Source organism: Notamacropus eugenii, chromosome 6, assembly GCF_028372415.1.
Source record: "Notamacropus eugenii isolate mMacEug1 chromosome 6, mMacEug1.pri_v2, whole genome shotgun sequence".
Taxonomy (NCBI): Eukaryota; Metazoa; Chordata; class Mammalia; order Diprotodontia; family Macropodidae; genus Notamacropus; species Notamacropus eugenii.
In genome coordinates, this window is record NC_092877.1 from 340,733,926 (window position 1) to 340,785,081 (window position 51,156).

The 51,156-nt window shown below is 39.3% G+C and overlaps 1 protein-coding gene and 1 pseudogene across 1 annotated transcript; both read left to right on the forward strand.

Annotated features, from left to right (window-relative positions):
- The first annotated feature begins 613 nt into the window (after positions 1–613).
- On the forward strand, positions 614–21,181 carry LOC140510051 (arylacetamide deacetylase-like). Its single transcript, XM_072618341.1, has 5 exons — positions 614–752; positions 12,279–12,501; positions 14,956–15,025; positions 19,254–19,425; positions 19,742–21,181. Exons 1-5 carry the CDS (start codon positions 615–617, stop codon positions 20,348–20,350), a joined length of 1,212 nt encoding a protein of 403 aa, XP_072474442.1. The 5' UTR covers position 614; the 3' UTR covers positions 20,351–21,181.
- A 1-nt stretch (position 21,182) lies between these two features.
- On the forward strand, positions 21,183–21,904 carry LOC140510050 (large ribosomal subunit protein eL43-like; annotated as a pseudogene).
- Positions 21,905–51,156: the final 29,252 nt, after the last annotated feature.

Sequence of the window (51,156 nt, forward strand, 5' to 3'; positions counted from 1 at the left end):
ATATATTGGGAGGAGAAAGGGAGAAATGGAATGGGGCAAATTATCTCTCATAAAAGAGGCAAGAAAAAGCCTTTTCAGTGGAGGAGAAAGGGGAGGAGGTGAGAGGGAAAAAGTGAAGCTTACTCTCATCACATTTGACTCAAGGAAGGAATCACATGCCCAGTCAATTTGGTATGACAACCTATGTTACACTGTAGGAAAGTAGGGGAGAAGAGAATAAGTAGGTGTAGCTCTGAAAGCTACAACATATTCTTTTTTTGTTTATATTTATAGGTAGCATGTCAATATGGGTTTAGTTCGGTTTCTTGAGTAATATGTCTATTTATTAGCAATTACATGGGAGACACAAAGTGTGTGCCATCAGTTAAATAAAACGTGGCTAATAAACTTATAACTGTGTGATTTAAAGCACACTCTTTCGTGTCTCATTAATATGATTGCCTCACCTTTCTACTAAGAATACACTTATGCATATGGTAATAACAACTGGATTGTGACAAGTTTAAATTACAAGGACAGAGTGTTCTGAAAACAAAACCTTCAACCTCTTATGAATCTTTTAGGATATATAAAAGTCAACGTATTCATCTGAAAACAAAGACCAAGACAACACCATGGGGCCCAAAGCTGTGTGCCTTATAATTTCTTGCACCCTTCTGGCTTGGTATATGCATACAACTTTCTCAGCAAACTTTGAACAACCTTGGAAGTTAATGCTGATGGATTCTTCTCTTAAAATTCTTCAACATATGGTAAGTTAAAAATTTCCTTCCATGTATATTTCTACTCATATACACCATGAGTTTCCACTTTTAAAATATTGTTCATTTTCTTTTAGCTTAAATCTATCAGATAATACTTGCTAGGTATCATCTTTGCATAGCACTGAGAGACACAACTGCCTGTTAACAGTTGACAGTTCAGTGTAGGAATATGGATGGTGTAGAAGATGTGATTAAAGGAGACATTTAGATTTTTTTTAACATAAAAAGTATTTTATGTGCTCTCTCTTTCTCTCTCTCATCTATTTTCCTCTTCTCTTACTGTCATTTTGATATCTTGATTATATTCAAAATCCCACTGACTTCTCATCTTCCACCGTGCATGTCCCCTCATCATGGGATCACTGTGACCCTGCAGTGTGCCATAGTTTTAGAATTCTAGGCCTGCAGTCAATGGAGCTAGGTTGGAATCTTGTCTCTACCCCTTAATTTTTGTCTGACCTCAGGAATGTCACTTAACATTTCTCAGACTCCATTTTTCAATCCATGAAGTGTGGGATTTGGGTGAAATAAAAATCTATCACCATAGATCCCACAACCATCACCCATACTCACTGTCCCACAAATTCTCCTGTACTTTATTTCAATTTATTATGAGGTTTCAAACTGAGATGTTAACACTTTTTCATAATGCATTACATTCTTTCATTTGAATACTCCCTTGTTCATTTTCAGTACAAGAGATTTCAGGAATTTAACTCTAATATACTCTCTCAAAGCATGCAACTACACCAATCCAACTTTCTTTTTTTTTTTTTAAATTTATTTATTTAACTTTTAACATTCATTTTCACAAAATTTTGGGTTCCAAATTTTCTCCCCATTTGTCCCCTCCCCCACCCCAAAACACCAAGCATTCTGATTGCCCCTATCACCAATCTGCCCTCTCTTCTATCATCCCTCCCTTCCCTTGTCCTCATCTTCTCTTTTGTCCTGTAGGGCCAGGTAACTTTCTGTACCCCATTACCTGTATTTCTTATTTCCTAGTAGCAAGAACAGTACTCGACAGTTGTTCCTATAACTTTGAGTTCCAACTTCTCTTCCTCCCTCCCTCCCCACCCATTCTCTTTGGGAAGGCAAGCAATTCAATATAGGCCATATCTGTGTAGTTTTGCAAGTGACTTCCATAATAGTTGTGTTGTGTAAGACTAACTATATTTCCCTCCATCCTATCCTGCCCCCCATTGCTTCTATTCTCTCTTTGGATCCTGTCCCTCCCCAAGAGTGTTGACTTCAGATTGCCCCCTCCTCCCATTGCCCTCCTTCCATCATCCCCCCCACCCTGCTTATCCCCTTCTCCCCCACTTTCCTGTATTGTAAGATAGGTTTTCATACCAAAATGAGTGTGTATTTTGTTCCTTCCTTGAGTCAAGTGTGATGAGAGTAAACTTCATGTTTTTCTCTCACCTCCCCTCTTTTTCCCTCCACTAAAAAGTCTTTTGCCTGCCTCTTTTATGAGAGATAATTTGCCCCATTCCATTTCTCCCTTTCTCCTCCCAATATATTTCTCTCTCACCACTTAATTTCATTTTTTTAAGATATGATCCCATCCTCTTCAATTCACTCTGTGCTGTGTGTGTGTGTGTGTGTGTGTGTGTGTGTGTGTGTGTGTGTAATCCTACTCACTACCCAGATACCGAAAAGTTTCAGGAGTTACAAATGTTGTCTTTCCATGTAGGAATGTAAACAGTTCAACTTTAACAAGTCCCTTATGACTTCTCTTTGCTGTTTACCTTTTCATGCTTCTCTTCATTCTTGTGTTTGAAGGTCAAATTTTCTTTTCAGCTCTGGTTTTTTCATCAAGAATGCTTGAAAGTCCTCTATGTCATTGAAAGACCATTTTTTCCCCTGAAGTATTATACTCAGTTTTGCTGGGTAGGTGATTCTTGGTTTTAGTCCTAGTTCCTTTGACTTCTGGAATATCATATTCCACACCCTCTGATCCCTTAATGTAGAAGCTGCTAGATCTTGTGTTATCCTGATTGTATTTCCACAGTACTTGAATTGTTTCTTTCTAGCTGCTTGCAATATTTTCTCCTTGACCTGGGAACTCTGGAATTTGGCCACAATGTTCCTAGGAGTTTCTCTTTTGGGATCTCTTTCAGGTGGTGATCAGTGGATTCCTTGAATACTTATTTTGCCCTCTGGTTCTAGAATATCAGGGCGGTTTTCCTTGATCATTTCATGAAAGATGATGTCTAGGCTCTTTTTTTGATCATGGCTTTCATGCAGTACCATAATTTTTAAATTGTCTCTCCTGGATCTATTTTCCAGGTCAGTTGTTTTTCCAATGAGATATTTCACATTATCTTCCATTTTTTCATTCTTTTGGTTTTGTTTTGTGATTTCTTGCTTTCTCATAAAGTCATTAGCCTCCATCTGTTCCATTCTAATTTTGAAAGAACTATTTTCTTCAGTGAGCTTTTGAACCTCCTTTTCCATTTGGTTAATTCTGCTTTTGAAAGCATTCTTCTCCTCATTGGCTTCTTGAACCTCTTTTGCCAATTGAGTTAGCCTATTTTTCAAGGTGTTATTTTCTTCAGCATTTTTTGGGGTCTCTTTTAGCAAGGTGTTGACCTGCTTTTCATGCTTTATTTGCATCTCTCTCATTTCTCTTCCCAGTTTTTCCTCCACCTCTCTAACTTGATTTTCAAAACACTTTTTGAGCTCTTCCATGGCCTGAGCCCATTGGGTGGGCTGGGATACAGAAGCCTTGATTTCTATGTCTTTCCCTGATGGTAAGCATTGTTCTTCCTCATCTGAAAGGAAGGGAGGAAATACCTGTTCACCAAGAAAGCAACCTTCTATAGTCTTATTTTTTTTTCCCTTTTCTGGGCATTTTCCCAGCTAGGGACTTGACTTCTGAGTGTCCTCTTCACACCCACTTGGCCTCCAGATCTGCCCAGCCAGCGCTTGGGATCTGAGATTCAAATGCTGCTTCCCAGCCTCAGGGCTTTGGGCGGGGGCACGGCTGCTATTCAGTGTGAGATTAAGTTCAGGTTCTCAGGTGGGGGCAGGGCTCCCTCACAGGGCTCAGTTTCCTCAGGGGATTTATGCAGAGACCTTCAACAATGGATCCGAGCTCCTGCCTGCTTTGGGAGCCGTGGTCTGCTGCTGCCTCCCGAGGGGGCCTGAGTTATGGAGACACCCTGCTCCCCTCCCAGTGAGCCAAAAAGACTCTCTCACTCACCCCCAGTGCCCATGGGTGGAGGGACCTGCGTGGCCACTGGAGATTCTGTCCCTGAAGCCTATTCAGATCTGCTCCTCTCAGTGCCACATGGCCAAGGCAGGGCTGGGCTCCTCTCTGGGTCCGGGGTGCTACGGACCTTTCATGTCAGGTTTTCAGGGCTCTCTGGAACAGAAATCTCCTCCACTCCGTTGTTCTGTGGCTTCTGCTGCTCCCGAATTTGTTGGGAGTTCTTCTTTACAGGTATTTTATGGGCTGTGGGTTTCAGAGCTAGCATATGTGTGTCTTTCTACTCCGCCATCTTGACTCCTCCCCCCACCAATCCAACTTTCTCTACCAAACATACTGGACACATTGCTTGACCACAGAGCTATGAGGAGATATTTCAGCTCCCAGGGCAACTAATCACAGGACAACTAGTAACAGCACATGCACCCTCAAATTGACTTTTATAAATTTATGACATAATGTGTAAGTACAAATGAAAGTATTTGATGTAGTTCTAGAAATGCTCACAATACCATCAAGATTAGAGAAAGAAATTAAAGGTGTAAATACAGGCAAAAAGGACATAAAACTATCCCTATTTCCTGATGTCATAATGGATTACTTCTAAAATGCTAAAAGATCAGCAAAGATACTAATTGAACCAATTAATACCTTTAGCAAATTTGCATACCATGAGATAAACCCACAAAAATCAACACAATTCTGTATAGTAATAGCAAAATCTAAGATACAATAAGAGAAATAACCAAAATGAGCTTCAAAATGCATAAAATATTCTGGAATCAATCTATCAAAGTGCATAAGGTATTTCTATAGATATGATTACAAAGAAATACTTAAGGGAAAAAAACAGCTTAAATAGCTAAAGGACCATTCAGTGTTCATGTTTGGGCCATGCCAATATGATAAAAATGAGAATACTACTAACATTCATTTACAATTTTAATGCTCTAGCAATTAAACTATCAAAGGAATACCTTACAGAATTCAATAAAACAATAAAATCAATTTGGAAGAATAAAAACCTTGGAAGAAAAAAAATTTGGAAGAAAAAAATCATGGAAAATAATAGGGGAGAAGGAAAGGTAAGAATTAATGGAGCATAGCACTACCAGACTTCACATTTATTATAAAGCAGAAGTCTTCAAAACCTTTTGGTATTGCTAAATAAATAGAAAAGTAGATCAATGAAACAGACTAGACAAAAAGGAATCAGAAATAATAAAATGCCAAAATATTTTTAGTAGCAAATTTTATGGTAACAAAGAACTGAAAGACAAGTAGATTCCATTAATTGGGAAATAGTTAAACAAATCATGATATCGACCTGAAAGTTTGGTTAAGAAGAAGGCAAACAGGCTAAATGCATATTCTTTATTCCCTTAAAGCTAGCAGTTACATGATCATCATGGAGTCAGAAAAACTTCTGACTAACACAAGAATGACCAGGCTTAAATCTGTTTAGGACAACCCAAGGTGGTCTGTGTCCTTCAGATTCATGGTTTCCATGAGTGATTAACCATGAGAAAGGAATTTTCTTTAATTGCATAGGTTGTAAATACAATAAGATAACAGAGTTGACAAAGTTTCAATTGAAATTATGATCCATGATATCTGTGGGTTTTCTTACCATTAACATGCCATAACATAGTATAAGTCTACAAAATATTAGGACACAGAAAAAGTCCCATTATTCAAGATAGTGTCTTGGGTTAAGGGTCTCGTAAGGAATGCTAAGTCAGCCTCATCTGGCTTTGTTGACATAGGAAGAGGTGTTCTCTGAGTTTACTTCAGAGAACAAAAGGTCCAAGCTCTTCTTCTGATTGATTAATTCAAGCTCTGGCTCTTATTAAAGTGAAAAATTTATATTAAATGATTATCAACGAATGTGATGAAATCTTACTGTACTGTAAGAAACAACAGATATGACAAATACAGACAAGCATGACAATACTGATATGGATGGCAGAGCCATGATTACACAGTGAGAGCTAAAAATATTGCCTTAGTTCACCCAAAACCTCCTCCACAATGACCTAGAAAATGTGCCAAGCTGAATTCTGATTGGGAAATCCAAGAAAAAGTCTAAGTTAGTAATTTTCCCTGCTCCAGGAAGTTTAGGAAGATAGACAGAGAGATCTACAGACACTCAGGTGGGGATAGGATGAGGAAGGCATCACGGCCACTGTAGTAGGTAGAAACAGTACAGGCGACGGACTGGGGTGGTAGCAGTGATGAGAAGCAGCACCTAAGGTTGGTAAGGAAAATGAAGACCTAAGCAGAAGGAGATTCCAGAGGGAAAGAGAGGTGGCACAGTGAGTAGAGCACCGGCCCTGGAGTCAGGGGGACCTGAGTTGAAATCGTGCCTCAGACATGTGACACACTTACTAGGTGTATGATCTTGGGAAAGTCACTTAGCCCCAATTGCCTTGCCTTCTCTCCCCCTCCAAAAAAAAAAAAAAGAGATCCCAGGGGACCCCTGTACCAGCACAGGTGTCTTCTGGTAGTTCTGGAGCCCATTACCCATATCCCGATCACAGTTTCTGCATAGAAAGTAGTGATCTGTCAAAGTCACAAGGGGGAAGGGACCCTATCTCTGTAAGGAGCAAGGAACAAGTTCTAGAGCTTTCACTCTATGTGAAGCGCTATGTGTCTCTGAGCTCAAGGGCTGAGGGGGACATCAGTTCTAACCTTTAGATCCTACATAAGCTTGCAGTGGAATTAACCAGAGCAGGAGATTAAAACCAAGGGGAATCCAGAAGTTCAGCTACTCTGAATCTGCAGAATCCTCCAGAAGGCTGATTGTGACTGAGACCAAAAACAGTCTATGAAAACTATCCACAAAAAAGCCCATAAATCCAAACTGGGTCAGGAATATGTAGAGAACAAATCAGGTGAGCAATGACTAGATCTCTCCTTGTATCACTATTATTTGTCCTTTGTTTTCAAAGCAGACCAATGATAAGAGAAGTGTCATGTCTTGACTTGGCTGTGAATTCTATTTAAGGAAGGCAGAGCTAAACAAAGAACTCTGCTTCATTCTCTCCATTAGAGTCATTGAAGTCTAGTGGCAAGACAAAAACTCAAAATGACTGAAGACAGCCCAGGATGCAGTGGGTTACCTTGGTCTTCCTAAATTAAAGTCTTTCCCAGGTCTCAGTTTTCCTGAGTCAATACCAATTCAATGTCTAAGTGCTAGGTGTGAGTTCCTGAAGAAAACCATTCAATCAGAGAAATAAGGACATGACTTGCACTTGACTTTGTTTTGAGTGAGGGAGAGCTGTACAGGTCACCAGCCTCACTTCTCCTCCAGAGCCATCTGAATCCAGTGACCAGATATTCATCAGGATGACTGGAGATGACCCAGGATGAGGCAATTGGGTTTAAGTGACTTGCCCAAGGTCACACAGCTAGTGAGTTTTTGAGGTGAGATTTGAACTCAGGTCCTCCTGACTCCTGCACTGGTGCTCTATCCACCGCACCATCTAGCTGCCCCAAGTGCTAGGTAAGAACTGAGACAAAAAGATGGCCTAATTTACCATCACTAAATAACAATCCAGGAAAAATCTCCAGGGCCAGATGGATTCAAAAGTGAATTCTACCAAACATTTAAAGAACAGTTAATTCCAATTCTATGTAGACTCTTTGGGAAAATTGGGGAAGGAGTCCTCCCAAATTCTTTTTATGATACAGATATACCTAAACCAGGAAGAGCCAAAACAAAGAAAGAAAATTATAGACCAATTGCTCTAATGAATATAGATGCAAAAATTTTAAATAAGATTAGCAAAAAGAATACAGCAACTTATCACAAGAATAATACATTATGATCAGGTAGGATTTACACCAGGAATGCAGGACTGGTTCAATAACAGAAAAACTATTAACATTATTGATCATATCAACAACAAAACTAACAGAAACCAAATGATTATCTCAATAGATACAGAAAAAGCTTTTGACAAAACACAGAACCCATTCCTATTGAAAACACTGGAGAGCATAGGAATAAATGGAACTTTCCATAAAAAAATAAGCATTATCTACCTAAAAACCTTCAGCAAGCATTATATACCAAGGGGATAAGCTAGATGCATTTTCAATAAGATCAGGGGTGAAACAAGGATGTCCATTATCACCACTGTTATTCAATATAGTACTAGAAATGTTAGCTGTAGCAAGAGAAGAAAAAGAAATTGAAGGAATTAGAATAGACAAAGAAGAAACTAAGTTATCACTCTTTGCAGATGATATGATGATATACTTAGAGAATCCCAGGGAATCAAGTAAAAAACTACTTGAAATAATAAACAACTTTTTCAAAGTTGCAGGTTAAAAAATAAACCCATAGAAATTTTCTACATTTCTATATATCAGTAACAAAGCCCAACAGCAAGAAATAGAAAGAGAAATCCCATTGAAAGCTATGGTAGACACTATAAAATATTTGGGAGTCTACCTGCCAAAACAAACCCAGGGACTATATGAACACAATTACAAAACAATTTTCACACAAGTAAAGTCAGATCTAAGTAAGTGGAAAAACATCAGTTGCTCATGGGTAGGCTGAGCCTATATAATAAAAATGACAATAGCACCTAAATTAACTTACTTATGCAGTGCTATGCCAATCAAACTATCAGCTAATTATTTTGTAGAGCTAGAAAAAATGATATCAAAATTCATCTGGAAGAACAAAAGGTCCAGAATATCAAGGGAACTAATGAAAAGAAATGCTAGGTAAGGCAGGCTAGTTCTACCAGATCTTAAATTGTATTATAAAGCAACAATTATCAAAACCACTTGGTAGTGGCTAAGAAACAGAAGGGTAGACCAGTGGAATAGTTTAGGTACCCAAGACACAGTAGTCAATGAATATAGCAATCTATTGTTTGATAAACCCAAGGACCCCAGCTTCTGGGATAAGAACTCACTGTTTGACAAAAATTACTGTGAAATCAGATTTGGCCTATATTGAATTGCTTGCCTTCCAAAGGGAGTGGGTGGGGAGGGAGGGAGGAAAAGAAGTTGGAACTCAAAGTTTTAGGAATAACTGTCGAGTACTGTTCTTGCCACTAGGAAATAAGAAATACATGTAAAGGGGTATAGAAAGTTATTTGGTCCTACAGGACAAAAGAGAAGATGGAGACTAGGGCAGAGAGGGATGATAGAAGAGAGAACAGATTGGTGATAGGGGCAATCAGAATGCTCTGTGTTTTGGGGTGGGGGGAGGGGACAAAAGGGGAGAAAGTGTGGAACCCAAAATTTTGTGAAAATGAATGTTAAAAGTCAAATAAATAAAAAATAAAATTAAATTTAAAAAATTGCTGTGAAAACTGGATAACTGTGGCAGAAACTAGGCACAGACCAATGCCTAACACCTACACAAGAATAAAGTCCAAATGATTAGATGATCTAGGTATAAAGATTGATACTATAAACAAATTATTGGAGCAAGGAATAATGTATTTATGAGATTTATGGAGAAGGGAAGAATTTTAGACTAAACAAGAGATAGAAAACATTATGAAATGCAAAATGGATAATTTTGATGACACTAAATTGAAAAGTTTTTGCACAAACAAACCCAATGCCACCAAGATTGGGAGGGAAGCAAACTGGGAAAGAAATTTTGAAACTAGTGTCTGTGATAAAGACCTCATTTCTAAAATATATAGAGAATTGAGGCAAATGTACAAGAATACAAGTCATCCCCAACTGATAAATGGTCATAGGACATGAACAGGCAATTTTCAGAGGAAAAAATTAAAGATACCTATAGTCATATGAAAAAATGCTCTAAATTACTATGGATTAGAAAAGTGCACATCAAAACAACTCTGAAGTACCACATCACACCTATCAGATTGGCTAACATGACAAAACAGGATGATAAAAAAAAAGTTGGAGACGATGTGGGAGAGTTGGAACACTAATTCATTGTTGGTGGAGCTGTGAGCTGATCCAACCATTCTGGAGAGCAATTGGAAACTATGCCCAAAGAGCTACAGAAATGTATATACCCTTTGATCCAGCAATATCACTTCTAGGACTGTATCCCCAAGAGATCATAAAACTGGGAAAGGGTCCCACATGTACAAAAATATATCAGCTCTCTTTGTGGTGGTCAAACACTGGAAATCAAGGGGATCCCCATTAGTTGGGGAATGGCTGAATAAATTGTAGTATATGAATGTAATGGAATACTATTGTGCTATAAGAAATGATGAATAGGAAGACTTCAGAGAACAACTTTTATGAACTGATGCTGACTGAAAGGAACAGAACCAGGAGAACTTTCTACGCAGCAACAACCACAGCGTGTAAGGATTTTTTCTGTTAGATTTAGTTCTTCATTGCAATGCAAGGACTTGAAAAATTCCCAATGGTCTCAAGGGAAAATTCCTTCCACATCCAGAGACAGAACTATGGAATTTGATTGCAGAATGTAACAGATCATTTTCTTTTGTATTACATTTTGGATTGTTTTATGATTGCTCCCATTCATTTTAATTCTTCTATGCAACATGACTAAGGAGAAAATGTATTTAAAAATAATGTATGTGTAGAACCTATATAAAATTGTATGCTGTCTCAGGGAGAGAGGGGGAAGGGAAGGGGGAAGAAGAGGGAGGGAGGGGGAAAAGATCTAAGTTATATGGAAGTGATTGCAAAACACTGAAAACAAAATAATAATTAAAAAAGAATGTAAAAAAAAGAAAACTGAATGGGAATAGAAGGAATATACCTTTTTCTCAGCTGTATATGATACCTTCACAAAAACTGACCATGTATTAGGGCATAAGAACCTCAAAAACAAAAGCAGAAAAGCAGGATTATTAAATATATTCTTTTGGTGTCATAATGCAATCAAAATTACATTCAAAAGGGGGCCTTAGAAGTACAAATTAAAAGTGAATTAGAAACGAAATAATCTAATCCTAGCCCAACCATACTAGAGAACAATGTGAAATTATGGCCAAAAAGCTTTTAACATGTTTGTAAACTTTGATCCAGCAATAACAATACATGGTCTATACCATAAAAAAACAAGGAAAAAGTGAAAAAACAATATGTACAAAAATATTTATAGAAGCTTTTTTTGTGGTAGCAAAGAATTGGAAACTGAGGAGATACCCATCAATTGAGGAACAGCTGAGCAAATTATGGTATATGAATGTGATAGAATACTATAGCATTATTTTTTTTTAAATGTTAAGCAGAATATTTCAGGAAAAATCTGAGAAGACCTTATATGACCTGATGCAAAGTGAAGTGATCTGAACTAGGAGAATAACTTATACTTATTCTAAAGATAATCAACTGTGAAAGACTTCATAACTCTGATCAATATGAACCAGCATAACTCCAATGGAAAATGCTATCTACCTCCAGAGAGAGAACTGATGAAATCTGAGTATAGTTTGAGGTAAAACCACAAAATCTTTGTAAGTGGAGGCTCCAAAATTTCAAAGAATTTGCATGGTTCCAAAGAAGAACTATGAGAAGATATTACTCCCCACTTCTTTGCCGAGGTGGAAAGTCCATTGTCATGGAACACTGGATGTGCTTTTAGATTTTTTTCAATATATTGATCAATTTTGCTGATTATGCTTTTCTCTTATTCCTTTTTCTTTTTTCTCTAAAAAAAAGCCTTTGTTATATAAATTGACTCTTCCTGGGAAAAAAGGGAGAGACAAAGGGGGAAATTAGGCAATTTAAAAACAAAAGGTATAAAAATTTATTTTAAAAAACAGTTAAGATAAATTAGGTTTTGTGAAATTAGGTTACTGTAGAGGATTGGTAAATATATCCCCTAATTTGGAAGAAGTCCCATAGCTTATACCATGGGATTTGGAAGTTCCTTGCTCTCTTAACTACACCAAAGGTGCCTCAGTGGACCCTCTTCTCACATAACTCAAGAGAGAGAAGGTAGCATCAGGATTACACATTGTCTTCCATGGAAGGAACGAAGTATGAAATAGCTCAACCAATCTGAGAATCAATTTGGAATCTTATCCAAACAGTCACTAAACTGCATATATCTTTTGAGTATCCTCAATGAGGTCCAGGACTAAGATAAATGATCTCCTATAGTCTGAGTTGCCTGGGGATCCTCATAATTTATGTGACTTGGCTGGGGTTATTCAGATAGCATTTTTTCAAATCCAGGCAGGTCTTGAACTCAGATCTTTCCAACTCCAAGGTCAGCTCTTCATTAATATGATCTATTTAATTGTGTGTAAATATAAAATAGTGTTAAAAATATGTATATGTCTTCTTTCTTTTTATTCTGTCAGGCTTCACTTTTGGAAAAATTGGGGTTAATGAGCTTTTGGGATTTTTTACATATTCTAATGCGATGGCAAATAGTAGAACCCATTTCTGATGAAAACGTCACAGTGACAGATGCAATAGTCAAAGACGTCCTAGTGCGTTATTATGTGTCAAAGAAGAAATCACATGAGCTGAAAAGAGCAATTATCTATTTCCACGGAGGAGGAGCTAGTTTTGGTACCATTGGTAAGTACACATATCCGTAGGCCAAAGTCTGCATTTTCTATTAGATCAAGGATCTAATTTTATCCCTCTGGAAATATTTTCTTCTGACAAAAGAGCCCAAACCAACTAAGCTCATAATCTTGGAAAGCTGTATGAGAGCCTCTGATGTTAAATGACTTGACCAGAGTCACCCTGCCAGGAAGTATGAAAAGCAGGATTTGAATCCAGCTCTTTATCACACCAAACCCAGTACTCAGTTCACTATATTACACTGACTCTAAATTTTCCAGTACCACATTTTTTTCTCATTTAAAAGACCCTATCATGAGAATACGCATCTTTACCAAGAAGTATCAAATTATATCACAAGTAAAATGAAGGCATGCATTTCTTTAATTTGTTACTTTATAGAGAAGATCCTGGTCAGTACATTTTGTATTATTTTTCTTTTTCTATTTTTAAGAACTACTTCTTGAGAATAATTTCCAGCTTTGATTTTGATATATTGAAATGGAAATTAGAAAATCATTCCACACTGACTTTATAAATGGAGCCCCAATCCCAAAGCTACAAGAAGTCAGTAATCATAACAGCTAGTGTGGATGTATTTTGCTATGTGTTTCCATAAGGACAATGAAAATGAAAGTCAGTTCTACTGTTAGAAAGAATTAGGGAGATTAGGGTGATGGCCTGAATTTACTGCAGCTGCCAGAACAAGTGGCTGATTATATGTAGAAGCCCAGTATATGCATGCTGCATGCCTTTACTCATTCTAGGAGATGCATTGTAGTTGCATCATTATTATGGACACAGGAATCAGGAATAGCCATCATTTTATGTGTAGAGCATATGTGGTTTCCCCAGGAAAAAGACTAAGATCCTTGATAACAGAAACTGTTTTATTTTTGTCTCTGTATCTCTAACATGACTCCTGGTTCACAGTATTTGCTGTGCAATGCTTTTTAACTTGATACAATCAATGAGTTTTTCTTTAATGTCCATAGAGTCTGTAACAGTTATACTTGATCTTGAAAATACATTTTTAAAAAAGCAGATATCATCCCTGCCCATTAGGACCTTCTAGTGTGTATATAATTCAATTCCTCAAATGCAATCAATAATTCAATCAATAAACATTTGTTAAGCACTTACTATATGATAGGTACTATCTAAGCTCTATGTATACAAAAAGGGCAAAAGACAGTCCCCGCCCTAAAGAATCTTACAATCTAACAAGGGACACAATATGCAAGCAAACATACAAGAACCAAGCTATATACAGGATAAATAGGAAATGTAATTCATATTTATTCAATCGCTATTATAGGTATGCTATAGTGTCAAGTGCTGTGCATATAAAGGAGCTTACGTTCTCCTATTTAATGTTTTTCAGTCATTTTTCTGTCTGACTTTTAATGACTCCATTTGGAGTTTTCTTTGCAAAGATGCTAGAAGCTTTGACATTTTTTTCTGCAGTTCATTTTATAGATAAGGAAACTAAGGCAAACAGAGTTAAGTGACTTGCCCAACGCAATACAGCCAGTAAGTATCTGAGGCCAGATTTGAATTCAAGAAGATGAATCTTCTTGACTTCTCCACCAGCTACTATATCCACTGTGCCACTAACTACCTCCATTCTCCTATGCAATTACAACAAAATGGCAGATGTGGAAAAGGAAAAAGCTAACCCAGGATCATGGTAGAATACTATTTCTGTAGAGTTTTTGGAAGACATTGGACTTGAGGGATGATTTAAAGAAGAGAAGGGATGTCAATGAGTAGAAAGTATTTTAATGTATATGGAATAAGGAAATTTTGAGAAAAGGTGAATAAAAAAGATGTTGCATAGGTAGTAATATGTAAATACTGATAGAAACATATATATGCACATATGTACATATAGAATATAAATATTAAAATAGCTAGCACATACACAGTATGTGTACATATGTATTTTGTATACATGCGTGTACTTGTTTGCATGTGTGTGTATACATATTTTATATCTATACATGTATATGTCTATAGATAGATAGATAGAGATACATATGTACATATGCACTGGCTAGACCAACAATCCCATTCTAACTCCCAGAATAAAGTCTTCCTTAGTAGGCATGTTTGAGAAGAAAAATGAGACATGAATAATCCCACAGCGACCCTTAGATAAAACCTAAACTCTCTCCCTTTAAGGAGACTGGCATTTAACTAGGAAGATAGTGAAAAAAAATTCTTTTTTACTCCGTTAATTCTTCAGGATGCTTAATAAATGCTGGTCAATTAAATTCTAGGTACTAAAAAAATATTTATCATTACTATTGTTGTCACCAATAAGAAGAAACATATTATATTGTGCACATAGCTTGAGCAACTATTTCAAGGTAAATAATGAATCAAATTTGTCCCTAAGGTCACATCTATACTTGTTATCTTTAATTTCCATTGGACAACTATAATTTGGTTTATTTCTTCCAGCCCTTCCCCATTATGACGTCTTTGCAAGACTGGCAGCAAACACGCTGGATGCTGTTGTTGTAGGATCTGAGTAAGAAAAATTTTAATAGTTACTTTGAATATATTTTGAATATATTTGGTGTTTGTTTTGGATTTGGGTCATATTTGGGGTGAATTTGGTCAACTTTCAAATGACCCATATTCCCCATGATTCCTTACTCTGACAATTTTTATGAACCCTTTTGCATACTTGCAATATTACTATGCCACACTATTCAAGGAAGAAATTATATATGTGGGATCATGAATGCAGAGGATGGGACTCACTTCACCTCCCTTATTTTACAGAGGAGAAAACTTAGACCCAGTGAGTGAAAGTCACTTGCCAAGGGTCACACAGGGAATCACTAGAAAAGCTGGGATTTGAACTCACATTCCCTGAGTCCATTTCTATTTTTCTCACACTATATCGCATTAGTTCCGTTTCTCTGAAACCCTTAAATGGGAGATATAAAATTGAATTGTCATCATCTTACTTTGCTCCATATCATGTCATGGGGCTAGTTATTAATGACTTACAACCTAGTACAAACAACTATGTCAGCCTTGTAATGTGGGGGCCTTTCAGTCACGTGATTCCAGCACCTACAACTTCCAAGTTTGTGTAGTTGCTCAGTCATTTCAATTGTGTCTGACTCTTCATGACTGCATTAGGGGCTTCTTGGCAAAATGCTGGAGTGGTTTTCCATTTTTTTCTATAGCTCCTTTTACAGATGAGGATATGGAGGCAAATAGAGTTAAGTGACTTGCCCAGGGTCACACAGCTAGTAAGTGTCTGAGGCATGATTTGAACGCATGAAAATGTAACTTCCAGACTGCAGGCCTGGCACTTTATCCACTCTACCACCTAGCTTCAACTTATAACTTCTAGGATTTCTAAAAGTCAATGATCCATTCTACTAAACAGAGCTGGTAGGGAATTTTTAATTCTGGGCCAACACATGACTTGGTAGACCACAACCCCAGGGAAGAAGAATGAGACTATTTGAGAAATCAAAATCATCCTGGGGAAGGGAGGTTATATTCTGTTTAGTTTCCTCTGATAGGAACTGGACCTGTGATTTCATTGGTCTGAATATTCCCCGTTGAGGAAATTAACTCGATCAATGTAGATAGGTACTTTCTCTGAAACTTGTTTTCTGAAGAAAGGGTCTCAAATTTACAGCATCCCAAGTGCAGCCACAACCCAATTAAAATGTAACTGTGAAATACTTTGGAAAATAAATAACAATATGATAGAACGTAGATAATGTTAACGTGTGATTCTCTAAGTCAATATGCCACCTTCAGAAATCCTTGTGGACAGTTAGTGGCCTTTCTTTCTATTTGAGTTTGACTGATCTAGAGAATACTGAGAAGTTAAAAGAATTGTCTGCACTCATAGAGCCAATATGGTATAGAAATAAGACTTAAACATATGACCCCTTAACCTTGAGGTCAGCTCTCTATTCACCACACTTCACTTCCTCTCCTCAGATGTACTCCTCAGGGTCATTGGAAATGATCCTGAGTATTGGAGGCATACTGCATCAGTCCTACTCCCTGTGAGTTGTGAGACTTTTCTGAAACATTATTGGACTTTCCAACTCTAAATCTATAATCGTATAATTTTAGGACTATCTTCTTTATGTATCACATTAGCCAAATGATGAGGCAGGCCCAGGTCCAGTCCCATAAGCCACAGGTCACAAGGATTACTAGAACTTCTCTGAATGCTGGGAACGTTCTTCAGTAAGCAAGATTCTCTGATATGAGTGTTTGCCAGTAACATTTTGGTCTTATGAATCAACAAGACTCCTATTTACACAAAAGCTGGGAGCTTGGGGACTCACTGCGATGAAATCTCAGAACTGCTGTTATTCAGTTCCTGTAAGATAGGAGACAGGCACTGTGATGCCTTGGATAAAGTGCTGTAATTCGTTCAAAACGAACTTGTGCAAATTATATACCTTCTCTGAACCTCAGGTCGTGCTCTGAGATTTATCTAAGCTATGGAAAAATTGTGACCTATCACAATAAATTTCCTAAACTAACAAAATCTTTGGAGAAAGTTCCTAAACAAACAAAATAACATTCCCTGACTTGTTGCCTACACAGAAAAGGGAAAAAGGAATGCTTTATTGAAGCTATATATAATTATTGCATTTGTGTGTATAAAATAATTGTTCAATTATTCTTAATTTCCTTGAGTGTTTCAAAGAATTTTCTCACTGATGACAAGTAGCCAGAGTGGGATACTAGAAAGAACTCTGACTCTGGGGTCTGAAGACCTGGATTCCAATCACGCCTTCTGGCTTAATGCATGTTACTTTCTACAAATCACTTAGCATTCTTCATCTGCAAAATGAAGGGAGAGGAATACAAGCTTCTGACATCCCATCCGGTTTTCCATCTATGATGCTAAATCTTATTAGCAGAAATATGATGGAAATCAATGACTAAAGCATAAATCAATTTCCAACACCCTCTCATGATGATTAGCACTGGGATTCACTTCAATCTACTGAACACAGTGTGTTACCGACTATAGGGATTTTAGAAAATGTGTAAAAGGGCTCTCTGGTATACAAGATTTCATAGAGGAGTTCCAACTTGTATTAGGCATAAGGAACAAATTGAATTTAAATATAACTCTCCTTTTTGTGAATTTTTTTTCCAATTTAAATGTAACCTCATTGAAGGCATGGTCTGGGACAGCCTTGCTGGCATGTATTTGTATCCTCAATATTTAACAAATTCCCTGGATTACAGAATACACTTAATAAATTCATTTTCATTCATTCATCATCATCCATGCAGAGGAAGCATTACCCCTTAGCCAGAGGGGTCAAACTTGCAGTCCAAAGGCAATATACGCACCAGAAAACTCTGCAATGCTGCCCAAGTGGGACTAAAATGTGATTGGGGAAAGGGCTGTTGTAGATTATTGGCAGAGATGTCACAGAGATTGTATTTTAGGAGCATTTATGCTGAAAATTAGCAAATACTACAAATCAGACTTTGATTTATTGTTTTGTTCTAAAGCCTAGACTAAAGAAAATGATGGGGAAAGATTAATAATGCAGATTCAACTTAAAAATGTATTGTGCATCATTGGGGTGAGGGGGAAGATACCAGAGGTGGTTATTAAACAGTTACCAGCATACCACTGGATGGAGTTTCTCTGGATTTGGTAACTTGAACCATCTAAGAAAATTAATTGCCCTCTTACTATCAAACTACTTTACTTGAATTTTTTAAAATTGCTATTAACCATGTTTGTTCTGAACCTCAAAGCAGGACAACAAATGTCCTTTGTAAAAAATATCTAATTTTTTTAAAGGGGCCAATGACCTTGACTTTTGTTTCTGCAAAAATTCTAGTCTGAAACCTTTTGCCTTTCTCATTTAAGAACATCCCACACTTTGAATACAACCCAGAGTTTCTTAGCTATGACCCAAAGATGAACAATGCACATTCAATAAAAGTCTTTCCAAATTGCTCCTTGCTATCTATACTCACTAGAATGTGATTGTGAATCAGGAAGCAAGATCCTCATTCTTCTATCATTCTTGCTACTAGCTGTAAATCAATTCTTTAGGCCAACATGTACTTAGGGATAGAAAAATAAGGATATTAGTGAGAGGAAAGACTTCTCCTACTCCTTGGGCTTCTCCACCCTCTTCCTCTAGATCTCAAGTCCCACTTCCTGTCTCACCAGAATGCAACCTGCCCAAGAGCAGACACCATTCCGTGTTTGTCTGTGTGTTCACATCACTAAGCACTGTCCCTGGCACATATCAAGGGTTTCATAAAGGCATGTTTAATCAAAATTTCATTTTTCTCTCTAAATAAATGGTCAGTTGTAAAATGAGAGTTGTTGGGAAGCAGGGAGTTGAAGGGTAGAATTTCTTTTAGGAGGCAATTTTCATGGACTCCATCTCTTCTGTAATAGAGAATTTTGTCATGGTCACATATTTGCAGCTAAAGTGAAATGTTAAGTGCCTTCTTATTCTTCTTTTTTGGATACCTAAGTGGCACAGTGGATAGAGTGCCTGGCCTGAACTCAGGGTATCTTCCTGAGTTCAAATCCAGCCTCAGACACTAATTAGCTGTGTGACCCTGTGCAAGTCACTTGACCCTCTTTGCTTTAGTTTCCCCATTTGTAAAATGAGCAGGAGAAGGAAATAGCAAACCACTCTAGTATCTTTGTCAAGAAAACCCCAAATAGACTCACAAAGAGTCAGACATGACTGAACAACAACATTCTTCTTTCAAAGCTACCGAAAAATTCCTAAATATCACCATCCAACTCAGTGGAGTGATGCTTATGATTTTTTGAAGTCCTTCCTACAACCTGAAACTCTTGCCAAATATGGTGTGGATCCGACCAGAGTCTGTATTTTGGGAGACAGTTCTGGGGCTGCTGTAGCAGCAGCTATGACTCAACAGGTAGGTACCTCTTTTATCCTATTGCTTTACAGTGGTTATTGCAATGAATGTCTGTACTATAACTTTAGTGAGGAAGAGCGAACCTTGGACTTCAAATTCAGAGATCTGGGTTTCTGATACTTACCAGCTGTATGACTATAGGTAAGTCACTTATCCTTAGGAAGACCCTCCATGTTGGGAAGATAATCCTGCTGACTCACATGGATATTTAATGTCTAGTGTTTGAGATGATTCAAAAGTTGAAATTGACTTTGTCTCCCCTGCTATCATGTGGTATGGGACTATTCTGACTTAATGAATATTCTGCTCTTTGCAGGTCATGGGTGACCCTGAAATTCCCATTAAACCTAAAGCTCAGGCTCTAATTTATCCTGTCCTGCAAATGCTTGATACAGACATGCCATCCTATAGGGAAAATGAATATGGCATAATGTTGCCCAAGTCCTTACTCATAAAAATGATGAGTGAATATCTTGGCATTGATGAATCCCTTGAGCAAGCCATGAAGAGTAACCAACATATACCTGCTGAATATAGCCATCTCCTCAAGTTTGTCAACTGGAGTACCCTGCTTCCTGAGAGGTTTAAAAAAGGCCATGTTTATACCGAGCGAATTTATGGAAGTTCTGAAATAGTGAAAAAGTTTCCAGGAATTGTAGATCCCAGAGCAAACCCATTGTTGGCCAATGATTCAACATTGAGCCTTCAGCCACTAACTTACATACTCACATGTCAATATGATATCTTAAGAGATGATGGGCTCATATATGTTTCCCGCCTACGCAACAATGGAGTCCAAGTGTTCCATGAACACATTGAGGAAGGATTCCATGGGTCTCTCATGTGCATTCATAAGCCATTTGATTTAGATCTTGGTTGGAGACTAGTAGGAAAGATAATTAGTTGGATAAATGAGAATTTATAGTTACTGCATATACATATATGATCTATATCAAATTACTCGCCTACTCGAGGAAAAGGGATAGGAAGGAGGGAGGGAGAGAATCTGGAGCTCAAAATTTTTTTTAAATGAATATTAAAAATTTTTATATGCAATTAAAAAAATAAAACTTTTTTTTAAAAAAAGCTCATGCCAATTTGGAACTATGCCCAAAGGGCTACAAAAATGTACATACCCTTTGACCCAGCAATACCGCTTCTAGGACTGTATCCCACAATGGGAAAGGGTCCCACATGTACAAAAATATTTATAGCAGCTTTCTTTGTAGTGGCCAAAAACTGGAAATCAAGGGGATGCCCATCAATTGGGAAATAGCTGAACAAATTATGATATATAAATGTAATGGAATCCTATTGTGCTATAAGAAATGATGAACAGGAAGACTTCAGAGAGGCCTGGAAAGACTTATATGAACTGATGCTGAGTGAAAGGAACAGAAGCAGGAGAACTTTGTACACAGCAAAAACCACTGTGTGCAAGGAATTTTTCTGGCAGACTTAGTACTTCATTGCAATGCAAGGACTTAAAAAATTTCCAGTGGACTCTTGAAGCAAAATACCTTCCACATTCAGAGAAAGAACTATGGAATTGGATTGCAGAATGAAGCAGACCATTTTCTTTTGTATTATGTTTTGTTTTGTTTTATGATTTCTTCCATTTATTTTAATTCTTCTTTGCAACATGACTAAGGTGAAAATGTATTTAATAGGAATGTATGTGTAGAACCTATATAAAATTGTATGCCATCTCAGGGATGGAGTGGGGAAGGAGGGGGAGGGAGGGGAAAAATCTTGGACATAACGGAAGTGATTGTAAAACACTGAAAACAAAATAATATAATTTTTTTTAAAAAAAGAGCTTGTGTATCATGTAAAAATAGAATGAGTTACTATATACACATAGTCCCTAACTTATATATAACATGTTCTAAAAGCTGACTTGTGAGTCATTTTTTTGAAATTCGGGACACATTTTCCCTTAGAAATAATCTTGTCCACAGTTATTAGGCACTTCTCTTGACCAAGACTAATCCTTATCTTTGTACCCTTGACTCAATTACCTCCCATCTCCTTCTGCAGAAAGCTCTCTAATGCCACTCACCCTTCATTAGTCTCTCTCTATTGACTCTTTCACTGTTGTCTACAATCTTGCCCCAGTCTTCCACACCTCTTACAAAGTGAAAGTTTGCCTCTCCAAGCTCCAGCCCTGCAAATGGCACCATGGCTAAACATACCAAGAAGGTCAGGATTGTTGGTAAACAAGGAGCACATTATGATGCATCCCTCAGAAAAATGGTGAAGAACATTGAAATTAGTCATCATGCCAAGGATACCTGCTCCTTTTTTGGCAAAATCAAAATGAAGAAACAGGCTGTGGATATCTGACATTGTGGAGCCTGTAGGAAAACAGTAGCTGATGGTAAATGGACCTACAACACCACCTCTTCAGTCACAGTCAAATCTGCCCTCAGAAGATTGAAGGAAATGAAGGACCAGTAAAATTCTCTTATCAAATATCTGCAGCCCATAGTCCAACAATAAATGGGTTCATTTATGAAATAAAAAAGTGAAAGTTTGATTATGTTATTTCCCTACTTGGGAAACTATAGTGGTTCCTAGTTAGTGGTGGAACCTCCTGTGTTGTCACTGTTATTGTTGTTTTTTGTCCTTCATTTTAAAGAGGATCAGTGGCATCATAGATGATGAATTGAAGTGAGGCAGACTGGTGCAAAGCTTCTCCCTCTCTTCCTGAGTCCAGTGGCAGGACTAAAGTCAAAGATTACCAGCAATGGTCCAGGATGTAATGGATGACCTTGGTGTCTTTGATGCCTGATTAAGCTCTAAATGCTTCACAACGTCTACTTCGGCCACCTTTGTGACCACTGGAACAAATTGTTCTCATTCACCAAAGTCTTCACATTCTTGGGGTCGCCATCCCCCTAAATTCCTGACAAGTTTGGGGCCTGTTGTTTATCCTCAAGCTGGTTTGACCTGTCTGCCAAGAAAGTTTACAAAGGTGTGGCTACTGAACATGCTACAGTCTCTTGGAGCCATAGGTGAGAGTTGGTTGAAGATAGACACCAAAGGTAGATGAGCGACCCTGAAAAGGGCTCAGCATCCCTCACACCAGACATGCTAGTCCTCCCCAAATACCCCATATACCCCAGCCAACTATTCTGTACTATTGTAAAGGTGAGGTGATTAATTTCTACAACTCGACCCCACATAAAGTAACTGATTATATGCTCAGTCAATCATGTTCAAACTTATATAAACCTTGTACTAAATGTAAAAAGTTCTTAAAAATGCAATGAAGTTGTACAAGGATCTCATTAAGATGGTCCTAACTTGGCTGTGCCTTGGGGATTGTTGACAAATTATGCAAGGTGAAGAGCAATACTGGAGATATCCCCAAGGTATCTGAGGGTCGTCAGGGATCTTGGGAACCAAAGATTAATCATGCCTATGGGGAACATCTGGAGCCTCCCATGAATGGGAGAAAAGGCCTTCTGGCCACTAGGAAGATGTGAGTTGCCCCTTTGTTGGATATGCTCTCTGAGCTGGAACTCACTTTCCCCTGGATGCTGTATAAACTTCTGGAAGAATGTGTTAAAATGTTTTATATTAGCTCTTCTTACTATATCTCCTTCTTTAGTGAAACTTTCCAAAAGCTGTTTAAAGCTGTCTGAATAAATTGAGTCTCAAAAGGTAACTAATTTCATTTCCTCTAAAGAGTCCCCTTCTATTTCTGAGATTCAGTTTCCTTTTTGATCACATGTAAGATGACCCCACTAAAATCTAAGCCATGTATTTGGCTTGGGACATCAATTTCATCTCTGAAGCTTCCTCTAGTGATATAGCTACAAGACAAGTTTCAGCTGAAGAAGCTGCTCTGGAAACAAAATTCATCCTGGTGAAGATAGGGTTCTGTGCATGAGTTTCTCTCACCTTAGCTGGGTTGGTCTTCCAGAGTAAACTTTTACTGGAGCCTTGTCTGAAACCTCTCTAGTTCTGTAGAACCTGACAACACTTGCCTTCCTTGGCATAGTCTTTTATGACTCTTGGTCATCTTCCTGCTATGATTCAATATCACAGAAGAACTCTTGGGAAGGATCTCTGAATGGAGTGTTTTGCTAAGTAAATAATGACTGTGAAAAATCAAGAGAAACAAGGAAATGTAGAAAGATCATTTTTTCAAGAGATGTCATGCATTCCAACTACTTCATGGTACAGATGAAAATGCAGAAAACTGAGTCCCAAAGATGTTAAGGTGACCTGCCCATGGGCACACAGCTAGTAAATGTCTCATGTGTCTGAGAAATTGAAGACCACATCTTTCTGAGCACTCTCCCCTCTGTACCATGCTGACTCTCAGCACAACTGAGACAAAGACAAGCCAGCAGACCCTGGAAAATAATGTACACATTGACTACAGCAGTGTAACTAGAAAGACCAACACCAAAAAGATAGTAGAAACTGAATACTCTGAAGTTGAGATGGCCAAGACTGACCCCAAAGAGCAGATGTGCAAGGACCTTTCCTCCCTCTCCTATACCCACCCATATCTTTGCAGGTGTGGAAGACCATGGGTGTAGAGTGCTGCATAGAAATCAGATATTTTCAATGCATTGTTGGTTCTGGTCAATGTTATTTTTCCCTCTTTTTTATTTTTTGTCACAGTGGCTAGTTCAGTGGGTGCCAGAGGTGGGGGAATGATTGGGGAGCCAGGGGAATAGATAAGAAACTTGTGAGATGTAAAATAATGATAATAAAGATATCAATAAAATATATTACAATGAAGATTCTTTGTTATATTTTCAGATTAATAAAAACCATATTTTTAATATCAAAACAACAGAAAATTCACGTTTCAGTATGGGATTGATCAGCCAACCACCACAGAAAGGAAGAGAAATCATAGTGGTCTGTATTATTGCCTGAGACACTACTGCCATCTAACGGTAAAGTTCCCAAATGACAACATCTGCATGCTATTAGCGTATTCACCTAGGAAGTCAACATTTAATTGCTATACTCAGGAAATATTTGCTTTTTTTTTAATCCTCTTGTGATAAATGTGATATATTGATGATGCATATCCTCTGGATCTTTCAGTCAACTAAGTGATTGGGAAAATGTAATCTGCATAAAATTTTAATCTCTAAAAGCTCAATTTTTTTCTTGTCATCCATATATATGTATATATATATCTCCATATAAAGAGAGCATAGTTTTGGAGTTGAAAGAGACCTTACAGGTCTTCTAGTTCAACCTTCTTATCTTACATATGGGGAAACTGAGACTTATTTTTTTATTTGTATTTTTTTTTCATTTTTAACACAGTTCATATCACATAAAACGATTCCAACTTTTGGTCAGGTGGTACTTCTTTTAAAGCATTAACAATATAGACCACTAACTTTTTTTTAACAATAACCATCTGAGACACAAATAATAACTACGTATGGTAACTTCATAAGCCCTTGACCTAATTGTCTCCACACTATTACTAAGAATTTAAGGTCCCTAACTTATTGTTCTTGATCTAAAGTCCTAAGCCTAATAGCCTAATTTTAGACTTAACTTGGGATGTTCCCCTAACAACAACCTATAATTTAATGGATCTGGTATTAAGCTTACAAACCTTTTGACTATAGGAAATTGCCACTAAGAGTAGGGACATTGCAAGGAAAGAATATCTCCCCAACTTCATGTCAGTTCCAGGCAGGAGTAGATTGTCAACTTGCATTCAGTGAGGCTTAAAGTCTGCCAGGTATCAGTGGGGAAATTGAGTCAGGAGAATCCTACCTCAGCCCAGGCTGAACAGCTGCTCTCCCACCCTTCCCATGAGATCACTTTTTTCAGTTCATACCAGCATCTCACAGGCTTACTGGCATCATTGAATTGGAGGCTCAGACTGCCTTTCTTGCTATCCATACCTGGAGTTAGACTCAGAAGAACAGTCACTTAATAGTCCCATAGCATCTTAAAATAGCAAGTTCCATTAATCAGGTTTCAGATATGACTATAATTTCACATTGGCTAAGGAACATCTTTTGAGGCAAGTCTTAAGTGGCTTACATGCCTTTCTGTACGTGTTCTAGTTCCTGATTAAATAACAATCATAAAATCAAGTTTACCATTAAAACCTTAACTTTACCATCAATGCCAAATTTTATCCAAAATTACCTGCCTCTAGGAAACTTAGACTAAAATTCTTTTCCCCAAACTAAAGATATCTCTGATTTAGTCTCAGTAATTAATTCAGTCAATTGTTTTAATACTAATTGCTTTTACATCACTTTGCAACATGTCCAATTTTTCTCCCCATCTCTCCCCTCCCTCTACCCCCTAATACCTTGCATTCTGATTACCCCTTCCCTCAATGTACCCTCCCTTCTATCACACCCAACCCTTCCCTTATCCCCATCTTCTCTCTTTTCTTATAGGGCAAGATAAATTTCTATACCTCATTACCTGTGTTTCTTATTTCCCGGTTACATGCAATAAAAGTTCTCAACATTCATTTCTAATAGTTTGAATTCTCCAACTTCTCTCCCTCCCTCCCTCCCTATCCATCCCCACTGAGAAGGCAAGCAATTCAATACAGACTAAATATGTGTCACTTTGCAAAAGACTTCCATAATAATCATGTTGTGTAATACTAACTATATTGCCCTCTATCCTACTCTATCCCCCCTTTATTTTTTTATTCCTTCATTTGACCTTGTCCCTTCCCAAAAGTGTTTATTTCTAGTTACTCTCTTCTCCCATTTGCCCTCCCTTCTATCATCCCCCCACCCCACTTGTCCCCTCCTCCCCTACTTTCCTGTAGTGTAAGATAGATTTTCATACCAAATTGAGTAAGCATGTTATTCCCTCCTTAAGCCATCTGTGTAGAGAGTAGCTTCACTTTCCCCCTCTCCCCTTCTCCCTTTCCTCCTCCATTGAACAAGAGTTTTCTTTATCTCTTTTACGAGTTATAGTCTGCTCCATGCATTTCTCCCTTTCTCCTCCCAGTATTTTCCTCCCTCACCCCTTAATTTTTATTTTACTTTATTTTTTGTGGATATCATCTGTTCTGATTTAACACAGTCTGTTCTCTCTGTCTATATGTGTGTGTATGTGTGTGTATGTACAATTCCTCCATCTATCCAAATACTGAGAAAAGTCTCAAAAGTTATAAATATTTTCTTTCCATGTAGGAATGTAAACAGTTCAGCTTTAGAAAGTCTTATGATTTCTTTTTTCTGTTTACCTTTTCATGTTTCTCTTGATTCTTATGTTTGAAAGTCAAATTTTCTATTCAATTCTGGTCTCTTCATTAGGAATCCTTCAAAGTCCTCTATATCATTGAATGATCATTTATTCCCTTGAAGTATTATACTTAATTTTGCTGGGTAGGTGATTCTTGATTTTAATCCCAGTTCCTCTGACTTCTGGAATATCCTATTGCAAGCCCTTTGTTCTCTTAATGTTGAAGCTGACAGATCCTGTGTTATCGTGATTGTATTTCCACAATACTCAAATGGTTTCTTTCTAACTGCTTGCAGTATTTCTCCTTGACCTGGGAACTCTGAAATTTGGCCGCAACATTCCTAGGAGTTTCTCTCTTTGGGTCTCCTTCAGGAGGTGATCAGTAGATTCTTTCAATATTTATTTTGCCCTCTAGTTCTAGATTATCAGGATAGTTTTCCTTGATAATTTCATGGAAGATAATGTCTAGGCTCTTTTTTTGATCATAGCTTTCAGGTAGTCCCATAATTGTTAAGTTGTCTCTCCTAGATCTACTTTCCAGGTCAGTTGTTTTTCCAGTGAGGTGTTTCACATTATCTTTTTCAAATTTTTGGTTTTGTTTTTTAACTGCTTGGTTTATCTCATTGTCATTTATTTCCCTGAACTCAATTCTCTCTTTCAAAGAACTATTTTAAGTTCAGTGAGCTTTGAACCTTCTCCTCCATTTGACTAATTCTGCTTTTTAATGCCTCATTCTCATTGGTTTTTTTGAACCTCTTTTTCCAATTGAGTTAGTCTCTTTTTAAAGGTGTTATTTTCCTCAGCATTTTTTTGATTCTCCTTTAGCAAGCTGCTACCTTGCTCTTCAAGCTCTTCCATTGCCTGAGCCAAGTTTAAGTTCACTTTGGAGGCCCTGGAGGCAGGAGACTTGACTTCCTGTGACAATAAGCCTTGTTCTTCCTCATCTGAAAGGATGGGAGGAGACACCTACTCACCAAGAAAGTAACCTTCTATGGTCCTATTTTTTTCCCCTTTTTTGGGATTTTTCCCAGCCAGTTACTTGACTTTTGAATCCTTTGTCAAGAGATTCGACTCAGTTGCTCAGTTCCCCTGGGCTTTGGGTGGGGGCGGGGCTGTCACTCAGGGCTAAGGATTAGATCAGCTTCTCCCTACCACCAGAGGTTTTAAGCTGAGCTGCCTGGACAGTGGACCCAGGTTGCTTCCTGGCCACCGTAGCTGCCTGCAGTCTGCTGCCACAGCCTCTGCTGCTACCTGGAACTATTGCTGAAGGAACCCTGTTCCCTCTTGCCCAGCTGAGAACGTCTTCCCACACTGACCTTTGGAGTTTTCTTTGTCACTTGTGGGTTGAGATATCTGGGACCCTCCCTGCTGGGGACTCTGGCCTGGAGGCCTGTTCCGGTCCTGCTCCTCCCCATGCCACGTGGCCAGGACTGGGCTCTGCTCAGCATCCCATGAGATAGACCTTTCCTTTTGGCCTTCCAGGTTACCTGTGGCTGAAAACCTCTTTGCTCTGTTGTTCTATGGCTTCTGCTACTCTAGACTTTGTTGAGAGTCATTTTTTACAGGTATTTTGTGGACTGCGGGGGAAGCACTAGAGTACATGCATCTTTCTACTCCATCATCTTGGCTTCACCCTGAAACTAAGACTTATAAAGAGGTGAAGTTACTTGCCTCAGGGAGCAAGTAAAATGTCAGAGTTTTGAAATAAACCATGGTCTTCTGACTCCATGCCCAGCACTTCTCCCACTGAACCAAGATTGCTCCTAATCCATCCTCATGAAGATTTTATGAACATGGGGAGATGAATATACATATATGAGAATGTAGTTGCTGATGTCTCTCCATTTGCTATTTTCTATCCAGTTTTCATTTTTAATAATGGCACCTCTCTTGATCTTTGGTGGCAGCTAGAAGGTACAAGGGATAGAACTCTGAGCCTAGAATTGGGAAGATTTGAGTTCAAATTTGACCACACCTTACTACCTGGCCCTGAACAAGTCACTTAACTATTGTTTGCTTCAGTTTCCTCAACTAAAATGAGGATAATAATAGAAACCACCACCCAGGACTGTTCTGAGGATCAAATGAAATAATTTTAAAGAGCTTAGCACAGTGCCATAATAACAGCTACATTAATGTTATTTTTTATTATTATTATTTTTCATTTTCTGGGAATCTTCCAACATTTGAGATAACATGAAAATCATTCCCTGAATGCCTTTATCTTTGCATCCCACCTCTCAAAGATGTACATATTGTGCAGCTATCTCATCAGGTCCACTCGCTTCCTGAATGCCTCTTCTCAAGCATCATTTATTCTCTCATTTTACTTAATATCTGTTGAGCATTGCCTGCTGAGGAGTCAGGTCCAAACAGCGGAATAACTCTAAATGAAGCTGACATGGTAATTTGAGGTTTATAAAGTCCTTGGGATAATTTCCTCATTCTGAGCTAACAGGACCCAGAGCAGAAGCCAAAAGAGTTTATGAGATCTTTCTTGGGCAGCACCAGGCAGCAGCAAAAGGGGTGATAACACCCCCTGCACTCTGCCCTGGTCACACCCCATCTGATTGGTATGGAGTTCCTACTACTGACAGTTCTGGGCAGCACAGTGTAGTAAAGAGGTTGATAATCTGAAAAGGGTCCAGAGAAAGCCAACCAGGATGCCTCATGACTGATGAGGATTTGTTGGTGAAGAAACTGGGTGTTTAGGCTGGAGAAGAAAAGACTGGGGAGAAGGATGAAGAGGGTTGATAAGGCAGCTGCCTTCAAGTATTTGAAAGGCTATCATGTGAAATGTAGGACTTGCTCTGTTGGACCTCAGAAGACAAAACTAAGATAAGTGGGTGAAAGATACAGAAGGTTTTATTTATGGTTTTATGTCAGCAAAAGCTCCTTATCCCAAGGTCAAAGGGGGAATGGGCAATTAACCTCACACTAGAGTTCTTCACACAAAGGCTGGATGACCACCTGCAAGAGATATTGTGGTGAGGATTCTTTTTGTAGTCCAGAGTTAGGCTCTCCTCCCAGATGGGCACTTGGTAGATGGAGGACCCCAGCCTATCTTTTCTACTCTGGCTGTGGTTCTGATCTGTCCACATTTACAAGTTAGTGCCAGAATCCAGGCCTAGGACTAGACAAGGTCATGATATAGGCCAAGGTTCTTGCCCTCCCCAGCTTCACTCTCACCTCAGTGTAGTAACTGTTCTTTGACCAGAGTCATCCAGTCCCTGCAGCCCACAAGACATGGCCTTGGAGAATATTTCATTTTCTCCATTATCAAAACCTGCCTGTTTCCTACTTTTCAAAACTCTTTTCTCAGTGACAGCTAGCTATCTGAACCTGATTGATGCTTTACTGTAAAAGTGACTTAATGTTCAAACAGGAAACCACTGAGGCTTCAATGATTTTGACCCAAAGTGCAAATATTGGACAATTTAGCCTTTCTAGTGGGAAAATGAAGGAAGAGGAGTGGAGAAAAAGGAAAGGAAGAGGAAGAAAGGGAAGAGGAAAGAATGGATAGGAAGAGGAGTATGTGTGTGTGTGTATGTGTCTGTCTGTCTGCGTGTGTCTGTGTGTGTGTGTGTGTGGCCCATGCAGGTTATGGTGTTCATATGTGTCTGCCCAGGCATGAATAAAGATCTCTAGAATCTCCTCCACCCACCTTCTCTCAAGGGAGACTTTAATTCCTACGAAGAGGAGAACAAGAAATTGCATTCACTCAGCTCTCCTCAGAAAGAAGCAATAATTTTAGTCTCCAGTTATGTTCCTGATCACTATACTGTAACAAGGAACAAATACCCATAAGGTCTATATCTCAAGTCTGACCCCCTTCCCACTAAAGGGTAGTTACACAAAGACCAAATATAGTGAATAGCAAATAAGCCTACTGTAGTGAAAGATTTTTAGGAAGTCACAAGAGTCATCACTTACCAATCTGGATTCTTGAGGTTGGAGTCACATAATAGCAGTAAGCAGTCAATTAAGAATGAGGCAAGTAGTCATTTTTTCTGGCCAACTGAGGCAAATTGCAAGATGGTCAGCAATCTACCTGAGTCTGATATAAGAGCTTCCTTAAATATCAATTTTTAGAACACTATTCATAAGGTAAAAATTATTCAAAGTAACATTGTGTGAAACAAACAAAAAAAGGCACCTGTTCATAAAACACAAGTAGTTAATACAAAAATAATAGTATTGTTGGAGAGGTATATATAGATATCTACATGTAGATATCTCCAACAAGAGAGACTTTTAACAAGAAATAGAAAGTCAGAAAGGAAACAAGCAAATGACAACAATAAGAGAAAAATTCCTTGACTGTTAAGAGTATCCATAAGTGAAGTAGACTGCATGAGGACAGTGTAGGTCACTCTCATTGGGGTAGTTCAAGCAAAGGCTGGATGAGAGTTATAGACCTATAAAATTAAAGAGTCGATTTATTTCAGGTATGAGTGGGACTAAGGAGCCAGAGAAGTCCCTTCCAAGTGTGAAATTCTGGATTCTGTATTGGAAAAAACACCAGAATTGGAGCTGGAGGATCTGTGTTCAAATCCCGATTCTTCTCATGATAGTCTTGGAGGAACCACTTCTCTCTCTGAGCCTCCTTCTCCTCCTCTGTAAAATAAGAGGCTTTAACTTGACCTATGAGATCCCCTTCCATTCTAGAGCTACGATCTTATGACCTTTAGCAAGAAACTTACTTCTCTGGACTGCAGTTTCTCCATATGTAAAATAAGGTGGTTAGACTAGATGCCTCTCTCAGTCAGAAATCAGTCACCTGATCTTGTATTCTTTTAACCTAAATAATGGGTCTTTCCACTTGGCCCTCCTTTAAAATGAAAATAATCCTGGGAGGGGTAACACATCAATTCACTATAAGATGTGTAAAATCAATTTGGCAATTATCCATTTACAGACTCATAGCATCTCAAGGTCCAAAGGAACTTCAGAGGCATCTGACCAGACCTCATTAGCACTTAAACAAAATATCCTTTCCCAGAGATGTGCATCTATAAATCACCTACTATGACCTAGATATCATGCTGGACACACAAAGATGATAACATCGTGGAAGGAGTCGGGGCTAAATTCACTGAGGTGTAAGTGGAAAAAAGGTTCATCTGGAACTACCAGAAGACCCTCTCCCAGACAAACTTGATCTCCTCTGCCTTTTGCTCTCAGCCTTGCTCTGTGGTCTTTTCAAAGTCAGAGAATTCTAGCTGCCCATCAAGTGCATATTTTAATCTGAAATCTCCTATTCTGATCTAAACTCTCATCTCCCAGGGAGGACTCCATGCCTCCTCTTTCTCTGGCTCATGCTGGCTGCCCCCCAGAAGATGTTTGTCAAAAGCCCAGAGATGAAGGAAACTTTGAGCTATTTTCTTGAGAAACTGAACTGCAAAAAGAATCCCAACTTCTATTTCAAGACTGGCGCTATGCTAAAAGTGGAGTATCAGGTTTGGGAATGAGTCTTGTTTTTATATAAATTTTCTATTTTTATCATGAACTTAACAGCTCCAAACGTTTCAGTATCCAAAGAACAGAAAAGAGAATTGTATACAAAAGTGGGAACTTTGGTTTTAAAGTTTCTTTGACACTTTTTCCTTTCTTTAAAGGAAAATTTAAATTAAAAAATGTTAATAAAATTTTTTAAAGTTTTAAAAATGTTTATTATTATGAATCTGACAAAAATCAACAAAGAAACATTTCTTATACAAAGAACAAAAAAGGATTGTATACGACACTGTGAATGTATTACATATACCTTGGGTTTAAGTATATATAAAGTTTAACAGAGTAGTTACAACACTGCTCTATTTGTCTGCAAGGTCTCTTAGCCTGTTAGCCCATTCCCCTCATGGCTTCCTCATTGACTTGGGTCCTGAATGTTTGAGATTTTATCTTGTTTCCTTGAAGAGGCTTCAGCTGCTTATCATGGCTTTGGTTTCTCCATGGGCACTAAAGGCTCCCTTTACACAAGAGTTGCATTTGTATGGGTCCAGTAAAAGTTATATCTCTCCTCCATCAAAGTGGACATGGAGGCCAAGGTCTCTCAGAAAAAAGTAGAGAACCAAAGGAAGGAATCTTGACTTGGGGGCTCATAATCTATCCCCTGGAACCTAATCATAAGATTATAAATTTAGATTTGAAAGGACCTTAGAGTTCCTCTAGTCTAAGTCATTTTACAGATGGAGAAACTGAGGCTTACAGAAATTATATGACTTGTCCAAGGTTTCGCAGAATAGTAAGATGCAGAACCTGGATGTTTGCTTCTGAATTCCATACTCTTTCCTGCAGATCAAACTGCCTCCATGGTTCCCAATGAGCTCTAGAGCGGTCCCTCAAGATCATTCTTCTCTGGTTCGCGGTCATCCCCAGACCTTCACATGACTGAGCAGAAAGAGAAGCCTGCAGGGAGGTGCCCATAATTTACAAAATCATAGGATCACAGATTTCAATCTGGAAGGGGCCTCACAAACTATCTAGAGTCCAACCCCCTCATTTTAGAGGAGGAAACTGAGGCCTAGGTAGGTGATGGAATGGGATAAGCACATATTAAGTGCCTACCCAAATCCCAGAGTGGCTACTTACTACTTGTGACCACTTCCGACTTGTTCCTTGACCCGTCTGGCCTCACTCCCCTGCTCTGTGAAAGGAAGTAGAACTGGATGCCTGTGGAAGTCCCTTCCTCATCTACATCTTGCTCAAATGGTCTGGTCTCAGTGGTTGAGCTTGAAGGTCAGGGCTCCTGCCTTCAGCTCCTGCCTCCCCTCTAAACTGAACAGAGCAGTCCTTATTGTTTCTAAGACATTTCTCAATGGCACCTCCACATGCCTGCAACCCAAGACTACAGTGGGTATGTCTAAGGGCCTGCTACAAAGTGCCAGGTACTGTGCTGGGGTCATAGGGAATCATAAGACAAACACAGACAGGGAGAAGCTACTGAGGGGGAGGGGAGGGAGGATACAGAAGGGGTAACTGGTACACAAATAAATCAATAGAAAAGAAACCACAGAGAGATTTCAGGAGAGGGAGAACACCATAGATGATGGGGATTGAGAAAGGCCTCATGTGGCACACTGCAGCTGACCAACGCTGTAACTAAGCTCTGGATCCTGCAAAGGAGAGGTGAAGAACTGCTAGGCCCCAGACCTTCTTCCAAGGGATTTGGACCAACATTGATATTACTCTTCTGAAATAAATCTGACATCATCAACCAAATGAAGCAATATTCTCCCCTCCCCTGTTCATCTGAAGATATCTTTTTAACTTGCTGACCCTCAGAATGACCTGTCAATGGGGCCTGCTCATTGCCTCCTCACTTATCTTCTAAATATTTTACAGTGGCAGGGGGGGCATAATACTGGGCTTTCTTCTCCTGCCCAGGCTGGAACTACAGTGTCCACTTACCTGCCTGACCCTTCTATTAGTCATGGGAATTTTGACCTGCTCCATTTCCAACCTAGGTCAATTTGCCCATCAGGCAACTTGGTGGCTTCCCACCCAACGGCTCACCACAATGATGCCAGACTTAGTGGACACCCAATTAGCTTAGACTGCAGCTCAAAACTCCAGAGCTAAAGCAATCCACCAGCTTTAGCCATACCAAAAGCACAAACCATAGACATGTATTACCAGGCCTGGCTGGAGAAGTATTCCTTACTGACAGGCACTCTCCAGACCAGCCATCCGGGTGGTGGGGGGGGGGGGGGGGGAGGGTCTTTTCCTATGATCTCCAAAAAATTGGATCATAATAGATCCACTCTCCTTACCTTAATTTAATACACTGACCACCAAAGGTGTTAGTTAGCAGTTCACCCTAGAAGCACTTATCAGAGAACAACACAAGGTCAGCTGTGAACCACGATCAAAGTTATGTTGGGAGATTTAAAAATCCCCTGAATTAGTATTTTAAAATTTTTTTTGTTATTCTGTATTTGACAAACACCAATTAACACAAACATTCCCATATACAGAATAAAATAGAAGCATTTCTTAAGTGCCCACTATGTGCCAGGCACTGGGCTAAGTGGCAGGGATACAAATACAAGCAAAATAGAAAGCCAGCCCTGTCCTCAGGAGGTTACATTCCAATGAAAGAAGAGGACACATAAAAAAAGCTGCAGGGTAGGAGAGGGGGGCCCTGCTGGGGCGCCAGGGAGAATGTGCAGAGAAGCAGAAACAGAACCCAGGGAGAAGCGAGCAAGTGAACATAGCTGGCATGGGCCCTTTCCTTAAAATGGATGTCTCAGAGTAACTGACCTATAAGAGGAAAGGGCCGCACAGGTAGAGGGACTTTCCAGGGCAAGAAGCCTGGTGTGGCATGATGGGGAAAGTCTGGACAGAAAGCAATGAAGAATGAAGGAAAAGAAGATTGTATATGAAAATAGGAATCTCTATTATAAAACCACTAGCTTTAAAAAAATATATGATAAATTCAGCATTCTAGTTTTCAAGCTTTTCTGCTTACCTGAATCTCATTCTTGGTGTATTTGTTTTTAACAGGCGAGTTGTGACCCTGGAGAAGAGTTGAGAAAATGCATCTCCCTCCAGTTCTTGCAGACGTATGGGACTATTACATCTATTATCAGACATGGTCGATGCCATATGATCAAAGAATCCCAGATCTAAAGAGGAACCTTAGCAATTCATTTAGTTCAATAACCTTATTTTACAGATAATAATAATAATAGCTAACCTTTATTTATTATGTGCCAGAGGGTATATGGGGTGTTCAGGAATGACTAGCACCTCTGGTGTGAGGATTTGCCAAGCCCTTTTCAGGGATGCTCATCCACCTTTGATGTCCACCTATCGCCCAATTCTGACCTGTGGCTCCAAGAAGCTGAATCATGTTCGGTGGTCACACCCTGGTAAAAACCATCTTGACAAGTGGGCTAAACCAGATTGAAGGGCATCAATGGAGCTCAAACCCACAGGTGAGGTAGGGGGATGGCTATCCCAAGCATGTGAAGACGTCCCCAGCAGAAAGGGCTGATGGGAACAATTTGTTCCAATGCCCATGAAGGCAGCTGAAGCAGGTGTTATGGAAAGCTTGGTGCTTGGCCAGACACCAAATATGCCAGTGTCATCCACTGTTTCAGAAGCCATCACCAGTCACCTTGACTTTTATCTTGCCACTGGACTTCAATGACTCTGGATGAGAGTGAGGCTGATGATTTTGTCTCACTTAAATCCAAATCATGAGCAAGACATCACCCGTAATGTCCTTGGACAAACAACAACAGCTCTGTGCCAGGCATTGTGCTGAGCCCTTTACAATTATTATCACATTGGGTCCTCGTTAAAACCCTAGAAGGTGGGTGCTACTTTATCCATATCTACATCTGTATATGCATATATGTATAAACTCATATATACATACATATAAAGACGTGTTTATATCCTGCTTCAGACAAGGTATGTATGTGTGTGCATGCATACACACATAAACTAGACAAATGAGGGAAGGAGAAATGACTACATAGGTGTGGTCACTATATATAGTGATGTATTTATATCACTGTATCTACATCACTATATCTAAATATATCTATATCTATCTATAGATAATTTTATATATACATGTGTCTCAGTGAACAGAGCTCTGAACTTGGATCCTGGAAGATTCAGATCCTGCCCCAAACACTTACTAGTTCTGTGATCTGGGAATGTCATCTAACCCTTCTCAATTTGAGTTTTCTCATCTATAGAATGGGGATAAAATAGGTGTTCCCACCTCACACAGTTGTGGGAATCACATGAGATAATATATTTAAGTGCACTATAGACCTTAAAAAGGTACAGAAATGTGTGCTATGAGGATATAAGGATGTTCCATGATATCTTTTGAAAAATTTTTAAAATAGTATTTTAACATCTTTTTTCATGTCCCAATATAACCTACTCTCCTCCCTCTCCCAAAGAGTTAACCAACACAACAAAAAGAAAAAACACCAGTTCATCAAAAGTAACACATCTAAAAAATATGACTTTACATGCAGCATTCCACATTCCTAGTCCCCCATCTCTTAATGAAGGAAGGGGCAAGAGATGCCTTCTCATATTTCTTCTTTGGCTCTGGCAATGGCTTCTTTTACTTTCACGGGGGACATCTGAGCTGGCTGGTGTCTGATAAGACACAGACCTGATGATCTCACCATTTCACCTTCCTCTCCTTGTCCCTATGATCACAATGTGAGTGGCAGATAAAGCCAAGAGCTGGACATTCATCCATTCTATTGATCCTCTTCTCACACACTCTTTGTTTTCTGGGTAAGCCTCCTTTGGCCAGTAGGTAATTTCCATTTGGGGCCTTACAAATCCATGGGGTAAAATTCATGGGATAAAAACAAAAAGCCCAAAACACATCTACTTGACTTTGCAGATCACTGATAGTGACTGAGGATAGGGCACACCATTATGCCACAGCAGGATAGTTAAGTGTTGGGACTGGAAGCTCAATTCCGTGTGGACGGTCTCGGGCGGGTAAAAGTGGGACTTCTAAATCTTAGAGTCTTACGAGGCCCTCCATGAACAGTGGGGGTTCAAGAAGGTCAGACTGAGCTAGCTTGGCTAGCTCGGGTATTTCCGCCTCTCCCCTGGAGATACGTGATGGGTGGAGTCTCCCTGCCCTCGAGGTCGTCCCGGATTGGAGCACACCTAGTTACCTAACAGCATGGTATTGAGATGCAAACTGTGTGGCTGAAGATTAAGTAGGATTGAGGAAGCCAGAAAGCTCTCTTAGCACGTGTGGAGCCAAAGAGAAAAGTAGGGCTCCTCTTCTTTTCTTTCCTCTCTCCCCTCCCCCTCTCTCCCCGCTTGTACTTCTACTTCCAATCCCTTAAGCTTAGCCTCCTTAGGAAATCTCCCCCTCTTCCTCCTAAGGAAGACTGCCCTGCACTTGTAACCGAAACCCTGTAATAAAGCTCAACCCCTGTTCGACTCTGGAACGTCCTTTCTCTCATACGTTTATCTGGTTTGGCCAACCGAAGACCTGGGACAGGTAAGAAAGACTCGGGTAGCCCAATACAGGCCTCTAGGCTTGGCAGTTAAGTCTAGAACTTAAACCATCGCAAGAAAACTCTATCTGGCAGTGTGGGATCATGGAAATTTAATTTGATCTAATCCAACATGTACTTATTAAGCGACTAGTATGTGCAAAGCATTTTGACTGGTGCTGGGGATTAAATCCATCATTGAATTTGCAATCAGAAACTGAATGCTCTAATGAAAACATTAGTTTTCTGAAGAATGGGCATTTAAGAAACTTGTAGTAAGTCATTATGGGATTGATTTTCTACATGTTTCTGAGGGAGACTAGAGACCATGACCCAAATGTCCACATTTACTTTAAACCAGTTCTTAACTTGAGGTCCACAAATTTATCTTTTTTTAAAATTTGATAATTGCATTTTGATATAATTTATTTCTTTTGCAATCCTATGGGTTTTTTTATACATTTAAAAACATTATTCTGAGGCTGCCTTTTTTAATTAAAAAAAAAAAAAAGATTAAGGAAGGGAAGCGGGAAAGCATTTAAGCCCTTACTATGTGCCAAACACTATGATAAACACTTCACAAATAAGTCCTTTGATTCTCACAATAACCCTGAGAGATAGGTGCTTTTATTCTCCCCATTTTACAGTTGAGGGAACTGAGGCAGACAAGCTAAATGCTTTGCCCAGGATCACACAGTTAGTTAGTAGTCAAAGTTGGATTTTAATTCAGATATTCCTGAGCTCAGGTGGTATCTGGTCTAGAACTTGAACCATCACAAGAAAACTCCATCTGTGAGTGTGAGATCATGGAAATTTAATTTAATGTAATCCAACATCTACTTATTAAGTGACTAGTATGTGCAAAACATTTTGACTGGTGCTGAGGATGCAAAAGTAAAACAAACAAAAAGTCCCTGCCCTCAAGAAGCTTATATTCTACCAGGGAGATACATGTAGGTAGACAAGTAAATACCAGATAAATTGGGGGGAGGAGGGGAATGAAGGACTCTAACAAGCAGGAGGGTCAGAAACACCATCCAGGGGAAGAGGGTACACTAGGCAGGCATGAAAAGAGCTAAGATCTGGGTTCTAGTCTTGGCTCTGTTTCTACTTCTGTGTGACCTCAGGCTTCACCTCACTCATCCTCAGTTTCCTCCCTTATAAAATGGGGGGGGGGGGAGGTCAGACTACCTGACCCCTGAAGCCCCTACTTGTGTGACTTGGGACATTTTAGAGGCATGCTATGCTGAAAAGGGCCCTAAGACCAATGGCAGTTCTGCAGAGGCGCCTTCTCTGTCTGGGAAAGTTACACAGATTGTGGGTGACAGATGTCTTTTCTCATCTGTGCTGTTTTGGGAGATATGCTTTACAATGCACACCTGAGGTTTCTATGGGATCAGGAGCAGCAAAGTTTAACTGAATAGCACCTCGAGGCACAGAGAAGGCAGCATGGATTTCTGCCTTCCTCTTGAACAGAACATACATCCTAAGGGCTGTTTGTGTGCTTGTGTGGAGGTGGGGCTTTTTCCTGAAATGAGACAGTCATCCTTCCCATAAATAGGAGAGTTCAGGAGAGAGATTAGAGTTTGATGTAAAGATTTGGGAGTCTCCATTGAGATGATCATTAAACATATGTGTGGATGAGCTCATCAGAGAAGAGATCCTGGTAGGGGGGCAGGACATGGAGGATGAGAACCAGCGAAGAAAAATGAGAAGTAGTCCAGAAGGGAGCCCCAAGAGAGCATTGTCTCAGAAGCCAAAAGAGGAGGAAATATTTAGTTGTCAAATGAGCTCCAAACTTCTAATACAACAGAATGATAGGAAGGGAAGGATAAGATCATACTGGAGGCTACTGGAGGCCATGGAACAATAACCACTCTGTCTTGGCTCTGGGTGAAAATAGGAACACAATCATAGCCAGGATCTTCAAAGAGGATATGACCTTGGCCACAGACACAAAAGTGAGCATGGTCATGGCCATAAGAAATATAAAAATAAAAATTAAGGACAAAAGAAACCTCAGTGGCTGGAAAAATGAGTGTCCTATCTGGACAGCCCCACAAAGACAGTATTCTTCCCAGACACAGGGCTATGACCACCCCTATCCTCAAGTATATCACAGCTGGGGTAGCTCTTATTCCTTATTTTCAGAATTCAGATCTCCTGAACTACCCATGTGATCCCACAATGGAGAAAGAGGAGGAAGAGAAGAAAGAAAAAGAGGAGGAGAAGAAAAAGGAAGAAGAGAAGGAGGAAGAGGAGGAGGAGGCCTGGATCCCTATTATCCCTTTAGAGTCAAAAAGAACCTTACTGACGCATTCAATACCTGAATCCCCAGAACACCATCCACCAAATGCCCTGGACACCTACAGGATGTCACCTGTACTGATGTAATGAACCTAACCAAGGAAGAGAGACTGATGATGGATATCTCTGACACTCTTTTGGGAACCAATGATCTTCCTCTTGGTATACCACCACCCCACTGTTCAATTTGCAGTCCAAATCTCAAAATCTAAACACAATGAATCACAATGAAATCTCAGAATAGCTTAGTGGTGTTGGACTCAGTTGGGAGTCTACTGAAGAACTATTGAAAAGTTTCCTGCAAAGTCCAAAATCTATCCTAATTCCTCCAGGCAACCAAGTTCCCTCAGGGAGATAGAAAGTGGCTGAAGTAGATTTGTTTTGAAGCAATTTGCAACTGGTTTTTCAAATGGTGGATTAGGAATGGGGTGGAGCATTATTATCCTTTACACGGTCTTTGCTAAATAGCTTTCATTTGCATAAGCTTCAAAGAACTGGGACTAAGGGAGAAATTAAGTGATAAAAACCAGCCCATAGTAGGTGCTTAAAGGATTCTTCAAGATTGATTGATTGATAAAGGCATAATTATCAAAGAAATCTTTCTAACAATGAGAAAGAGACCAGCTGAGGGAGTGCCTACAAAACCGGTACCAAAGGGAGAAAAGTTTGAGAGGGCAGCTCCCCACCTTTGGTGTCTCCCCCCCAGGAAATCTTTAACTTTTGTAAATAATTTGTTTCCCTTCTCTGACTGTCACAATATGCCCTGCTATGTGACTTTGTTTGCTTAAACTTAACACTTTTGTTGCTTTATTTCTTCAGAGAGAAAGAGAAAGTCTTTAGTAACTTTTGTAGAAACTGGTGGCTTTCTGTGACCTGAGGAGTTCATGTTCCCCCATGCATTGTCATTCAGACCCCTCCATTTAGAATGAAGAGATCATGTGATACCTGGTTTCGCAGGCAAGATTTTAATCCAGGGTTCTTTCATGGATCAACTGAAAATGGGAATGTTTAGATTGGCGAACATAAGAGTGGGGACATGGTAGCTGTGTTCAAATCAGTCAGTCAACAAACATTTACTATGTGCCAGGCACTGTGCTAAGTAAATGTCCAAAAGGTGTCATGTGGAAGAGGGAGTAAGTCCCAGAGGACATAACTAGGAGCACTGTGGAAGTGGAAAAAGGCCAATTTCAGTGAGATGTCAAGGAAAATTTTCCTAATGATAAATGTGCCAGAGTAGAAGGGGCACCTTTGAAGGTGGCAAGTTTCATCCTTACTAGAGGCCTTTAAACAGCAGTTGGCAAGTATTTCTGTAATGCATATCCCTTTTCAGGTCAGAATTACATTAGATGGCTACTGAGATCTTTGTCAGCTCTGGAATGTGTGATTATTTTATTTTCCTATGGGAAACTATATTCCTAACTCCAAACAACTGACTTATTCAATGGACTTTTAAAATGTGGTTCATTTTAAATTCAAGATTATGAAGGGTTTTTTGTTTTTAGAGTACGATTTTTAAAAAATATGTATTCTACCCATCAAATATTTATCGAGTGCCCACTATGTACAGAGTATGGTGTTAACTCTATGGTAGCAGGGGAGGTTACAAACAGGTACAGAAGGTATAATGCTAGTTAGATCATCGTGCAAAATCAAAGTCACAAATCAGCAGGTATTGTTAGAGATAAGAAGGCGCAAGAATAGGTTTCATGAAGGAAGAAGCAGGTGACAGAGATACCCTGAAAGGATTTCTGGCCAGCCCCCCTCCCACCTGCATAGAATGGGCATGGATACAGCTGAAAGGAGCTCCTCTTTCAGGCCACTTTCAGGGACATGTGCCCAGCACAGAAAGGCTCTGAGGGGGCTTCAGGAAGATGCTAACTTCAGGAAGAGGCTCAGTTAGCCAGGAAGAGCCTCCCACTCAGTAGACTTGAAGGGGTGAGAGAACTTCCCTTCTCAACCTCTTATTCCTTTCTCTTGAATGCATGACTGGGAGGCTCTCTCTTAGACTTGGGCAGGTGTGGGGGAGGGAATCAGGAGGGAGAAGTACTCCCCTGCACATTTAAGGAAGTTCCGTGTACATGGCAATGAGCCCATGTCTTGCCAAGGCAAGTTAGGGCCTAGGTCTCAGGACCCTGCCTGTCTCCTCTGCTTTGGGTTTCTTTCCTTGAATACAGGTGAGCACAGGTGAGTGAACAGCAGTCTTTAAGTCGCTATTTCCAGCTGTGGAGGCGCATCATGACTTACTTACATGCTGACTGGCAGCAAGAACAGCAGGTCCTTCTACCTGCTCAGAAGGCAACCACCAGCAGGATGATGAACCCAAGCCACGGGTTTACAAAAGAGGAAGCAGAGAGCTAAGCAGACGTCTCTCCTCTTAACCTCTAACTGCCACCATGGGGACCCTGCAATGGCTACATCACCCTAACGTCCTTCTGTGCTGATCGTGTGCTCCCAGAGTGGCCAGAAAAGCCCAGCTCACTCCAATGGGGTGTGTGTCCTACCCAGATCAAACAGGGGAAGTGGGGAAGGAGAAGAAAGGGGGGACTGTTGGTCCCCATCAGATAGGATTATTGCAGGATCACGGATTTAAAACAGAGGAGATCTTGGAGATCTAATCCAACCCCCTCTTTCATAGATGAAGGAACTAAGGGAACGAGGAGTTGAGGGCTTTGCTAGCAAGTGAAAGAACTGGGTTTTGGAACCACGCCCTCTCATTCTGTTTCCACTGTATGACACTATAAGGACAGGACAAAGTTTGGAGAAAAGGGAGCTAGCTCCAGGTGCTCAAAGGTAAGGATGTGGGAAAATGGAGGACAAGCTTGCAGAAAAGAAATAGCCATTCTACGTTTCAAGCTTTGTTTTTTCTCTACATGAGAGTCTAATATGGCCCAAAGTACAGGCTTCACCTGAAGATGAGTGAAAACCTTTCCCAAATGAAAAAAGGACTTCACATTTCTATTATTTTTCTATAAGCAGAGAAGGATTTGCTTGTCAGCCATGTTCTGCTAAGCAGCTAGTGAAACTATCCTCTTTATACATCAGCACAGAGAGTCATAACTAGAATGAGGCAAGTGGGACCTTCTCCCAGGGCACAGGCTTCTTCCTTGAGTTGACTGCTCTCCTGGCCCCTGAGCATCACTTCCTACCAGCCCAAGTCTGGATGTATTGTGATTACCAGGGACCATGCCTCCTCCAGGTCCATGGTCTCTACACCTTTTCCCTGGGACCTGCCCTCCTTTGTCTCTCTCTACCCCCTCATCCCCCACCCTCAACCCCCCACTTCTACTCCACCCCCACCCCAACACCCCTCACAAGATGGGGTAGGCTCTCTGAGGGATAAACTACTTTTCCATTCAAATCCAATGACTTTTCCCTAGGTACAAGAATCCCTCATGATGGGTTCTGCACATCAAAACATTAGTCTCTTGTATCCAGAGAAAGAACATCCATGTTGTGCCACAAAGAATGTCAGTGTCTCACAATACCTTCATGATTCACTTCCTCCCTGTGGCAACAGTAGCTATGAGAAAATGATCCTTCCTTTGATTAAGTTTGTTCAACCTCAGCACGAAGGTCGTTTTTCATAGGATTAATTTCCACAAATTAAACCCCTTAGTAACAAGCAATATTGTTTTTGGACAATTGAAAAAATCCAAGCATTTTTCAGATAATGTGCTCTTTTCATGATAACAAGACATTAATTAAGGAAATAGCCTTCAACTTATTTCCAATCAAATTATTTCCTCATGGAGAAAACAAAGGGATTGGACTGGTCTGTCAGTCAATCAATAAACATTTATTGTTGTTCAGTCAGGGGTTTTTTTGGTTTTGTTTGGTTTTTAGTCCTGTCCAACTCTTCATGATCCCATTGGAGTTTTTTTTGCCAAAGATACTGGAGTGGTTTGCCATTTCCTTCTCCAGCTCATTTTATAGATGAGGAATCTGAGACAAGCAGAGTTAAGTGACTTGTCCAGGGTCACACAGTGAGTGCCTAAGGTCAGTTCTGATCTTAGGAAGACGATTAACTGACTCCAGGTCTGACCCTCTACCTACTGCCACACCTAGTTGCCCCAAACATTTACTAAGCGCCTACTATGTGCCAGGTACTGTGCTGAGCACTGAGGATGCAAAAAGAGGTAAAAGATACAAGTTATTTCCAAGGACTCTTCTCATTCTAAGTCATATGATCTTTATGGATTTTGAAATGAAGGTTTGTAATACATATTTTTAGGTAATATTGTACTAGCTCTTCTTAAATTGTGCAGTCATAAAGACAGGAGACACAAACAAATTAAGATAGGTGACTTTGGAAGGACAGCCATCTGAATGCATTCTCTCTGCCTTATCACCAACTCCCTTCCCTCTGCTTACAAATAAGTTCAGGTCTACCATCCTTAAAATTTAAAAAGAAAATCCTTTATCCCAGTTTATCCCTCAGGTTACCCTGGACTCTTTTTCCTCCCTTTCACTATGAAACTTCTAGAAAGAACAGCCTATAAGGGATGCTGACACTGCCTCATTATTCACTTATTCTTTTGGGGGGCGGGGAGGAGGGACATTGACGCACTATTTTATTTTATGTGGTATTTTTCCCAGTTACATGTAAAATAATTATTAACATTCATGTTTAAAACTTTGAATTCTAAATTCTCTCCCTTCTTTCCACTCCACCCCCTCATTGAGAAGGCAAATGATTCAATATTGGTTATACATGTATAGTCATGTAAAACATATCCATAATAGTCGTGCTGCCTTCACTTATTCTTGATCCCCTTGGAATCTGGCTTCTAGCTCCACCACTGCACCGATACAGCTCTCTTCAATCATAATAAAGGTAATAACATTCCCCTATGTATAAGAGAGTTAGCCTGAGAATGTTTTGCAGATGTATCTCAGAGACCTTATCTGATTTTCCCACAGTCACCCAGAAAGTAACCTTTGGAGCCAAGATGTGGCCCTAGATACTTTTCGATTTGAAGTACAGACTTCTTGATGGCACTGTGCACAGATATCAAGGAGCGCCATTTTACCAAACTCAATGTCTCTTTACTCTGTTCTTATCCTCTTTGATTCTTTTTATAGTAAAAGACCTCATTAACATACACTCCCTTCTGGATCCCTTCTTCTCCCTTGGCTTCTGTGACTGTAATCTCCTGCTTTATGGACTGTCTACCTAGCTTTGTTGTCTTCTCCCAAATCTCTTCCTTCCTTTCTATTTGCTCCTGGAAACATTTAAGTCCAGGTGTTCATATCTCTCAGTGTGACATAAGTAGTATCTGTACCCCCTTCTTCATCTCTGTGGAGACTCTTGAACACAGGAGACTTTCTGCAAAGTGAGACTGGTGGAGAAGAAGTTATGAGAATGCCTCCCCCCCATAAGTGGAACTATCCTTAGCATGCAGAACCAAAAGAGCATGGCAGAAACTGCCCTACCATACAGGAATGATATCTGAGCACCTTTCATTGCTGGTCTTCATTCTGATGGGTGCTTAAGTGCTTGTGCTTGGACCCCAATCTCTGATGCCACAATGCCTAGCAATAACTCATGAGTGGGACCCAGTAGGACAAATAATCTTTCCCCACAATTACTCATGAGCAAGCCCCAGTGAAACAAATTATCTTTCCCCATCACAAGAACAAGATGATCTCTGAAGAAATTCTCATGTTAAAACAGGACTATCAGGGGCGGAGCCAAGATGGCAGAGTGAGAGCAACAACTCACCTAAGCTGTTAGACAAACTCCTTCAGACACCTCTAAAAAGAGAATCTGACCAAATTTTGGAGGTGCAGAATCTAATAGGAGACAGGCTGTGGCAGATTCACAGCCCAGGACAGATTAGAAAGTCTACTGGAAGGATCTGTTCCATTGGGGTGAGCCCACAGTGCACAGCTCAGCATGTCCAGCGCAGCAGAGTGGGAGGGTCCCAGGGAGGCCAGAGGCAGCAGCAGGTGAAACCAGCAGAGTGTCAGCCCAGGGTGAGAGATCAGCAGAATCGAGTGAGTGACAGCCTCTGATCCCCAGATATCAGCCACAACAGTTCCTGAGACTTTCAGCCCACAGATTAAACATCTGTAAGTCACCTACTTGAACTTCCATGAGCCAGGATGGCAGAGTGATCAGTAAATATTCTCTCCTCCCACCCTGATGACCTCAAAAGAACTATAAAATATTTCCCCAGAAAAATCCTGGATCAGTGGGAACAGTGAAGGGGCAAACAGTCTCTTAACACCTGAGGCTAAGAAAATAGCTAAGGGGTATTCTTCTTACTGTGGCAGATGTGGACTGGAAGAAGAGGGGCCCCAGGGCAGCAGAAACTCGCACTAGGACCCAGCCATGCTTCAGCACTCCAGGGGAAATGGGAAGACAATAGGGCAACCAGGATCACCAACCCCTGAGCTTGCCTTTACCTCAGCTCAACTGAGGTCTCCCAGGACCAGATTGCCCCTCCCCCACACTTAACAAGCTAACCCCAAGGCTGATCAGAGAAACAAAAAGATAAAAAAGCATCTGCCCTTAGCTTTTTTACACCAGTCAGCTCAACACCAAGTTCTGTAGCTTCTAACTGAAAGAACCAGAAGCCACAACACACAATCACCATCATGAGCAAGAAAAAGCAAAACAAGGGTGAAAAAACCATACAATCTTTCTATGGGGACAAGGACCAAAAGAAGAATACCACAAAGGTCAGTAGTGAGACTGTGCATCCATTTGAAACTTCAGAAGCGACCATGAACTTCTCACATGCACAAACAGCTCTCCTGGAAGAGCAGAAGAAGGAAATAGAAGAGAAACTGGCCAATGATTTTAAAAGTATGAAAAAAGAATTGACTAATGAGAACATCTCTCTAAAAAGGAAAATTGAACAAATGGAAAAGGAAGCACAAAACCTAACTGGAGAAAATAATTCCTTAAAAGGAATAATTGGACAGATGGAAAAGGAGATGCAAAAGTTAACTGAAGAAAACAATTTGATAAAAATTGGAATTGGACAAGTAGAAACTAATGATTCTATAAGACTTCAAGAATCAGTCAAACAAAATCTAAAGAAAGAAAAAATAGAAGAAAATGTAAAATATCTAATTGGAAAAATAACTGACCTGGAAAATAGATCCAGGAGAGAACATTTAAGAATTACTTGCCTACCAAAAAGCCACGATGAAAAAAAGAGTCTGGATAATATCTTCCAAGAAATCATCAAAGAAAAACTGCTCAGAAGTGCTAGATCCAGAGAGCAAAATAGTCATCGAAAAAATCTACCATTCACCTCCCAAAAGGGATCCCAAACGAAAACCCCCAAGAAATATTGTTGCCAAATTCCAGAACTATCAAGTGAAGGAGAAAATACTACAGGCAGCTGGAAAGAAACCATTCAAATATCGAGGAGCTACAGTCAGGATCACATAGGACCTTGCAGCTTCTACATTAAAAGAATGAAGGAATTGGAATATGATATTCCATAAGGCAAAGGAGCTGGGACTATAAGCAAGGATTAATTACCCAGCAAAGTTCGGCATTGCATTTCAGGCAAGGAGATGGATGTTCAACGAAATTAGGGAGTTCCAGATCTTCCTGACAAATAGGCCAGAACTCAATAGAAAATTCAATCTTCAAATGTAGGTCGCAAGAGAGGCATAAAAAGTTAAACAGGGGAAAAGAAAAACTTGTTACTCAATTTGGGCAAACTATTTACCTCCCTATAAGGGAAGATGATACTTGTTAATCCTGAGAATTGTACATCTATTATGAAATATAAAAGGGATATACATAGAGGGAATGAGTATAAAGTAAATGATGTGATGATAAAAATATGATTTAAGTGTGTGAAGGGATTGTAACAGGAGATGGTAAAGGAGGAAGCAGAAAATGGTAAATTATATAACAGGAAGAAGTATAAAATTATAGTAGAGGGAAAGAAGAGATTGAGATAAGCACTGTTTGAGAGGTACTCTCATCTGATTTGGGTCAAGGAGGGAGCAATAAGCTTAATTAAGTATATAACTCTAACTAGCTCTATAGGGAGTAGGAGAGGAAGGGGGAAGAAAGGGGAGGGGAAGCTAACAGGGAGGGAAGAAGTAGTAAGGGTAAAGGGGAGTAAAAGGGAGGGGGGCTGAAAGAAGGAAGGGAAGACTGTGGGAGGTGGTGGTAAAAAGTAAAAACTCTATTGAGAAGGGGAAGGGAGACTGGAGAACTAAAAGCACAAATGGTGGGAAAGGGGATGGAGGGGGAGACACAGATTTTAATCATAACTGTGAATGTGAATGCAATGAACCCTCCTATAAAATGGAGACAGATAGCAGAATGGATTAAAAGCCATTATCCAACAACATGTTCTTTGCAAGAAACACATTTGAAATGGGGGGATACACAAACGGTAGAGGTAAAGGTTGGAGCAGAATATATTGTGCCTCAGCTGATGTAAGAAAAGCAGGGGTAGCAATCCTAATCTCAGACAAAGCAAAAGCAGAAATAGATCTAATCAAAAAAGATAAGGAAGGAAACTATATCCTGCTAAAAGGCACAATAAATAATGAAGCAATATCATTACTAAACATGTACACTCCAAGTGGTATAGCATCCAAATTCTTAGAGGAGAGGTTGGGGGAGTTGAAGGAAGAAACAGACAACAAAACTATACTAGTAGGGGACCTCAACCTCTCCCTCTCTGAACTTGATAACTCTAACCTGAGAATAAACAAGAAAGAGATTAAGGAGGTAAATAAAATCTGGATAAGGTAGATATGATAGATTTTTGGAGAAAAATGAATGGGAATAGAAAGGAATATACCTTTTTCTCAGTGGTACATGGCACATATACAAAAATTGACCATGTTCTGGGGCACAAAAACCTCACAATCCAGTGCAGAAAGGCAGAGATAGTCAATGTATCCTTCTCAGATCATAATGAAATAAAAATTATATGTAATAAAAGGCCATGGAAAGATAAACCAAAAAGTAATTGGAAACTAAATAATCTAATCCTAAAGAAGGAGTGGGTTAAACAAGAAATCACAGAAACAATCAACAACTTCATTCAAGAGAATGACAATAATGAGACAACCTACCAAATCTTATGGGATACTGCAAACTCAGTTCATAGGAGAAGTTTTATATCCTTGAATGCCTAAATGAATAAAATAGAGAAAGAGGAGATCAGTGAACTGGGCATGCAGATGAAAAAGCTAGAAAAAGAACAAATTGAAAATCCCCAAATAAATACCTAATTAGAAATACTGAAAACCAAAGGAGAGATTAATAAAATTGAAATTAAGAAAACTATTGAATTAATAAATAAAACCAATAGTTGGTGTTATGAAAAACTAATAAAATTGATAAACCTTTGGTCAATCTGATTTTTAAAAAAAGAAAGATAACCAAATTACTAAAATCAAAAATGAAAGGGGTGAACTCACCTCCAATGAGGAGGAAAATAAAACAATAATTAGAAATTACTTTGCCCAACTTTATGTTCATAAATTAGACAATCTAAACGAGATGGATGAGCATTTTAAAAAAATGCAAATAGCCCAGATTAACAGAAGAGGAATGTAAATACTTAAAGAACCCTATCTCAGAAAAAGAAATTGAACGTCATCAATGAACTCCCAACGAAAAAATCTCCAGGGTCAGATGGATTTACAAGTAAATTCTATCAAACACTTAAAAAACACTTAATTCTAATTCTATTTTTGAAAATTGGGGAAGAAGGAGTCCTCCCAAATTCTTTCTATGATGCTAATGTGGTTTTGATAACTAAACCAGGAAGAGACAAAACAGAAAGAAAATTATAGACCAATTTCTGTAATGAATATAGATGCAAAGATTTTAATCAAGATTTTAGCAAAATGAATACAGCAACTTATCACAAGAATAATACATTATGATCAGGTAGGATTCATACCAGGAATGCAGGGCTGGTTCAATATTAGGAAAACTATTAGCATTATCAACCATATCAACAACAAAAGTAACAGAAAGCACATGATTATCTCCATAGATGCAGAAAAAGCTTTTGACAAAATACAACACCCATTCCTATTAAAAACACTGGAGAGCATAGGAATAAAGGGAACTTTCCACAAAATAATAAGCAGTATCTACCTAAAACCTTCTGCAAGCATTATATGCAATGGTGATAAGCTAGATGCATTTCCAATAAGATCAGGGGTGAAACAAGGATGTTCATTATCACCACTACTATTCAATATGGTACTAGAAATGTTAGCTATAGCAATTAGACAAGATAAAGAAATTGAAAGAATTAGAATAGGCAAAGAAGAAACTAAGTTATTACTCTTTGCAGATGATATGATGACATACTTAGAACATCCCAGAGATTCAAGTAAAAAAACTTCTTGAAATAATAAACAACTTTGGGAAAGTTGCAGGTTACAAAATAAACCCACACAAATCTTCTGCATTTCTGTATATTAGTAACAAAGCCCAACAGCAAGAGATAGAAAGAGAAATCCCATTGAAAGCTAGGGTAGACACTATAAAATATTTGAGAGTTTAAGTAGTCAAAACAAACCCAGGGACTATATGAACACAACTATAAGACACTTTTCACACAAATAAAGGCAGATCTAAGTAAGTGGAAAAACATCAGTTGCTCATGGGTAGGCTGAGCCAATAAAATAAAAATGACAATTCTACCTAAATTAATTTACTTATTTAGTGCCATACTAATTAAACTATCAGATAATTATTTTCTACAGCTGGAAAAAATATATCAAAATTCATCTAGAAGAACAAAGGTCCCGAATATCAAGGGGACTAATGAAAAGAAATGCTAGGGAAAGTGGCGTAGCACTACCAGATCTCAAGGTGTATTATAAAGCAGCAATTATCAAAACCATTTTGTAGTGGCTAAGAAACAGAAAGGTAAACAAGTGGAATATGCTAGGTACTCAAGACACAGTAGACAATGAATATAGCAATCTACTGTTTGATACACCCAAGGATTCCAGCTTCTGGGGTAAGAACTCACTGTTTGACAGAAATACCTGGGAAAACTGGATAACAGTGTGGCATAAACTAGGCATAGACCAATGCCTGACACCTTACACAAGAATAAAGTCCAAATGGGTACATGACCTAGGTATAAAGATTGACACTGTGGACAAATTGGTGGAGCAAGGAACAGTGTATTTATCAGATTTATGGAGAAGGGAAGAATTTTTGACTAAAGAAGAGATAGAAAGC

What these genes read in the sequence shown, in the direction of transcription:
- LOC140510051 (XM_072618341.1), top strand. Translation starts at nt 615, where the DNA reads ATGGGGCCCAAAGCTGTGTGCCTTATAATTTCTTGCACCCTTCTGGCT. An exon ending in TTAAAATTCTTCAACATATG is followed by an intron (nt 753 to 12,278) that starts GTAAGTTAAAAA and finishes TTATTCTGTCAG; the next exon opens with GCTTCACTTTTGGAAAAATT. An exon ending in GCTGTTGTTGTAGGATCTGA is followed by an intron (nt 15,026 to 19,253) that starts GTAAGAAAAATT and finishes CTTCTTTCAAAG; the next exon opens with CTACCGAAAAATTCCTAAAT.